This window comes from Rattus norvegicus, chromosome 2 (assembly GCF_021556685.1).
Source record: "Rattus norvegicus strain SHRSP/BbbUtx chromosome 2, alternate assembly SHRSP_T2T, whole genome shotgun sequence".
NCBI lineage: Eukaryota > Metazoa > Chordata > Mammalia > Rodentia > Muridae > Rattus > Rattus norvegicus.
In genome coordinates this window covers 96180762-96252850 of record NC_141535.1, presented here as the reverse complement: position 1 = coordinate 96252850, position 72089 = coordinate 96180762, and the positions used below count along the sequence as shown (strand labels likewise).

The following is a 72089-nucleotide window of genomic DNA, read 5'->3' as shown; positions in this document are numbered from 1 at the left end:
TCAGGGTCCGGTGGTGTCTCTGGCAGGTGTCCTGCTGCTCCTGGGCCCTCCCCCACGGGAGCCCAGAGGCCTTATACAGTTTCCTCTTGGGCCAGGGATGTGGGCAGGGGTGAGCAGTGTTGGTGGTCTCTTCTGCTCTGCAGCCTCAGGAGTGCCCACCTGACCAGGCGGTTGGGTCTCTCTCTCACCGGGTCTGGCTCCAATTAAATTCTTAAATAGTCCCTTGTAAAGATGGTGACCAGGCATGTGTGGCATAGAAATAGATACAAGAAAAGATACAAAATATATGTGGAAAGTTCCAAAGGCCAGTTTCATGTGTTTCAATGCTATGCTTATATGCTAAATGTTTATTAGTCACTATGTTTAAAAATAAAATGTCTGCAAATTTATATAAAATATTACATCAGAACCAAAAATATGATGAAAATATATAAATATTTAAGAAAGTTTCAATATCCAGTAAAAAGTATGTGTCTACTCCTGTGAAAATAAAATAAATTTGTGCCAATGTTTTTGTCAATTTTGTGAAAAATATATTGAAACTACAAAACAAGTATATCACATGTGCATTTTTCCAATTTAGTCATAATCTTCACCTTATTTAAAAAGCCGTGATGATTCAAATAATCAATCAAATGAAATGGGAATATATGTTAACATTTGGCATAATGGTGCTAAGAATCATCAAAAGGACGCTTTGACAACATCCTACTCACATCTCACTCAGTAATGACTGCATTAACATTGAAAGTTGGCTTTTGTATTTGATATAAAATATGTATCTTTTTACCTAAAGTTTACTTCACATGTGGATGCCTCTGTGAATGCCATCATGGATGGAGAAGAATATTAAAAATGTGAATTAGTATTATCAAAATAAATTCTAGAACTCCTTAAGACCTGTGGTGTGTTAATAAAATTAAATTTAAGCATCAATGGCTTAGAACTGATAGCTTTATTTCTTCACTTTCCATTTCTCCCCTATTTAGAATAATTAGTTCATCAGAGATTGGGCCAAAGTAAATTTTCATCAAGTTATGACAGAGCTTTAAGATTATGGACACTGTTCTTGGCCAATATGGCTGATCAATATCACTAAAACAAACTATTTGACATTATTGGCTTATCAAAAAATTGATTTATCCTGGTTCATGGTTTTAGAGATTTCATTGTATTACACTTACCCATGATCGTTGGCAGAGTCAGTATGTCATGGTAAGAGCATGCTGAGGACAACCAACATTCAAACCACAGCATTTCACAAATGTCAGCGAAAGGCTCATGTCCATCTTACGATACACAAGACTGTCATCCCATCCTTGAGGGTCTAGAAGTTTTTTCTTATTAAAGCATTGATCAAAATTCCAAATCTTTTCCATGTCTTAAAAACAAAACAAAATGCAACAACAACAACAATAGGAACAAAAACAAAAAACAATATACTCCACTATTAGCCTTCAATCTACGTTGCTTTCTTATAAGAAAAATGAACGAGTGCGTAGAACATATGTTCTCATACCAAAAGGAAATAGGAAAGTAGAGAAGAGGAAATCACCTATTAAAGTGGCCACATGTACTGCAATGAGCAAAGCCATGGGGGTAATGGTATGCCAACTCCTGGGAGGTTACCCCAGAGTGTCCCTGATGCTGAAGTTAAACACTAAGCTTAAGGATTTATAATTGGTCTTTCTGGGTTTTAGTCTTAATTTCCTCTGGGCTGGCTTTGCACACTGTATTCAGTTTCTAGGACACTGAATATACATCTTAATTTTTTCTGTCTGCACCCTTGTCTTCAAACGTAACTCAGCATTTGTCCTTTGAGTGCTGTCTGCAATAAACCTCTTGCATTTGCATCAAACTCTGTTCTTGTGTCTCACATAGGGGTGTCACCCAGTAGTTAAGACTCACTTTGAGTCTTACACTTGAAAGAAAGTAACACTACATGACTCCTATCCGCTCAAAGAGAAAAGGTATCCCTGCTATTAGCAGTTGGCTTATTTAAGTCAGAGTTAACATAGTTCATTTGCTCGTTTTCTAACCAAGCTGTAACGTGGCCATAACTTTTTATATCCCCTATCCCAATTCACAATAAATATGGCAAAATACAGGCCAATAGTCTTGCCAATAGTACTTCGCTGCCTTCATACTTCCTCTGCCACCTGAGCTAGTTGACTACTTGTAAGACTGTTCTCCAAAACAAGTATAAAGGTATGGACAGAATGCAACCAGCTGCTTTGTCATGGTATAGCAAAGTGGCCTCCAGTACATGTCTATCCAAAACCTCATTTGTTGCACCTCACTGAGATTATAGTCTACCATGTCTGAATAGTTCCCCCTGATCTCAGCTCAAATGGGAGACTCCCGTTTGTTAGTGCGGCTTCCTTTATCTGTCTGATCTGGGGAGTCTGACACCCAATGTTTTACATGAGGAATGTCACATAGCCCTTGGTAAATGTAAATGATTAACTTCCTCTTTCCCAAAAGAACCTACTCAGCAAGAACCTGGGATTCCCAGAGTTCCCATCCATACAAATGAAGCATTCAGAGTACTTTAAGCTCTAGCCAATGATTGTACATTCACCCTAAAAACTCCTTCCCCCCTCCTAGGTTCATATATAGCCATTGGTCACATGGATAAAGTATACGCACACTTTATTCAAGGTTTTATTAAAGGTCATCAAAGAGAGCTCTTTCATTAAGTATCATTTAAACGAGCTGTAACACTAAAATTCTAAAAGGCTTTCTCTCCCGTACCCATGTATTCTCCCCCACCTCTGTACTTTCGCCCACCCCTGTATACTCCTCTGCACTCACTCCCCATCTGACCAGAAACCTGAAAACCCTACCAGTTCTGGACTCCATTTCAACCTTCCAGCCTGGTGTGTAGTGGTACCTGGACACCCCGAGAAGAGAAATGAAGGATGTGGATGCACAACTTGTCCCCAACATGCATGCCACCACCATTGGCATCACTTTAACTGAGCTTCCACCAGAATCAGCCCTCAGATGCTTATTATAAAGTTCGAGGCCTTTCCTCAAGATTTCTCTAAACAGATCTAAAATCTTCTTAGAAACCAACTATGAAAGGTTTTTGTTTGCTTGCTTGCTTGCTTGTTTGCTTGCTTGCTTTGTTTTGTTTTATTATAATTATGACAGTGATACTTACAACTTGAACCTTAGCACTGAGGAGAAAGAGAGTGGCAAAGGTCTCCAGAGTCTTAGAAACACTGAATGTCTATCAATGTGAAAGGTATAGCTTGAGGGAATCTGTGCAAAAGATATGTTTTCTGCTTATTTGATTTGATTTGTTTTATTTTTTTATTTGAAAAAAAAAGAAAATGAAATTCAAGACAATGGGTGGTGTGCTAGTTAGGGTTTGTTGCTTGGATATAGACTATAATCATCTGGAGGAAGGAGCCACAAATGAGAACAGCTTCCTTCAGATTGGCCTGTAGACCAGCAAGTGGGACATTTTCTTTATTTATGATTCATATGGGAGGATTGAAACCACTGTGGACCTAGCTATACTAGGCTCTGTCCAGTGTGAAACAAAAGCAAATAGAAAGCTAGCAATGATGGCACATGCCTTTAATCCCAGCACTCAAGAGATAGAAGCTAAGTATACTCAAGGTTATCATAGTCAAGGATTCCATGACATTCATGACTACCTAGTGAGACCTTGTCTCAAGACAATCAATTAAGCATATAACAACAAAAACAAAAAGTAAGCAGATGAAGCCATAGGGATTAAGTAGTTTTCATTCTTGGCTCTGCTACAGTTCCTAAGTCCATGCTCCTGCTTTACTTGATTTTGATCTTGGGGTCCCTCAGTGCAGAACCATGATTAGGATCTATGTATATATTTCAAATAGACCCTTTCAACCCAAAGTTGCTGTTGGTTGTCTATAGCTCAACAATGGGAAAGGAAACTGAACAGTCAGAAGGATGCTCACTAAGGATCCTTATCGTATATAGGCTGTGAGCCTCCTTTATGCTCTTTTGATAAGACATTAAAATGGACCTCAACCATCTGCTGCCCATTCCTCTCTCTTTGCTTTATATTTTTATTTATGTTTATGTTTGTGTCTTTCTATATAGTTAAATCTGTTTGGGTGTCCTTTGAGACCAGAAGATGATCTCCTGGATCTGGAGTTACAGGTGTTTATAAGCTACCATGTGAGTACTGAGAAGAAAATGTAAGTACTTTGGAAGGGAAGGAAGAACTCTTAACCAGAGAACCATCAATCTATCCCCAATTCCTCTATTTGTTAAAACCTTATTTTATTTTATACATATTATATTATTTTATGCAATTTGAATTGTTTCTTAATTGTATGCTTTAGTGCTAATGATGTTAAGAAGGATATTTAAAAAGGCACAGTTGTTTTATATACTTAATATACAATTTAGATTTGCTTTTTTTCAATGTGACCTTCTCTTCATAATTTAGCAAACTATAATATATATATATATATATATATATATATATATATATATGCACATCACAAAAGGAATGCAAAAGAGACTATTCCAGGACAACTTCCAAAAGGCAGTTACAATTTCTCCATAAAGTGAATCATAACGATAGCCCATTTCTGGTGTGAGTTTCTATTTTAGTTATCATTCAATTTCTATTTTTAAAAATATCCTACAACCATCAATATATAAAAAGCTATGGCTCAGACCTTGATAAGTTCTAGTCTATGGTTAATTGATTACACTGATGCACATAATGGGGAAGTGAAGGTTAAATGAAAATATTTCAACTCATGAGCTACAAAGAGAGAAGGAGTCTGTTAATATCCCATTATCTTCTTTGAGGAAAGTCCCCATTACAAAAGCCTTTGACTATGTCCTATCTTTGAACAGTAGCATCATCTCTTAATAAAGTTTCTCTGAGGATCAAGTGCTCCCTGTCAACTTGACATAAGGTAGAAGCATTTGAAATGCAAGACTCTCAGCTGAGAAAATGTGTCCAAAAGATTGAAATTAGTGCCTGATGTAAGACTGCCCAGAACATTATGGAAAATACCATTCCAGGGATGATGGACCCGCTCCTATAAACTAGAAAGCATCAATTTTTCTTAGCTTCTACATCAATTCCTTCAGTTTCCTGCTTCACTTCCTCACCTGATTTGTCTGAATAATGTGTAGTCACAAGCTACCCAGCCTCTGTATTCCTGAAATAGCAACTCCTGAAACTTAATTATTTACGAATAAATGCGTAGGCCATAAGCTTTGGTTCATTCCTCAAATAGCTTGTAACTTATATAATCAGTTTATTCTATTTTATGTCTATCACATGGTCGGTTTTCTCTCCTCAGTTTCATGTGTCTGACTTCCTCAGAGTTCAGAATGAATCTCCTTCATGCCTTAATCTATTTCAGCATCGTCTCTCCTTGCAGTTGTCCTACATTCTATTTCCTAGCTCAGCTAATAGGCCATCAGCTTTTTATTGTCAGGTGATGCTTCCACACAGAACGTAAGAGATCACTCTACATCTCCTCCTTTAATTATAACACAAATGAACTATATGCAATAAGAAAAGTTATGAAAACTACCAGAAAAGAATTTCACAATGTCCAGTCCATATACATTTGGGAAATTTGGAGAAAGTACTCTACTATCTATCTTATGTTAGTGAGTTCTGTATATAAATCATTTCTATCAAAACTTGCATCTGTGAACCTAAGAATATCTACTTACACTTTAGAAAGAAAAATTTATCAAATTCTAAGCTATTTAAGCTTAATTGTGAGACTATAATTACCTAATCTTCAACTCCGTCAGAGACCAGAGTATACAGTAAGTACAGGCAAGCAGCTTTCAAAGGTATAGAGGTCTCTTTTCCAATATGTTGAGGTTGACCCTCAATCAGTCCCTCATGGCAAGTGACTAGAAGGCATCCCCAAATGGCTATAAGAAGCAGTTTTATACTTTTTAGGGGTACAGGTTACATCAGTAAGGTTACAGTTTAAACATATTGGCTAAGCATATTGACTAGCAAGCATATGACATGAATTCGAACTCTATCTGGGACCAGAGGGTCAGGTGACTATTAGTCAGTACATTCTACAGTTTTTCAACAATGTTCCTGCTCCTCCGGAGAACTGTGGGTAGAGAATGGGACTAGGCCTAGCCTTGACCGGAGGTGGGAAGCTGGAACCTGGCCTAACCTTGCCCTGGTCTCTGATTGCTATTTCTTAAAGGGATATAAGCTCCAGTCTGGCTAGGAAACCGTTCAGCTCTGGGAAGTGTGTATTTCCCACCTTTTCATCCCTGGCTATCTTGCCTGGCTTTCTAAGCTTTCCTGGGCCTATGTTAGAAAAACATGGCCCCTCTTAGGTTGCTGTTTGTAGCCACAGCTGTTCTTCCAGTCCTTTTTGTTCCCGAAACAATGACTCTGAAGTTTAATTATTTATGAATAAAAGCCTAGGCCATAAGCTTTGGCTCATTCCCCAAGTAGCCTGTAGCATATATAAGCCATTTGTTCTATTCTATGTCTGTCACATAGTTGGTTACCTCTCCTCAGTTTCATGTGTTGCACTTCCTCAGAGTTCAAGGCAAATCTGCCGTTTGCCTGACTCTCTCCCAGAATCCTCTCTCTACTGGATGTCCCATCTTCTATTTCCTGCTTTAGCTAACAAGCTATCATCTTTTTACTGATGGGTGATGTTTTCACACAGTACATAAGAGATTATTTTTACATAATGAAAAACAAATTTTAATATGAAATAAAATATTTTCTCCTTTAATTTTATCTTTTTCTGGTGTTTTATCGCAGAAATAGAAAAGCTAACTAAGACATCAAGCCATAATCACAGGGGGCTTTGGGAAACATTGAACAAGGAACTTCAGCAGAGAAAGTCATAAATATTGAACTTATAGATATGAATGGGCATAGAAAGGATTTCAAAACTCTTCATTAGGACTTACTGCTCTCCAGTACTTGGAGTGTGCATCTATAGATATTATTCCAATTAGCATTCAGATCTACTTCTTTTATTGAACTGTTAGTACTTTATATTTATTACTTACTATTATGTGTTGATAAAATAAAGTAGGAAAGCTGCTATAAAAAATTTCTTGGATTTTCTAGAAAAAAATTCTAAAAGAGATATGTAGGCTCTCCTAACAGCACTATAGGTAGCTGCTAGAAAAATTCTACAAGCTGTGATAATTCTCCAAGCAATTCTTAGTATTTCTGACCAAGGTTAGAAATCCTCTTAGGAAAAAATTCAAAAGAACTATGAAAATTCTAAAAGAGCTCTGTCTGTGGATTTTCTGACCCAAATCCTGTTGGAGAAATCCTGTTAGAAAAAAAAAATTCTAAAAGAGCTGTGTTCACCTTACAGAAATCTCCAGACAGCTCAGCTCTTGCTAGAAAAAAATTCTAAAAGCCAGAATGCTATTGTTCTCTGCTAGCTCATTTCATGTAGACCAAAAGTCCCATCTTTTATTTACATATCAATTTGGTCATTTACTCCAGGTTCCCTCTTGTCCATCCCATGAATCAGCATTTCATGAATTTAGGCCCTTTATTCTTAGAAGACAGCAAGCATATTTTTTAGCATTGCAACAGAATTCAGACATCTGCCTCCCTTGGTTAAGCAAAGACAAAAGTAGGTGGAACCCTATCTTGAAATTATCATTTCTACCACACCTGGGCCTGGACCTACACTCCCTCTGTCCCAGGTTAACCTTTACCTAAGCAATCTGCCCGCCTCTGTAAGCAAAAACAAAAAACTTAGCTGGGAAGAGTGTGTCTTGCATTCATTCCATCATCACTCCCTAAATATCTTTATCTTCTTCCTTAATATATTTCTGAGAAGCTGGCTCTTAGTGCAGTTTCCTCTGTTCCTTTAGATCTATGAAGCTTCTTATAAAATTTGTGTCATATCCTTATATTTTGCATGTTTGAGAAATTACAAATTCTTGAACTCATGTTTTCAGAGTTCTTTCCCAAAGCCTTAAGAGGCTGTCCTGAAGGAACATTTTGATAAGACATAGACACACCCTTGCCTCTTGGACTAATTCTGCTTCTAATTATCATAGAGTCATTAACCTTGGCAGGAAGAATATTTCCTGAAGGAGAATCATGAAGTATATATATTTTACACAGCAAAACTTATGTCCACAGCATATTGACATTTGTGTAAGCACATGCCTTGTTGGTTCTGTTCCAGGGATAGGAACTATGTCTTACTATCTCTTCCATGGCCAGAAATCAGAAATCCTAACATAACTACTTCAAGATGGGAGAAATAGACAGGAAAATCCCTGGAAGCACACAGGCCAGTTAACTTGATATATACAATAGTGGACTAATAAGACCCGCTGTTTTAACCAGGCTAGAGGACAAGACCTGACACTTAAGGTTGTTCTGTGGCTTCAATATGGGAGCCATACTCAGACACTTGAACATATTAGACATACTCATGCTCACACTTAGAAAAGAATTTGTTAATTGTGATTTTTTGGTGGTGCTGGTGGGGGCAAACTGAAGGACGCAAGGGGCTTTCACCAGCCTTACACGCACTGCCTCAGGTCAAGACTAGGCCAAGTACCAGCTTCCTGCCTCGGGTCAAGGCTAGGCCAAGTTCCATTCTCTACCCACAGTTCTATGGAGAAGCAGGAACATTCTTAAAAAAGCCACAAAATATATTAACTGATGGTCACCTGGTCCTGTGGTAACAGATAGAGTTTGAATGCATGTCATATGTTTGCCAGCTCATAGATTCAAAGGTCAAAATGCTTATCCAATATGTTTAAACTGTAACCTTGCTGATGTAATCTGTACCCCTAAAAAGTATAAAAACTGCTTATAATAGCCAATGGGTCGCCATCTACTGACTTACCATGAGGGGCTGATTGAGGGTCAAGTTGATGCACTGGAAAAAATAAAACTCTTACATTTGCATCGAACTCTGTTCTTGTATCTCACTTGGGGGGTTTCCAGGTAGTTAAGACTCAACATACTAGACACATCCATGCTCACACTTAGCAATTTATTAATTGTGATTTTCTGATGGTGCTGGTGGAAGCAAACCTCCTTCCTAATCACCCATTAGAAATCAGAGAATATATATGAACATATGTTCCAAATGCTGACAATAAATGTTTGTTTCTGGTTTATGAACAAATAAAACTTATAGAAAATAACTGTTTTAATGCCTTTTCCATCTATAGTGTTTAATATAAAAGTGTTTAGTTGACTACCCCATCTAAAAATACATTAATTTCCTTGGAAACAAGAGACCATAATTGGTGTTTTGTTCCATTCAGGTTGTACAGGCATAGTATGTGATGTCACATGATAAAAAATTACCCAATGGAACATTTTGAGAATGCATTTGACATGGTATACACTGAAGAGAGATAGGTAGAATTTACAAAAAAATTCAAATTAGTGTCATGATTCTAGAATATATGTGTTTAGGAGTTAGGGAAACAAAATGGTCCATGTTCATTGTAGTGTGAATAAAAGAAAGGGTAGAACTGAATTGTCTGAGATACTGAGAGATCTGGTGTGGTTTTTATAATACACTGTAAAGGGGTATGTAAATAAGAAAAATAGATCTACTATAAAAACAAATGAGGTAAGTTTCAACATTCTGTAACATTCTCTAATTTAATCTTGTTAGCAGAAAACGTTAAAATATGTCCACAAGCTTTTAGATCTTGACATCCTGTTTAGCAGAGTTATGCATTGTACAGCTTTCAATAAGCTGAAAAACGCTGATATCTAAGGGAAATCAAAGTGTTTAAAATGTTCAAAGAGAATGTTTGGAGATTTTATAATGTTTAAAATTAGTGACATTTTATCCATTGAAAATTAATTAAATGATGAAATGTCACAAAGACTTAACATCTCGATTTCAAAAGTACCCTGTTGTTTATAATTAAATTCTAACTAATATATCCATTGAATTTAACACCTGCAGAGAAAGTTTTATTACGTTGAGAGATTGTTTAGACCATTTTCTCCCAGACAAGAGTGAGCAAGCTTTAGGGAAAAAAGAACTGGAAAAAATAGTAAATTTACACAAGACAATGTAAATTTAGTAGAATATTAGACCATACACACACACACACACACACACACACACACACACACACACACACACACACACATACACACAAACACAAAGGCACATAGGAAATAATTTGAAAAATTCCAAAGTTTTGTTAAGAATCTTCTGTGTCATTATATGAAAAATGTATAATTTCAAAAATGTAGAAATAGATATTGTACTTCAAACCCATTGTATCTAACACTCAGTTCCTATGGCTGTTCACCTTTTCTTTCTTTCTTTTTTTATTCTATGATGTCCCATTACGTTAATGCACAAAGGGGGACATGAAAATTTTCCAAGTTTAGTTGTTGATATGACAGAAATAACTTTTCTACAATCTGTAGACTGAGACCCTTAAATAAAGGGAGCAAATGTTCACAGAGTATTCGCTTGTCAAACAGAACTGGTCTTTCTGTGCCTTCAGGATTCTTTTGCCTCCTCTTATTCCTAGGGTGCAAATAATACTGACCAAGTGTTTTTTTCTTTGACATTATTTACAATTTATCTCTTATTTCAAACCACACCTCTAGATTCCACTACATGGGAATTATGACTTTGGCATATTTACTTGGGTACAGAAGAGGACATATTTATCTCCATACCTCTAACATAAAGTTATACCTATTTCTACTTTCTTTTATGTCTTTTATTTTCTCCTTTTGGTCTATAGCAGCTGAACTTCAAGCAATCTCCCCATTTTTCCCTGCTTCTAGTGATCATAATTCTGTTTAATTATCCCCTATCCTGCAGCAGGGTACAGATAATCAAAATATGCTCAAATGACAGAAATCCACCTCCAAGATTAAGTTAAAAATAACATTATCATTTCTTCCTTCGATGTTCATCCAGCATCGCAGTGAGTCCCTTACCTCTTTAAATGTCCCATCATGAGAAGCAACCTAGGAACAAGACATATGGTACAGAACAGAGCTAGAGAAAAGAAATCAAGAAAGCTAAGTATAGGTGTAAATCTCCTTCCTGCCTGTGGGACAGGGAGGGTTGGAAATTCTGATGACGTTTGACTGCATCTTTATTCAAGATATTAAGTCAGAAATATTGATCTAAGCTATACTTACGTTTCTGATCTAAGGAAAGTATAGTAGAAAGTAAAAACTCATTGCTCTAAACTTTGAGGAGTTACCCTCCATCTTGTTCTGAGACATTTATAAAGTAAATGATGCCTTCTGGGAGAAGAGTTATTTACAAAGGAAGATATTTTCTGAATGTGACTCTAGTAGTACAAGAAATAAAATCCAAAAATTGACAAATGCAGGAAACGGAACATCTTGTGTATAGCAAAGGAAATTGTCAACCTAGTGAAGAGGAAGCCCCCCAAAATAGGAAAAAAATGTTTGCCCAATTCATCCATGAGAAGATTAGTATATACAATATACAAAGAACTCCAAATACTGGGAAACCTAAAACCAATTTTAAAGTTAATGACAGACCTGAACAGAGAATTCTTTTTTTCAATTGGATTTTTTTAAAATTTACATTTCAAATGCTATCCCCTTTCCTGATTTCTGGTCTATAAATCCCTTATCCCATATCCCTCCTCGTGCTCCTATGAGGGTGGTCCTCCACCCAACCACCCATCCCTTTCTGCTTCCCAAACATGACATTCCCTTACACTGGGGCATGGAGCCTTGGCAAGACCAAGGGCTTCTCCTCTCATTGGTGCTCAACAAGGCCATCATCTGCAAATGCAGCTGGAGCCATGGGTTTGTCCATGTGTATTCTTTGGATGGTGGTTTAGTCCCTGGGAGCTCTGTTTGGTTGGAATTGTTTGAACAGAGAATTCGTAACATAAAAATAAAAATACTTCATTTTCTGTATCCATTCCTCTGTTGAAGGGGATCTGGGTTCTTTCCAGCTTCTGGCTATTATAAATAAGGCTGCGATGAACATAGTGGAGCACTTGTCTTTTTTATATGTTACGTGGTATGCATTTATTGATAAGTGGCTATTAGCCCAAATGCTTGAATTACCCTAGATGCCTAGAACAAATGAAACTCAAGACGGATGATCAAAATGTGAATGCTTCACTCCTTCTTTAAAAGGGGAACAAGAATACCCTTGGCAGGGAAGAGAGAGGCAAAGATTAAAACAGAGACTGAAGGAACACCCATTCAGAGCCTGCCCCACATGTGGCCCATACATATACAGCCACCCAATTAGACAAGATGGATGAAGGAAAGAAGTGCAGACCGACAGGAGTCGGATGTAGATCGCTCCTGAGAGACACAGCCAGAATACAGCAAATACAGAGGCGAATGCCAGCAGCAAACCACTGAACTGAGAATAGGACCTCTGAAGGAATCAGAGAAAGAACTGGAAGAGCTTGAAGGGGCTCGAGACCCCATATGTACAACAATGCCAAGCAACCAGAGCTTCCAGGGACTAAGCCACTACCTAAAGACTATACATGGACTGACCCTGGACTCTGACCTCATAGGTAGCAATGAATATCCTAGTAAGAGCACCAGTGGAAGGGGAAGCCCTGGGTCCTGCTAAGACTGAACCCCCAGTGAACTAGACTGCTGGGGGGAGGGTGGCAATGGGGGGAGGGTTCGGAGGGGAATACCCATAAAGAAGGGGAGGAGGGAGGGGGATGTTTGCCCGGAAACCGGGAAACGGAATAACACTCGAAATGTATATAAGAAATACTCAAGTTAATAAAAAAAATACTTTAAAAAGACACATATAAAAATTTCATTAACCATAGAGAGAATTAATATTAAAACTAGTTTAATATTCCAACATACCCCCATCAGAATGGCCATGATGAGGAATTTAAATGACAAGTACAGGCATTAAAACAGGGAAAGTGGAAACCTTAAACACAGTGATATTTATAATATATGGGTCCAAATTTCAAATATGTTGCTTTGTTTTTTAACTCGTAGAACATGTATTTTAAGCTATATATTGTAAGGGGGTCAGTAACTGATATATAGGGGATCATAGAATGTAGTTAAAATTAAATAGAGAAGAAAAATTCAAGTAAGTCATGTAACGATGGTAAAGAAAGAAGGATGTGGGAAAAGAAATCACAATTTTCTTGGTTTTAAATTTCATAACTCTAATTAGAAATCTTCCCTTCACTAGTGATAATAATGTTTTGTATACTGAATAGAGACTCACTGATGTCAGCTGTGTGGTTTTGTTGTTTACCAAGCTTAAAATACAAAGGGAAATAGTAAGCTAGAATTAAAAATAAAATAACAATTGCACTCAAGGTATTCTGGTTTATGTGGGACTTTATCCTCCTGTATCTTTCACAGACAAGTGAAAATCAAGCACATAGACACCTCAATTCTTGTAATAATGGAATTGTAATTAATTTTAATATTTTTAATCCTGAAAAATGATTGCTCCATAAATAAAAAGTTTCAAGAAGAAAATCTAAGACTCAGTGAGCCACACCTTTAAGTCTACCAACAGGTAGGCAGACAGAGGTGATTTCTATGACTTTAGGACCAGCCTTGTCACATAGCCAGTACCATTCTAGTCAGGGATATATAGAAAAATTGTACCTCAGATTAAATAAATATTTCTTTTTTTTTATTCATTTGAGTATTTCTTATATACATTTCGAGTGTTATTCCCTTTCCCGGTATCCGGGCAAACATCCCCCTCCCCCCTCCCCTTCCTTATCGGTGTTCACCTCCCAGCCCTCCCCCCATTGCCACCCTCCCCCCAACAGTCTAGTTCACTGAGGGTTCATTCTTAGCAGGACCCAGGGCTTCCCCTTCCACTGGTGCTCTTACTAGGATATTCATTGCTACCTATGATGTCAGAGTCCAGGGTCAGTCCATGTATAGTCTTTAGGTAGTGGCTTAGTCCCTGGAAGCTCTGGTTGCTTGGCATTGTTGTACATATGGGATCTCAAGCCCCTTCAAGCTCTTCCAGTTCTTTCTCTGATTCCTTCAACGGGGGTTCTATTCTCAGTTCAGTGGTTTGCTGCTGGCATTCGCCTCTGTATTTGCTATATTCTGGCTGTGTCTCTCAGGAGCGATCTACATCCGGCTCCTGTCGATCTGCACTTCATTGCTTCATCCATCTTGTCTAAGTGGGTGGCTGTATATGTATGGGCTACATGTGGGGCAGGTAATGAATGGGTGTTCCTTCAGTCTCTGTTTTAATCTTTACCTCTCTCTTCCCTGCCAAGAGTATACTTGTTCCCCTTTTAAAGAAGGAGTGAAGCATTCACATTTTGATCATCCGTCTTGAGTTTCATTTGTTCTAGGCATCTAGGGCAATTCAAGCATTTGGGCTAATAGCCACTTATCAATGAGTGCATACCATGTATGTCTTTCTATGATTGGGTTAGCTCACTCAGAATGATATTTTCCAGTTCCAACCATTTGCCTACGAATTTCATAAAGTCGTTGTTTTTGATAGCTGAGTAATATTCCATTGTGTAGATGTACCACATTTTCTGTATCCATTCTTCTGTTGAAGGGCATCTGGGTTCTTTCCAGCTTCTGGCTATTATAAAAAAGGCTGCAATGAACATAGTGGAGCATGTGTCTTTTTTATATGTTGGGGCATCTTTTGGGTATATGCCCAAGAGAGGTATAGCTGGATCCTCAGGCAGTTCAATGTCCAATTTTCTGATGATCCTCCAGACTGATTTCCAGAATGGTTGTACCAGTAGGCAATCCCACCAACAATGGAGGAGTGTTCCTCTTTCTCCACATCCTCGCCAGCATCTGTTGTCCCCTGAGTTTTTGATCTTAGCCATTCTCACTGGTGTGAGGTGAAATCTCAGGGTTGTTTTGATTTGCATTTCCCTTATGACTAAAGATGTTGAACATTTCTTTAGGTGTTTCTCCGCCATTCGGCATTCCTCAGCTGTGAATTCTTTGTTCAGCTCTGAACCCCATTTTTAATAGGGTTATTTGTTTCCCTGCGGTCTAACTTCTTGAGTTCTTTGTATATTTTGGATATAAGGCCTCTATCTGTTGTAGGATTGGTAAAGATCTTTTCCCAATCTGTTGGTTGCCGTTTTGTCCTAACCACAGTGTCCTTTGCCTTACAGAAGCTTTGCAGTTTTATGAGATCCCATTTGTCGATTCTTGATCTTAGAGCGTAAGCCATTGGTGTTTTGTTTAGGAAATTTTTTTCCAGTGCCCATGTGTTCCAGATGCTTCCCTAGTTTTTCTTCTATTAGTTTGAGTGTGTCTGGTTTGATGTGGAGGTCTTGATCCACTTGGACTTAAGCTTTGTACAGGGTGATAAGCATGGATCCATCTGCATTCTTCTACATGTTGACCTCCAGTTGAACCAGCACCATTTGCTGAAAATGCTATCTTTTTTCCATTCGATGGTTTTGGCTCCTTTGTCAAAAATCAAGTGACCATAGGTGTGTGGGTTCATTTCTGCGTCTTCAATTCTATTCCATTGGTCTATCTGTCTGTCTCTGTACCAAAACCATGCAGTTTTTATCACTATTGCTCTGTAATACTGCTTGAGTTCAGGGATAGTGATTCTCCCTGAAGTCCTTGTATTGTTGAGGATAGCTTTAGCTATCCTGGGTTTTTTGTTATTCCAGATGAATTTGCAAATTGTTCTGTCTAACTCTTTGAAGAATTGGATTGGTATTTTGATGGGGATTACATTGAATCTGTAGATTGCTTTTGGTAAAATGGCCATTTTTACTATATTAATCCTGCCAATCCATGAGCATGGGAGATCTTTCCATCTTCTGAGGTCTTCTTCAATTTCCTTCTTCAGTGTCTTGAAGTTCTTATTGTGCAGATCTTTTACTTGCTTTGTTAAAGTCACTCCGAGGTACTTTATATTATTTGGTCTATTATGAAGGGTGTCGTTTCCCTAATTTCTTTGTCGGCTTGTTTCTCTTTTGTATAGAGGAAGGCAACTGATTTATTTGAGATAATTTTATACCCAGCCACTTTTCTGAAGTTGTTTATCAGCTTTAGTAGTTCTCTGGTGGAACTTTTGGGATCACTTAAATATGCTATCATATCATCTGCAAATAGTGATATTTTGACTTCTTCTTTTCCGATCTGTATCCACTTGACCTCCTTTTGTTGTCTGATTGCTCTGGCTAGAACTTCAAGAACTATATTGAATAAGTAGGGAGAGAGTGGGCAACCTTGTCTAGTCCCTGATTTTAGTGGGACTGCTTCAAGTTTCTCTCCATTTAGTTTAATGTTAGCAACTGGTTTGCTGTATATGGCTTTTACTATGTTCATTTATGGGCCTTGAATTCCTATTCTTTCCAGGACTTTTATCATGAAGGGGTGTTGAATTTTGTCAAATGCTTTCTCAGCATCTAATGAAATGATCATGTGGTTCTGTTCTTTCAGTTTGTTTATATAATGGATCACGTTGATGGTTTTCCATATATTAAACCATCCCTGCATGCCTGGGATGAAGCCTACTTGGTCATGGTGGATGATTGTTTTGATGTGCTCTTGGATTCGGTTTGCCAGAATTTTGTTGAATATTTTTGCATTGATATTCATAAGGGAAATTGGTCTGAAGTTCTCTTTCTTTGTTGTGTCTTTGTGTGGTTTAGTTATAAGAGTAAATGTGGCTTCGTAGAAGGTATTCGGTAGTGATCCATCTGTTTCAATTTTGTGGAATAGTTTGGATAATATTGGTATGAGGTCTTCTATGAAGGTTTGATAGAATTCTGCACTAAACCCGTCTGGACCTGGGCTCTTTTTGGTTGGGAGACCTTTAATGACTGCTTCTATTTCCTTAGGAGTTATGGGGATGTTTAACTGGTTATCTGTTCCTGATTTAACTTCGGTACCTGGTATCTTTCTAGGAAATTGTCCATTTCCTGAAGATTTTCAAATTTTTTTGAATATAGGTTTTTATATTAAGATCTGATGATTTTTTGAATTTCCTCTGAATCTGTTGTTATGTCTCCCTTTTCATTTCTGATTTTGTTAATTTGGACACAATCTCTGTGTCCTCCGTTAGTCTGCCTAAGGGTTTATCTATCTTGTTGATTTTCTCAAAGAACCAACTTTTGGTTCTGTTGATTCTTTCTATGGTCCTTTTTGTTTCTACTTGGTTTATTTCAGCTCTGAGTTTGATTATTTCCTGCCTTCTACTCCTCCTGTGTGTATTTGCTTCTTTTTGTTCTAGAGCTTTTAGGTGTGCTGTCAAGCTGCTGACATATGCCCTTCCTGTGTCTTTCTGCAGGCACTCAGCGCTATGAGTTTTCCTCTTAGCACAGCTTTCATTGTGTCCCATAACTTTGGGTATGTTGTACCTTCATTTTCATTAAATTCTAAAAAGTTTTTAATTTCTTTATTTTTTCCTTGACCAGGTTATCATTGAGTAGAGCATTGTTCAATTTCCAAGTATATGTGGGCATTCTTCCCTTATTGTTATTGAAGACCAGTTTTAGGCCGTGGTGGTCCGATAGCTAGCATGGGATTATTTCTGTCTTTCTGTTCCTGTTGAGGCCCGTTTTTTGACCAATTATATGGTCAATTTTGGAGAAAGTACTATGAGGAGCTGAGAAGAAGGTATATCCTTTTGCTTTAGGATAGAATGTTCTATAAATATCCGTTAAGTCCATTTGGCTCATGACTTCTCTTAGTCTGTCTACATCTCTGTTTAATTTCTGTTTCCATGATCTGTCCATTGATGAGAGTGGGGTATTGAAATCTCCCACTATTATTGTGTGAGGTGCAATGTGTGTTTTGAGCTTTAGTAAGGTTTCTTTTACGTATGTAGGTTCCCTTGTATTTGGGGCATAGATATTTAGGATTGAGAGTTCATCTTGGTGGATTTTTCCTTTGATGAATATGAAGTGTCCTTCCTTATCTTTTTTGATGACTTTTAATTGAAAATTGATTTTATTAGGTATTAGAATGGCTACTCCATCTTGCCTCTTCTGACCATTTGCTTGGAAAATTGTTTTCCAGCCTTTCACTCTGAGGTAATGTCTGTCTTTGTCTCTGAGGTGTGTTTCCTGTAGGCAGTAGAATGCAGGGTCCTCGTTGCATATCCAGTTTGTTAATCTATGTCTTTTTATTGGGGAGTTGAGGCCATTGATGTTGAGAGATATTAAGGAATAGTGATTATTGCTTCCCGTTATATTCATATTTGGATGTGAGGTTATGTATGTGTGCTTTCATTCTCTTTGTTTTGTTGCCAAGACGATTAGTTTCTTGCTTCTTCTAGGGTATAGCTTGCCTCCTTATGTTGGGCTTTACCATTTATTATCCTTTGTAGTGCTGGATTTGTAGAAAGATATTGTGTAAATTTGGTTTTGTCATGGAATATCTTGGTTTCTCCATCTATGTTAATTGAGAGTTTTGCAGGATACAGTAACCTGGGCTGGCTTTTGTGTTCTCTTAGGGTCTGAATGACATCAGTCCAGGATCTTCTGGCCTTCATAGTTTCTGGCGAGAAGTCTGGTGTGATTCTGATAGGTCTGCCTATATATGTTACTTGACCTTTTTCCCTAATTGCTTTTAATATTCTTTCTTTGTTTTGTGCGTTTGGTGTTTTGACAATTATGTGACGGGAGGTGTTTCTTTTCTGGTCCAATCTATTTGGAGTTCTGTAGGCTTCTTGTATGCCTATGGGTATTTCTTTTTTTAGGTTAGGGAAGTTTTCTTCTATGATTTTGTTGAAGATATTTACTGGTCCTTTGAGCTGGTAGTCTTCACTCTCTTCTATACCTATTATACTTAGGTTTGATCTTCTCATTGACTCCTGGATTTCCTGTATGTTTTGGACCAGTAGCTTTTTCCACTTTACATTATCTTTGACAGTTGAGTCAATGATTTCTATGGAATCTGCTCCTGAGATTCTCTCTTCCATCTCTTGTATTCTGTTGGTGAAGCTTGTATCTACAGCTCCTTGTCTCTTCTTTTGGTTTTCTATATCCATGGTTGTTTCCATGTGTTCTTTCTTGATTGCTTCTATTTCCATTTTTAATTCCTTTAACTGTTTGATTGTGTTTTCCTGGAATTCTTTCAGGGATTTTTGCGATTCTTTCAGGGATTTTTGCGATTCCTCTCTGTAGGCTTCTACTTGTTTATTAATATTTTCCTGTGTTTCCCTAAGTGAGTTCTTCACGTCTTTCTTGAAGTCCTCCAGCATCATGATCAAATATGATTTTGAAACTAGATCTTGCTTTTCTGGTGTGTTTGGATATTCCATGTTTGTTTTGGTGGGAGAATTGGGCTCTGATGATGCCATGTAGTCTTGGTTTCTGTTGCTTGGGTTCCTGCGCTTGCCTCTCGCCATCAGATTATCTCTAGTGTTACTTTGTTCTGCTATTTCTGACAGTGGCTAGACTGTCCTATAAGCCTGTGTGTCAGGAGTGCTGTAGACCTGTTTTCCTCTCTTTCAGTCAGTTATGGGGACAGAGTGTTCTGCTTTCGGGTATGTAGTTTTTCCTCTCTACAGGTCTTCAGCTGTTCCTGTGGGCCTGTGTCTTGAGTTCACCAGGCAGCTTTCTTGCAGCAGAAAAGTTGGTCTTACCTGTGGTCCCGAGGCTCAAGTTCGCTCGTGGGGTGCTACCCACGGGCTCTCTGCAGCGGCAGCAACCAGGAAGATATGCGCCGCCCCTTCCGGGAGCTTCAGTGTACCAGGGTTCCAGATGGCCTTTCTTGTTTTACTCTGGCGTCCGAGATGTGTGTGCAGAGAGCAGTCTCTTCTGTTTTCCCAGGCTTGTCTGCCTCTCTGAAGGTTTAGCTCTCCCTCCCAGGGGATTTGGGTGCAGAGAACTGTTTATCTGGTCTGTTTCCTTCAGGTTCAAGCGGTGTCTCAGGCAGGGGTCCTGCCGCGCCTGGGCCCTCCCCCACGGGAGACCAGAGGCCTTGTACAGTTTCCTCTTGGGCCAGGGATGTGGGCAGGGGTGGGCAGCGTTGGTGGTCTCTTCTGCTCTGCAGCCTCAGGAGTGCCCACCTGACCAGGCGGTGAGGTCTCTTTCCCACGGTGTCTGGGAGCAGAGAGCTGCTGCGGGCCGGGATCCGCGGGTGTGTGTAAATTAATATTTCTTATTTATTAAGTTAATAAATAAATGAAAAAATCTTACACATGTTTCCAAATTTTAGTGGGTTCAAAATTCTGTATTGCAATAAAAGTTAAAACATTTTATTATAATTAGTAATAAAAGTTAAAAGATCTTTGCATTTCTTCTTAAGAAAAAGATCAATTATTACTTTCTCATCATATTCTGTTATTAATTACACCAACTAATACACCATTCAGTGGTATTTATTTTATCTATTTCTATTTTAAAAGCTATATAAATTAGAGAGCAAAAAAGCAGAAAAGTAGAGGGCACACTGCAGTAAAGCATGTTATATAGAAGAGTCTGCCCTTGAACTCAAATTATTTTAAAATAAGTAATAAAACTTTTTAAACTTTACCTACTAAATATCAGAAAAATAGAAAACTAACTGGCTCTCATTTAAAATTTTCACTTCTATTAGCTTTAGTAGTTTATAAGGTTTTTTTGTTGTTTTTTTTTTTTTTTTGGTTCTTTTTTTCGGAGCTGGGGACCGAACCCAGGGCCTTGCGCTTCCTAGTCAAGCGCTCTACCACTGAGCTAAATCCCCAACCCCGATAAGTTTTAACCTAATAAACAGATGATGCCTAATTTATCGTAACACTTTGATGCTATACAATAATGGTGCTTCTTATTTTTCATTAATGAAATGATCAGACATTATTCATGATAAGTTCTACATATTTATTAATGTCAAAAGTATTGAAAGTGGTGGAAAAATAAAACCGTTATGAAAGATGTATCTTACAAATATTTATTGAGTTTTCTATATGTGTTGTCTGTGGATTTGTGTGTAGAGACTAAAGAAAACCTAAATCTTTTACTTTTAGGTGTTTTTGCTTTATAAAGTCATTAACCAACCAATAGACAAACTGCATGATAATATTTAGCAGGTGTTGTCAATTAATTGCTATAATTAGTTAATATTAACCAAGTTGTAAACCGAAAGCATTTGAATGGAAGGGAAAGCGTGAATTAAAGAAAAATTTTGGAAAAACTCTTCAAAATGGTAACCATATTCAAAGAAGAGAATGCTAAAATCATAAAACCTGTGGTGAGTGGGTTTAAGGGTACAGAATTTCCAGTACTTGATCATTCAATGAAGCAAAAGAAGGGACTTAGTAGAAAAAGAAATGATCATTTTTCATAACTATTCACCAGTTTCAAGATTCTTACTTTCACTTAATTAAAATTTACCAAGCCACATTCTGCTGTTTTTGTTGAGATAAATTTTTTTTCTTCACTCAGGCTTCTCAAAATTAAGAAATCCTCTAGCATTAGATTTCAAATTACCATCATATCAGATTTTGATCATGAGAAAAATGATATGTATTATTGTTTTAATTTTCAATGATTTAAATTATTCCTGTTTCTTTTATGATAGTGGACCACAGGGCCATGGAAACAGAGAGGTAAAGAATGAACTTACAAGCTTAGTATAAATCTACAAATCACACTAGCTCAACTTAGTATATGGAACAGAAAGATAATGACAAAAGAAATGGGTTGGATTATGGGTATATTCTTGATTTATGTCTGATATTATTGAACATAGAAATTACTCAAAACAGACAATTCAAGGCAAACAATGATAGAATCTTTAGCAGAAACCAAATAGACAAGCAGACTGAAAATGAAAATTATTATTTTCAAATATGTTTGAACCTCAGGTTCAGACATACAAGAAGCAGCTGGGAACTAAATATACAAAGTAGGAAATCACTGATATATGCATGTTACTAAAATTATATGTAAATTAAAATGATATTGAATTTCTTTTTCACCTAAGTCAGAATGACTATCATCCAGAAGACAAAAATAAGGGAAAAAGTGCTATTAAGCGTTCAAAAAATAAAGACGGCTTGTACACTGCTACTGGCAATATAAATTAGTCTATTCTCCTTGGAAATCAGCAAGAATGTTGTTAAAAGACCAAAAATAGAACAACCATATTCTCTAATTATATTACTTCTTTGTATAAATCTGAAGGAATCGTAGTCTTCATGCCACAGTGATGTATGCACAACTCAGTTCATTGTTCCTCTACATACCATAGTCAAACTGCAGTCAGCCAAGATGCCCACCAACGATGAATAGATATGGAAATGTGAACATGTGACAGTTGTTTTGTTTTTCTTTTGTTCTGTTTTGTTTTATATAAGCACATGTGAGTATTTTTCAGACCATAAGATTAAACACAAAACATAACAGTAAGTTTCTGTTGCTGAAGACATGCATTTCAGTCACAAGTTGCAGAGGCCCTTGAGTTGAAACTAAGATAAATGCCTCTACCCTGAAAACTAGCCTCATGGTACCAGAAAGCTCCATGTAAGATTACAAAGAAGGGAAGCAGTCAGCAATCCTACTGAGCCATGACGTGACACTTATGAATTAAAACCTTAAGTAGGACAGGAATAGTAGATAACCCTAAGAGTTTAGTAGTGCCAAATATAGTTTGACAATAATCAACAACTCTGATTGAACTTAACGCCTGCTTAACAAGAGGAAAGTAGTAGTTGGTGTCAGAAAATGAGCCAACCATATATAGCTAGTGAAATAATGGATTTTGGTAGAGAACCCACAAGAGATGTTTTACTAAGCCACCTAATCCCTAACTGCATCCTTTATATCTGCCATTGTACCTGTTGCTAGGTGTAGTCCTCACCCTGCACCAAGTTAACGTTTCTTTGCAAGAAACAGAGGCCATTATAGACACATGCAAGTGGTCAAAATGCAGATCTGTAGAGCCTTCTATAATACAATTCCCGCACCTGAGGTTCAGTGTCCACTGGGGAAAAGGAGGGAAGAAATGTTTAATGTCCTAAGGAACAGGATATTTCTGTGAGATTTTGTCTCCTAAGGAAGTCATTCTATACCCATAAATTGTCACTCCCATGACAAAATCCAATAGATATGCTGAAAAGGAAGGGAAAGGTCTAGGAAGACTCAGCCCCACAGTAATACTCATAGGCAACTAAGAGATACTGAGACTCATGAAATAGACTTCCAAGTGGAAGAGCACAACAATTTGTTATCTAATACTAAATATTAAGCCCCCAAAACATCAGACAAGTAACATTATACAGAATGATCAAGTTGTACTTACATATTGTGCGTGTGTGTGTTTGTGTGTGTGTGTGTCTGTGTGTGTGTGTGTCTGTGTGTGTGTGTGTGTGTGTGTGTGAATTAATGAAGAACAACACGAATTTTAAAAGGAGCAAAGAGAAATACGTCTTAAGAAGGAAATACTTACAACTCTGGGCCAAATACTCAGAGAATAACGAGGAAGAGGGAGCAGAAGGCTGTAAAAGCCATATAACCAGGAAATCTGCTGTGAGGTTGTTTCTTTTAGAAATGACAGGGAAGTGATACCTAGGAATCTCCATGTTTCCTAAACAAGGCCCAAATAATGCCAGTGTTACATGACGTACTACCATCTCAAAAGCCTCTGCCCTTAGACATGGATCCATAGGAAACTGATGCTAGTGGTAAGATTAGTCTCTCACAGAGGTGAGTCCCCTACTTACTTATTCTATCCTAAATGTTTAGTCCTGAAATTGTATGAATACAAGCAACATTAATCCGACATATCAGACCTACCCACCATCATGTCATGTGGCATTGGAGGGGAAAGACACCCAGAGGCCTGCCTTCTGCCTCATAGCAGGCCCATAGACATAAAGAATCAGGAAAGTTGGCTCCCAGCTCATCACTGGCTGTAGCACTTGGGATCGTAAGCAAGTCCTGACCATCACCAGGACAACACAGTGGGTTGATAGTAAAGGAAGACATGAGCTATCCCTGATGGGGAAAGTGGAATTGCTAGCTGGTCCAGTCCCTTGTCAGCTACAGCACACTGAGAGTGGACCCTGTACTTCTAGTGGACAGCACAGTGAGACTGGTTTGTCAGGTGTGGGTGCAGTTGAGCTGTTCCAAGGGCATGAGAACAAGAAAGCTGCCCCTGACTCCTGTTGGTTGGTCTAGCTAGAGCAGTGCTAGAGAGCTTGCCCTGGTGGTAAAGTTAAGGGAGAGCTGACACACTGACCAGCTCAGCTGCCACCCGGTCCCAGATCCAGGGCTCTGAGTTGGCCCACTCTAAAATTTATATAATTTGTGAAATATTGGGGCTCATGAAAGGGCCAATCCTGATGATCCAAAGACTCTGGATCTCCATTACACAAGAAAATAACAGAAGTTCCAGTAAGGATTCAGTATTGATGATGTCATAAAAGCCAGAGACCTCGAACCAGACCAATGACTTGTTGCAATGAACATTTGCAATTGAAGATATATGGACAGAAGGATATACTGTGGGATGTTTTCTATGTAGTTTTGGTTATATTTTTAATTATTTTTAACTTCTTGGTGAAGGGGGGATTTGCAAGGGTGGAGGTTAGATACAAGAGGACAGAAGATGAGTGGAACTGAGATGCATGATATAGAACTCACAAAGAATTAATAAAAAGTTTACAAAATAAGACTCAGTTTGTATTCAGTGCTATAGATGCATTGCAAAGGAATTGTAAAGGAGAAATTATGTAACTATATTTAAATTAAATGAAAAAATAGTTAGATGTAAGAATGGTAAATGAGATTTGAAGGATTTATATATGTGTGTATGTATATCTGTGTGTATATATGTACATATATACATATGTGGGTGTTCTGTAAGATTGTTAGCCTAATGGTTCCTATCATCTGAACAATGATTTATTAAAAATTTTCTGCATATTTGTAATATTTCTTCCTTCTAAAAACTTGGTAATATGTCACAATTTGCCTACTGGATATTCTTAAAGAATATCTAGGTATTTATAGTTATAACACATGGCTGATAATGGTTATTGAAAGTGATTAATTTAAATGGTCTATAATTTCAGTACTTCATATAAAATATATTATCTCCTACAGAGACATAATGACCAGATGCTTTGACTTTTACATGTTATAGTCATAAACCTTCTAATGAACTTTGGTGCAGTGACAGTCTTAGCACCATAATTACTTCAAGGCAGATTTCATTTTTAAAGTGTCAGTATAGCTGCTAAAGATAAATAATATTTTTAATATATTTAAAATAATTTGACATATTTATCTGAGTTCTGTAAGTATAATATTAAAATGGATAACTTAAGAGCAGCATATAAAAAAAGGACTACAAAATATTTGATATAACAGTTGAAAATGCCAAAAAACAAGTGAAGAAGAATGGCCCAAAGTTGTCCATTGAGAGGCTTGATATTCTAGTTGACAGAAATAAAGGTGGTATATGAATTTTGTCCTCATTATTTCTCTTTTTCAAAGGTTTCTGGTGTAGTCATTCAAATTCTTGCTCACTGGGAGTTTATGAATTGCTACTTTATGGAGAGAAATCACTAATGAGAGCCATTTCAATCTATTACCCCATTATAGCCATATATACTTATCTTTTTTGCATTAGTTATTGGATAACCATTCCAGCCTTTCTCAAACCTAATCTTCATAAATAAAGCAGAGCTTCAAAGTCAAACTGGCAAATGAAACCCTCACACCACAGCAAAAAACAATGTGTGAAACTGAATAAACTGACCCAAAATGGTTATCTTAGGAATTTCACCATCAGATGTTTACTCTGCCTCTCATGGAATAATTATAACTTCCCACAATTAGGAAATAATTTTCATTATTGCTCCTTCTAGGATTTCTGTCTAAATCAGCATTCATCTTGGCCCTGTTTCCTGACAATGACCTTTGAAGTTCCTATCCAAGTTCACCAAAGCTCCACCTTTTCAATGAGGAAAGAAACCGAACAGCTGGTCCACAGTATTCAGTGTGAACTCTCATTTGGTTGATGTTTTCTCTAACAGATTGTTCAACACTCTAGTGAAGTAGCAGGGATTTAGGAGAGTAAGACATTGCATTAAATGCAATTATGAATTGAATATGAGTTACCGGTTCATCATAATGTGTTATTCTTAAGCAAGTATTCATATATGTAAATGTAGGGTTACTCCCACCCCACAGTCTTAATATATTTGAAATATAAATCAGGCTAGTGGCTTCAATGTTTTGCTTCTGTTGTAACATTATATTAAAATGTTCAGTTTTTTAACTTAAGCTCTTGTAGCATTTTTCATTTTATGAGATTTTATAAATGTCCCACATCTGCTCTGTGATATATCAGTAGAGATGAAACATTTCTCTGGAAGATATTGAAGGAAGTCCCGTAGAGAGATCTTAATTTGTTGGCTGAATATTATTGCTCATTGCAAGAAAAAAGCATGCACGTGAGAGAGATGAAAAAAGCAAAATATTAATTTATAATTTATAGCATGAATAGTATCACATTTTGATATCCATTAGAACTGGTTTAGTTAATTTTCACAAATGTTTCTTTCTTACTTTAATATAGAGTAAATGTTATTTTTCTTGCCAATGTTGATTTAAGATTTATTAAGCTTTAAACAAGATAATAGACATAACTTAAACTGTTGGTCTTACTTTGCCTGTAAGATTTGTAAGCAATAGATGTTTGAGTTAGGGATCTTCATGGAAGTTTTTCTATCTGTAAATTAAACAAATGAGATAAACTGAAACTTTATACATGAGTGCATATAAATATGTTATTCAGTTTATCACATTCCTGTTCTGATGATTTTGATGGGACACTTTCTATAGAGGTAACACTGTATAAACATATGCAAATCTGGAGATGAGACACTGTTGATAGAATGTTTACCTATCAGGCACAGAACACTGCATTTCATCCTCAGTAGCACATAAACTGAATTTGATGGGACACATTTTTGTATGTGGGAGAAAACCATGGGATAATTAGATGATCATGGCTATACTAGGTTATACAGTAAATTCAAGGTCATTCTGACATGTAAAAGACCCTGTCTTGTGTTCTTTTTTCTTCTTTCTTTCTTTCTTTTTCATCAGGAAGTTTATAATATGGCCAAGTGTCAGTATAAGACTTTTCACATACTGTCTAAATAACTTGGGAAGCTAGAGCTTAAGGATATTGCAGATCTCCAAAAAAAGACAAATATTGGGGAAACCAAGATTCTCTCTGTGATGCAAAGTTCTGCTTTTGGTGTGTTAAAATTTAGGAAGGTGAAATAGCCATGAGGATATTTGTGAAAGAGCATAGTTATGACGATCTGATGTCGCCATATGATATAGTGATATTCAGGATCCTCTTAAACACATGCAATGAGAGATAGAGACACATGAGAAGGATGAACGTGAATCCACCTTTTAAAGCTGATTAAGAGCAAAATGACAAATCAAGAACTTGCAAAGGCAGTAATGGCCAAGTGCAAAGACCAATGTCAGCAAGCTTGCACAACATTAAGAGTTGAGTAGGATCTGCCTCTTCTCCTTGGAGAACCACTTGACCCTATAGAAAAGCAGAGTGACCTTCTGTATTCTTTTTTTTTCTTGAAATTTCTGAAAGATGTGTGGTATATATGTGAAAGTGAGTAGCTGTGTTCCCTGGAGTTGGAAAGGATTATCATTATCATAAACCTGAGCAGTTTTGACAATCCACCTGAGACTCTCCCTCTAATGCTGCCTGTTACCATTCATGGAGGGAAAAAAAGGCATACAAGCTCAGGAGGTTGGGAAGAAGCCTTGAGTGATGTTACTGTTTAAGAATGTATGTATACTCTGCGTAGGGAATTCTTTGGGGATACAGATGACTGTCATTCATCCAAGCCTTTGAGTCACCATACTTCCTTAAGTAACCCAAATACACACATCCTTTCATTGCAGTATCCATGTCTTTCTGATTGCCATGAATGGACACTTCTTCACATCTCCCAAGAAGGTGTCACGAAGCAGGAGAATAGAATAAAAATATTTCATATTCCAGTTCCCTCTGAAATACAAAGCAATTTTTTCCAATGAGCAGAACAATATTAGACACTATTAGGATATTAGGTAATCATCGGTGATGTAAACTATTTGAGACAGAATTTTCGTGCATAGAGTTGAATAAAAGAAATACTTCACATGGAAATCATTCTTTAATACTTGAAGATGATAGAACTGGCACACTACCGCAGTGGGAAGAGTGCTTGTCTGCGATGCATGGGACCATTGAGCCCAAGCTTTACACAGAACTAGTTGTGACATTAAAGGCTGCTGAAATCTCAAGACGTGAAGATGGTATGAGGAAGACGTAAATTGAAATCGTCATCTCTTACACAGCAAGTTTGACATAAGCCTGGACTTCATTAGCTCATCTCAAAAAATCCCACAAAAAACATCCCCAAAGTAACACTGGAGTGACTATCTATATAGAGATAGAATAGTGGCAGGTAGCTTTTATAACTTTACCTACAAATTACTTATATTTAAATTTCAGCTCAAAATGTGGATTTGTGAAGATTGTAGAAGACTTCTAGAATTTAGGATACAAAAAGAAAGAAATATAGTATCTTTGTTAAAGATAACAACATATCTTTCTAGTTAATTCTATATTTAGTGAAATATACTGGGTAAAATAGCACTTTTTGTCTCTTTCCTCTAAGGCTGAAATCTATAAGAAATGGCAATTAGTAATGAGAGAGACCTTCTAAAACTGAAAAGTCAGACACTGTTATTCAGACAAAACAGCAGGCTACAGAATAGGAAAAAGATTTTTACCAAATCTACATCTGATAGAAGGCTAATATCCAAAATATATAAGGAAATCAAGTAACTAGACATCATCACACCAAACAATCCTATTTAAATTGGGGTACAAACCTAAACAAAGAATTCTCAATAGAGGATAGCAATATCGAATGGCTCAGAAACAATGAAGGAAATGTTCAACATCCTTAGACATCAATGAAATACAAATCAAAACTATTTTTTAATTAACTTGAGTATTTCTTATATACATTTCGAGTGTTATTCCCTTTCCCGGTATCCGGGCAAACATCCCCCTCCCCCCTCCCCTTCCTTATGGGTGTTCCCCTCCCAACCCTCCCCCCATTGCCGCCCTCCCCCCACCAGTCTAGTTCACTGTGGATTCAGTCTTAGCAGGACCCAGGGCTTCTCCTTCCACTGGTGCTCTTACTAGGATATTCATTGCTACCTATGAGGTCAGAGTCCAGGGTCAGTCCATGTATAGTCTTTAGGTAGTGGCTTAGTCCCTGGAAGCTCTGGTTGCTTGGCATTGTAGTACATATGGGGTCTCGAGCCCCTTCAAGCTCTTCCAGTTCTTTCTCTCATTCCTTCAACGGGGGTCCTATTCTCAGTTCATTGGTTTGCTGCTGGCATTCGCCTCTGTATTTGCTGTATTCTGGCTGTGTCTCTCAGGAGCGATCTACATCCGGCTCCTGTCTGCCTGTACTTCTTTGCTTCATCCATCTTGTCTAATTGGGTGGCTGTATATGTATGGGCCACATGTGGGGCAGGCTCTGAATGGGTGTTCCTTCAGTCTCTGTTTTAATCTTTGCCTCTTTCTTCCCTGCCAAGGGTATTCTTGTTCCCCTTTTAAAGAAGGAGTGAAGCATTCACATTTTGAGCATCCGTCTTGAGTTTCATTTGTTCTAGGCATCTAGGGTAATTCAAGCATTTGGGCTAATAGCCACTTATCAATGAGTGCATACCATGTATGTCTTTCTGTGATTGGGTTAGCTCACTCAGGATGATGTTTTCCAGTTCCAACCATTTGCCTACGAATTTCATAAAGTCGTTGTTTTTGATAGCTGAGTAATATTCCATTGTGTAGATGTACCACATTTTCTGTATCCATTCCTCTGTTGAAGGGCATCTGGGTTCTTTCCAGCTTCTGGCTATTATAAATAAGGCTGCAATGAACATAGTGGAGCACGTGTCTTTTTTATATGTTGGGGCATCTTTCGTGTATATGCCCAAGAGAGGTATAGCTGGATCCTCAGGCAGTTCAATGTCCAATTTTCTGAGGAACCTCCAGACTGATTTCCAGAATGGTTGTACCAGTTTGCAATCCCACCAACAATGGAGGAGTGTTCCTCTTTCTCCACATCCTCGCCAGCATCTGTTGTCCCCTGAGTTTTTGATCTTAGCCAATCGCACTGGTGTGAGGTGAAATCTCAGGGTTGTTTTGATTTGCATTTCCCTTATGACTAAAGATGTTGAACATTTCTTTAGGTGTTTCTCAGCCATTCGGCATTCCTCAGCTGTGAATTCTTTGTTTAGCTCTGAACCCCATTTTTTAATAGGGTTATTTGTTTCTCTGCGGTCTAACTTCTTGAGTTCTTTGTATATTTTGGATATAAGGCCTCTATCTGTTGTAGGATTGGTAAAGATCTTTTCCCAATCTGTTGGTTGCCGTTTTGTCCTAACCACAGTGTCCTTTGCCTTACAGAAGCTTTGCAGTTTTATGAGATCCCATTTGTCAATTCTTGATCTTAGAGCATAAACCATTGGTATTTTGAGATTCCATCTTATATCTTTCAGAATGATTAAGATCAATGACACTAGTGACAGCTTATGCTGGGGAGGATATGGACCAAGGAAGGAGAATTAAACTCCTCCATTGCTGGTTCAATATAAACTTGTATAGCTGCCAACAATATCAACATGCCATTTCCTCAGAAAGATGGGACTCAATGTATGTCAAGATCCAGCTATAAACTCTTGGGTATATATACCTTAAGGACACTTCTTACTTCCACAAGGGCACTTGGGCAACCATGTTCATTATTGTTCTATTCATGATGGCCAGAAATTTGAAAGAAACTTGATGTTCCTCAACAGAAAAAATGAATAAAAAATATGATACCTTCTCATATTGGAGTATTACTCAGCTCTTAAAAAATAACTCTTAGTATTTGCAAGCAAATGGGTAGAAATAGAAAAAGTCATCTGAGTTAACCCAGAGCTAGAAAGATAAATATGGTAGGTATATGCTTATATCTGAATGTTAGCCATTCAATAAATGATAACCAATGTATAATCCATAGAGGCAGAGAATTTAGGCATAGTGGAAGGGACATGGGAGTAAAGAGGAAATAGAATAGATTTTTTAGAGTGCATTGGGACTGTGCCAAGGTGGGACAGTGAGAAGACGAGGGTTAGGATGGACGGTGGAGGGAAATGAAATTCAGAATGGAGGAGCATTTGAGGGACGGTCAGGAAAAATACAGAAACAGAAAGAAAGAGGAGAGAGAGAGAGAGAGAGAGAGAGAGAGAGAGAGAGAGAGAGAGCAAGCAAACTGTTATTAATACTAATGAACAAAAAAGAAACCTCACAGAGTTCGTTAAACTTTCAACTTGACATTAGCAATTGATTTTAAACAGCAAAAAGTTGAAAATATGGCACAGTGTGTTGAATTTTATGAGTATATCATGTAATTATTCTGTTCTCTCACTTTTAAAGCAACGTGTAACAGGAGACACGATTTTAAACATCTGAACCTGAACATGAGTAAATGTGTTTAATCTAGAGTTTAATGAGTTTTATCAACACTCACCATGTCAGAGTTGGTGGGCAGCATAGTAATGTGACCTCATTAAATTAATACTTGTGACGAAAATGGAAATGACCACTGAATATCAGAATAAATAATGTATCATCTTGTATTCCTTTGCTTCTGCTGCTTCAGGCATCTGGGGAAATTAATAAGGGTTACTTGTGTCAATCAGGCAAATCAGAAGTAAAAAGAAATCTTCAATTAATCATGGTATTTTACAACAATCCCTTTGGAAAAAAAGAACCCTATTAATAAAAAAAGCATTATGCCTTCTGTTGCAGTTGACAAACAGTGATAAGTTTCTCAGGGGACATAATGTATGAGAAATTTATAATGAACTTTTCCTTGTAAATTTCTCTAAAATCATTCCAACAGCAAAATCTTCACTGTTCTGAGGCATGAAGCCCTCGGGACTTCATCGAAAGAGCTTTTCCTTTTGGTCCTTCACAGAGGGGGCTGGTGATTACTGCACAGCTCCTTTGTAACATGCTGCCAGCTGCTTTTGCAGCTATAAAGTCAAAACAAGACCCTTGCACCAGCAAATTTGGATAATCAGGACACTTCCTATGATGTTCATATGGATTTACAAGTGACCCTACTCAATTACTAACCCCAAGATATTCACAGTGCAAATTAGATAGCACCAAATTCACGCTCCCTGTTCTAATCAACATCTAGCTCACTCTTTGGGGCTTCATAGAATTGCTTCATAACCTAGGATAGGAACGGACCTGGAGTGAGCCCTAAGTGGTGATTCCCATTGCTGTGAGCCTGTCCCATCAGGGTTTAAGAAGTGCCTTTCTTTAGGAGTGTTAATCTTAAACATTTGCATTCTAAAAGTCACATGATACTTCAAACTAAAGTAATTTTACATCTTTTAGCTATCTCAGAAATCGTCCATTCCATCCTCACTTAATAATAGTCAGTTGGTAGGCAACGGGAATGCTGTACCCCAAAAGCAACACAAATATAACAACGAGCACTGAAGTAACTGTTAACTTTGGAACAGAAGTAACTGGGCCTGATCAATGTTTAAACACCTCAAACACCATTTTGTATATGTTTGGGACTAGTTAGTGTTGATATTTAACTTTAAGAAACAATACAACCTGAGGATGCTTTATTTACCTTCTTTTCTTTTTACTTATAATTTTAACATTTACTTTCTTCCCTGTCCTTCCTCTTGTCCCATTCCCACTGTGTTTCCTCTCAAATCATGGCCCCTTTATCTTAAATGCTGCCTTTACACACACAGACATACACACACATGGGGGCTGGAGAGAGAGAGAGAGAGAGAGAGAGAGAGAGAGAGAGAGAGAGAGAGAGAGAGAGAGAGAGAGATGAATGCACAATTGAGTAAGTTTTAAAATGACAATGAGGCTGGGCAGTCAGTAGAGTACTTCCTTCATACAAAACCCCGGTTAAATCCCCAGCCTGTGGTGTGACACTCTTGAGATTCTTAGGCAAAAAGAAAAGAAGTTAGGGCCAACTTTCACTATGTAAGAGTTTTAAGTCAGCCTAAGAAGCAAGAGTCACCATTTACAAAAGAGAAAACAGAATCAAGGAGTATCGATGCCACAGTTTGCTATACAATACCCCCTGGAGTCATTTAAAGAATCCGTGTCTACAACATGAAGGATATGTACTTTTATGTAGCTTACAGTGAACAAATTAAATTTAGATTTGTTACTAGAGTCTATTTTGAGAATCTGGGTTTGTTTTTCACAGTGATATCTCTTATACACTTTTTAAAACTATCATAGATAATTCATGTGTGCTAGGCGTGTTCTATTTAGAAAAATAGCTGTATTTTACTAATATTTTAACTAAGCTTCAACTGACTAGTAGTGTTTTCAAACTTTTTGAAACAGAAAAATACATATGTTCAAAAATTTAATCATTTATCAAGATGTTTGAACATAAAATCCAGTCATGAAATACATTATTGATTTAATCATGCTTCTCAACATACATATTCAGTAGTCATAGCAGACTTTTAAAAATATAGGACATGTATGTTAATATATTATTATTGTAAAACTAAAGTTAGAGCACTCTGAGTTGAGCGTGTGTGTGTGTGTGTGTGTGTGTGCGTGTGTGTGTGTGTGTGTGTGCGTGTGTGTGTGTGTACATGAAAGCCCCATAAGGTAGTCTAGAAACTCGCTTCCGTCTTATATGTTGCAAAATATAACTTTCAGTAGAGTAATTAAACTTATCACACAGTGCTATTATTTCTATTTACCCATGGTACAACCTAGCTTTTTACCTATCTAGAGCAATTAGGAAATTTGAGTGAAGTTTAAAGACAGACCAAGCCACTATTAATGCAATTCTTTTGTATAAAATAGCTTCTAAGGATATACTGAAAAAATACAACTGAGATCTCAGCGTAAGGACAGAAATGAAATGTAGATCCTGACCAAATTGCAAGCTTCCCACAGTGCAAAGCGATAATGTTTACAAATCTATCTGCCATGATTTTCTAGTTGTCAATCTTGAAAGATATTCATAGTAATAGCATTAGTCATTGTCCTTTGTTAAATGTAATTATTTCTCCTGAAGAAGTAGGTCTTTTAGCAGAATGGCTCCCTAGAGAGAAAAAGAAAAGGAGATTAAGACAGAGTTAAGGTACAGCATCTGTAGAAATTCATGAAAAGATCATCACACAGGCAATGTAACTTTCTTATTACAAATCGGGAATATTTGTTATCCAAGAAAATACAAAGCATTCTACATTAGCAGGGCTGCATGTTTAAAATGACTTTTAACAGCATGTGACTTCGAGGTGTCTTACTTTTTAACTCACAGCTGAAAGGGAATAGAAGGATCATTTGTTTATTTCTGTCAATGAGAAAGGAATATACCTGTTAAGTCTTTCTTATCGTGTATTCACTTCACTCTGCAGATACCCCAACAACATATATTGAAAGTTGTTTTTTTTTTGTGCCAGAGATTACATTACATTTTGATTTTAATATTAAGTTATGTTCAAATACTTGTGTATAGCAGAAGAATTGAGATTTTTTCTGTTTTAGGCTGCAGAATGAGATCCCCATTGCTTCTATGATGACTTGCTATGTATCACAACTATACCCTATATAAGATAAATGACCATTTTCCAAATATCAACACTACAGTTTTCTGTTTAACATTATCTAATAGTTTCTTCATCTTTTGAGAAATATTATTTTATACCACATTGGGACTATAATTTTAAAAATATAGGAAGGAAGAGTGAAAAGGTGACCCCCCATAAATGTTTAAATTCTATTTGGAATAGACCTATTAATAATTATTAGTTAATAGGGTCACACAGGTGTTTCTGAGATGGAATGGTGATAGGAGGAGAAATTTAATCAATTTGGTCCCATCAGGTATGCTTTAAGTAATAACAACCCTTACATAATGAGGGTTAAACTGAAATATTTCAGGCAGAAGGATGCAAGGATAGGTGGACTATAAGCAGCAGAAAATCTAGGAATTATAAATACTTCCCATTTCATATTTTAAGGATGTATTGTAGTATCTTAATTGTAGGTGGCAGGGAATGTACACCTGAGTATCAGTGCATGAGCAAGATAGAAGAGGATGTGGAATCATCGATAGCCAGAGTTAGAAGCAGTTTTGTGTTGGTTGCTGGGAACAGAACTATGTCTTTGACAAAATGGTGGCAGTTCTTAATGGCTAAACCATCTCTCCAGTTCCATCAAGCTTCTTAAGTACAAACAAGAGAGGAAGCTGCTCTCAAATGGCAGTTCTAAAATACAGCAACCATCTAAAATTATGTTAACCTAAGGAAAATTTAAATATTCTTAAAAGATGCTTCATAAATATTTTGGAAAAAAAACCTGGTTCAGTTGGGCTTAAGCAACATCATCAGACTTTGATGAGTCCTTTTAGGAGCTATTTCCAGGAGATGGGTTGCATCCTCTGTGTCCCAGGGTTTGCTGCTGGGGAATCTTCTAGATTTTTCTAGTTTGAAATTGGAAATTATTAAATTTACTTCCCTCTGTTTCTTGCCTCGAATTCCTTTTGCACATCCCTGCCTGGGATAAATTGCATTTGTTTTTCTGGTTTGGGGGTTGGGGGTTTAGCACAATGGTAGAGCGCTTGCCTAGCAAGCACAAGGCCCTGGGTTCGGTCTCCAGCTCCGGAAAAAAAAGAAAAGAAAAGAAAAAAAAAGAGAACGATAGTTTGAACACCACCCATTTAGTAAACTTTCTGTTTTTTCGTATATGAGCCGTTCCAATTTTACAGTAACACTCCTGCATTTCTGCATTTTCTTTCAATACTCTACGACACCATTAGAGACGAAACAACCAATGAGGTCAACCATGCTTTCACAGCACAACCCAGGAAAGAAAGTCACAAGAAGTGGTTAGACTATTTATTTTAGAAATTCGCTTTGTACATATAGTCATATAACTACATTCATTTGAACAAGGTGTTGAGTTTTGTAGCTTTTCCATCTAAAACAGTTACCTCTATATAGAGTTACATACATAAATGAAATGTTCTCCTTTAATCAAACTACAAGCACCTCCCAAAGAATATAGCTACCAAGTAAAAAAGTCAATACTATGCAGAAAGACTGTAACTAAGAGAGGAAACTTTGTTACAACCATCAAAACTGAAGAAAAGATTAACAACAAATGCAGTTGCCCACTAGAAAGAATAGACAGAAAACTTCAAGTTTTACCGGTTTGCAAAGCTTATGAAGGTTTAATTCACACTAACTCAGATTTCCTGCCTATATACTTGGTCACCATGTTGTGGCCAAACTGAAAATTTTGGACTTATTTTGAGCAGATAAGATAAATTGGTACCACAAAAGACAGAAGAAATTGAAGGTAAACTGAAGTAAAAGGCTACATGTTATTGAGAAAATTATCTTTTTTTTTAAAGACTCTTTGTTAATGACATTGATCATTAAGTAGAAATCAAAAGATGAGAGACAAAAGTAATCTGGATGCTGCCCTTTTAGACAATAGTGCAACATTTTGCACTAAAATCTAAATGATTTCAGAACACCACTTGCTGTTACATTTTGTATGTCTGATGATTCTTGCCATCAATCCTTCAATTATTTATACATAACAAAGATACTCTAGAATATGTGGTTTCTCAAGTGTGTGTGTGTGTGTGTGTGTGTGTGTGTGTGTGTGTGTGTGTGTCTGGGGGAGGGTTGTGTGGGTTGAGATTTTGAGTTAAATATTTTGTATCGTATAGGTTTTACGTTTGTGTATGCATATGGAGGCTTGAAGTCATTTTGAGAGTACCCTGTTACTGAATCTGAAGTTACCCTCATTGGCTTTTTATGTGGATGCAGAAGTGAGCTCAGGTCATCACGTTTGTGTACCAGGTACTTTTCTCACTCAGTTATCACCCAAGGCCTCGATGGCTATTCTTGTGACTAGCTATTTTCTTTATTTATTTAAGTATGCTGAAAACAAAAGAAAACAAAACACAAAACAAACAAACAAACAAAAGCAAAACAATCTGAAATTCCATAAGGAACAAAAAACTACATATTCATATATCAACTATGAGCAAGATCCTCTGTTAATCAATTGTATTCATTCTATTTTAGAAGATTGCTTGCCCTCACAAGAATGATTAAAATAACACAGTACCTTATTTGTGCAGTAATCTATAGTTTGGGGTTAGTTTTTACCTTTATCTTGCATTAGTGGATGAATTTTAGTTAAAAGACTTCTTTTGATTTAGATTGACAATATCAAATATGCTAAGATATTTTAAATACTTAAATATAATAAGTAATTTTTTTCTTTCTTTTTTTTTAATTAACTTGAGTATTTCTTATATACATTTCGAATGTTATTCCCTTTCCCGGTTTCCGGGCAAACATCCCCCTCCCCCCTCCCCTTCCTTATAGGTGTTCCCCTCCCAACCCTCCCCCCATTGCCGCCCTCCCCCCATAGACTAGTTCACTGGGGGTTCAGTCTTAGCAGGACCCAGGGCTTCCCCTTCCACTGGTGCTCTTACTAGGATATTCATTGCTACCTATGAGGTCAGAGTCCAGGGTCAGTCCATGTATAGTCTTTAGGTAGTGGCTTAGTCCCTGGAAGCTCTGGTTGCTTGGCATTGTTGTACTTTTGGGGTCTCGAGCCCCTTCAAGCTCTTCCAGTTCTTTCTCTGATTCCTTCAATAGAGGACCTATTCTCAGTTCAGTGGTTTGCTGCTGGCATTCGCCTCTGTATTTGCTGTATTCTGGCTGTGTCTCTCAGGAGAGATCTACATCCGGCTCCTGTCGGTCTGCACTTCTTTGCTTCATCCATCTTGTCTAATTGGGTGGCTGTATATGTATGGGCCACATGTGGGGCAGGCTCTGAATGGGTGTTCCTTCAGTCTCTGTTTTAATCTTTGCCTCTCCCTTCCCTGCCAAGGGTATTCTTTTTCCTCATTTAAAGAAGGAGTGAAGCATTCACATTTTGATCATCCGTCTTGAGTTTCGTTTGTTGTAGGGATCTAGGGTAATTCAAGCATTTGGGCTAATAGCCCCTTATCAATGAGTGCATACCATGTATGTCTTTCTGTGATTGGGTTAGCTCACTCAGGATGATATTTTCCAGTTCCAACCATTTGCCTACGAATTTCATAAACTCGTTGTTTTTGATAGCTGAATATATAAAAATGATGTATTTAGCCTCAGCCTTGAGAGATTTGTTGCCCCAGGGGAGATTTGTGGGGAGGCCTAGTGGGGTGAAGACAAACAACCTCTTGGAGACAGTGGAGAGGGGAATTGGATGAGGAACTGTGAGAGGAGACCACTGGGAGAGGGGCAATGACTGGTTTTAACAAAATAAAGGTAATAAAAATTATGTATTTAATATTTAAATGATTTTAAATTTATTATGATCATATTGTGTGTCTTTTACCCTCTCTATCAGCCCTCACAGGGACTGGTTATTTATAATGTTTAGTTATATTGAACAGTGATTGTTTATAATATTCACCAGACTAACACCTCTACTTTATACCTAATATACTATTCTAATCATTCAATAAATGATGTTTAAAGAATTTTTGGAAATAATAAAGTAAAAAGTTAGTTCTCGATATATTAAAATGAAGCTAATATTTCATTTAGACAGCATAGCAGATATAGGGGTAGGAAACATATGTGGTTGAAACAAAAATAACTTTAATCATAAGATGAGAGTAACCATATTTTACAGTAACTATTATTATTTTTCATTAAAAAATAAGGTCAATAAAACTATGCTGAACAAGAAGTCATCATTACTCCACATGGTGGATTGAATATGCATGGCCCAGGGAGTGGAATTGTAGGGAGGTGTGGCATTGTTGGAGGAAGGATGGCACTGTGGTGGTGGACTAAGAGAGCTTCCTCCTAACCTCCTGAGGATGACAGTCTTCTGTTTGCCTGTGGAAAAGGATGTAGAACTCAACATCTCCACCATCATCTCTGCCTGGATGCTGCCATGCTTCTGCCATGACCATAATGGACTGAACCTCTGAAGCTCTAAGCCAACTGTAGTTAAATGTGGTCCTCTATAAGATTTGCTTTGGTCATGCTATCTCTTCACAGCAATGGAAACCCCAACTAAATCAGCCAATCATGTGGACCTTTGGGAAGTATATTTCGGCAAATAATTTTTAATACAATTTCTTGTGTTACATTAATTCCTTTAAACTAAACAATATATTATATTAATGACCCCACCTAAGAAAAGTAAATATGCTCTACTGTTATTACAGCAATATTAAAGAAATACCCATAAGCCAAATAATTACACAAATTATTAAACCAATATTATTGGACCATTCAACTGCCATATACTATATTCTACAGAACCTTTCCATCCATTTCAAAATTTAGGAAATGACAGCTACCATAACTTGAATTGTATCGCTTCTTGGCCTTTTGGCTAAGATCAAGTGTAATAACTTGAATTGTGTTCCCTTAAGATGCATGTTATATCCCAATTTCCATATATTTTAATAAGTGACCAAATATATAAGATATTTTAAAATAGGGTGTTTCTCTGTATAACTATCAAAGGAAAGATCTGGATGACACAGCTAGAAATAAGTTGCTAAGTTTGGTTTATGTTCATAGTCCTCTGAGTATCATGTTTGTACATGTGATCCTCAGTTATGGTGGTATTTATTTGTTGGTTTTTGCGGGGGTTTTGTTTGTTTGTTTGTTTCATTGGTTGGCTACTCAGATAGGGTCTTAATATGTAGCCCTAGCTGGTCAGGCACTCTTAGGATAGATCAAGATGCCCTCAAGCTCACATAGATCTCCCTGCACCTGCCTCCTGCTGAATGGTCATAAATGAGTGTTCCACCATTCCTGGATGTAGCTGATTGATCTAAAATATGATTGAAATTCCAGCAGATAGTTTTTTCTGAAAGAATTTTTTTTCTGAAAGAATATTTTAAGGAAGGTGTGGACTTGCACTTGATACTCAGCTCATGTCTCCATCCCTCAGCATTTTGTTCCCAATGAAATAATCGTTTCCTCTAAGACTCCTCTCAACAACAAAAAAAAAATTCTACATTACTATGTACCCAATCAGTAGAATCAAATATAGAGTAAAATCTTTGAAACTGTGAGCTAAAATAAATCCCTTTTCTTTTAAGGTATGCCAATCATTCTGTCATACAAGTCAAAAACATAAAAAGTAACAAGGAATACCCAAAATAACCAGCAATACAAAAGAATGGATCAGATCCTGCCAAAGAAACTACCCCAATCCAGGATCATATGTGTCAAAACTATGACAATAGATTGTTGTTGTTTATTCAGTTGTTGATATTTGATTATAAGAAGAAGATGGTAACTGTGAGCTAGCTTACCTCCATGTTATGCATATTATGGAGAAAGGATGGTTCATCATTACCTCCTCATCATTCTTTTCTTCCACCTCCTCCTCCTTTTTCTCCATTTCATTAAAACTGTAAAGGAGCTTGGGGAATCCCGCAAAAACTGAGGGGAAGGATTGCAGGAGCTAGAAATGTCAAGGACAACACAAGAACAATGCCTACAAAATCAACTAACCAGGAGTCATAGGGACTCACAATCAGGGAGCCTACCTGATTCTGACCTAGGTCCTTTGCATATCTGTTATAGTTGTGTAGCTTAGTGATCCTGTGGGACTCCTAAGAATGGTAGTGGGAAATGCTTCTGATCTTTTTTGCCTCCTTTAGGACCTTTTCCTCCTACTTACTGGCTTGCCTTATCCAAGCCTAACTTGAGTGTATTGCCTATTCTTATTCTAAACTGTTAGGCCATGTTTGGTTGATTACTGGAAGACCTCTTCTGTTGTTGTTGTTTTGGAAAAGAGAAGTGGATCTGGGGGAGAGGGAAGTGGAACTGGAAGGTGAGGAGGGAGGAAACGCTGTATTAGGGATATAATATATAAAATAAAACTTAATTAATTAAAAAATTAAATTAAAAAGAAATTGCACAAAATGTCTTAAAAGTTAACCAGAATAAACATCTGTATATCTCAATTCACTTCTATAGAACTAGAATAGCTTTTCTGAAAGTGCAGAGCTTAGACTTTATACTTTTATACTAATGCATACCTTAGACTTTATACCTTCATTATCAAATAAATTTTTATGCACTTAGACATCATTGAAAATTGAAAAGTCCATATTAGAAGTTGATATTATAAAAACCAACTGCATCTCCTTTATGGCTCAAGTATTTTTAACTGTATTAGATTTTTCCTCATCATCTAATTTAACCCTTTCCTGCTCTCCTTCTTACATATTATTCTATATCCACATATAATATGGATCTTTACACACACACACACACACACACACACACACACACACACACACACACCATGGCTAGGCTTCATGTATGAGTGAAAACATGTGTTGGATGTGTTTTGTTGTATTGTTTTTCTCTTGATGAGACTGTTTGAACAGAATACATTACTTCCTTAACTTCAAGGTATAGAAATTTCTTTCACTGAAAATTGCCAAGGAGAGCTTCTAGAAATCTATATCCTGGGAACCTGAGCCTCGGGACCACAGGTAAGACCAAATTTTCTGCTGCAAGAAAGCTGCCTGGTGAGCTTGGGACACACGGAAGCAGAATTTCTCTAGGACCGGGCACATTCTATGTTTACCGGAAGTCCCACACCCGCGGATCCCGGCAGCAGCTCTCTGCTCCCAGACCCGGTGAGAGAGAGACCCAACCGCCTGGTCAGGTGGGCACTCCTGAGGCTGCAGAGCGGAAGAGACCACCAACACTGCTCACCCCTGCCCACATCCCTGGCCCAAGAGGAAACTGTATAAGGCCTCTGGGCTCCCGTGGGGGAGGGCCCAGGAGCGGCAGGACGCCTGCCTGAGACACCGCCAGGACCTGAAAGAAACAGACCCGATAAACAGTTCTCTGCACCCAAATCCCGTGGGAGGGAGAGCTAAACCTTCAGAGAGGCAGACAAGCCTGGGATAATAGGTATAGAAGAGAGTGAGGACTCCCAGGTCAAAGGACCAGTAAATATCTTCAACAAAATCATAGAAGAAAACTTCCCTAACCTAAAAAAAGAGATACCCATAGACATACAAGAAGCCTACAGAACTCCAAATAGATTGGACCAGAAAAGAAACACCTCCCGTCACATAATTGTCAAAACACCAAACGCACAAAATAAAGAAAGAATATTAAAAGCAGTAAGGGAAAAAGGTCAAGTAACATATAAAGGGAGACCTATCAGAATCACACCAGACTTCTCCCCAGAAACTATGAAGGCCAGAAGATCCTGGACTGATGTCATACAGACCCTAAGAGAACACAAATGCCAGCCCAGGTTACTGTATCCAGCAAAACTCTCAATTAACATTGATGGAGAAACCAAGATATTCCATGACAAAACCAAATTTATACAATATCTTTCTACAAATCCAGCACTACAAAGGATAATAAATGGTAAAGCCCAACATAAGGAGGCAAGCTATACCCTAGAAGAAGCAAGAAACTAATCATCTTGGCAACAAAACAAAGAGAATGAAAGCACACAAACATAACCTCACATCCAAATATGAATATAAAGGGAAACAATAATCACTATTCCTTAATATCTCTCAATATCAATGGCCTCAACTCCCCAATAAAAAGACATAGATTAACAAACTGGATACGCAACGAGGACCCTGCATTCTGCTGCCTACAGGAAACACACCTCAGAGACAAAGACAGACACTACCTCAGAGTGAAAGGCTGGAAAACAACTATCCAAGCAAATGGTCAGAAGAAGCAAGCTGGAGTAGCCATTCTAATATCAAATAAAATCAATTTCCAAGTAAAAGTCATCAAAAAAGATAAGGAAGGACACTTCATATTCATCAAAGAAAAAATCCACCAAGATGAACTCTCAATCCTAAATATCCATGCCCCAAATACAAGGGCACCTACATACGTAAAAGAAACCTTACTAAAGCTCAAAACATACATTGCACCTCACGCAATAATAGTGGGAGATTTCAACACCCCACTCTCATCAATGGACAGATCATGGAAACAGAAATTAAACAGTGATGTCGACAGACTAAGAGAAGTCATGAGCCAAATGGACTTAACGGATATTTATAGAACATTCTATCCTAAAGCAAAAGGATATACCTTCTTCTCAGCTCCTCATGGTACTTTCTCCAAAACTGACCATATAATTGGTCAAAAAACGGGCCTCAACAGGTACAGAAAGATAGAAATAATCCCATGCGTGCTATCGGACCACCACGGCCTAAAACTGGTCTTCAATAACAATAAGGGAAGAATGCCCACATATACGTGGAAATTGAACAATGCTCTACTCAATGATAACCTGGTCAAGGAAGAAATAAAGAAAGAAATTAAAAACTTTTTAGAATTTAATGAAAATGAAGATACAACATACTCAAACTTATGGGACACAATGAAAGCTGTGCTAAGAGGAAAACTCATAGCGCTGAGTGCCTGCAAAAAGAAACAGGAAAGAGCATATGTCAGCAGCTTGACAGCACACCTAAAATCTCTAGAACAAAAAGAAGCAAATACACCCAGGAGGAGTAGACTGCAGGAAATAATCAAACTCAGAGCTGAAATCAACCAAGTAGAAACAAAAAGGACCATAGAAAGAATCAACAGAACCAAAAGTTGGTTCTTTGAGAAAATCAACAAGATAGATAAACCCTTAGCCAGACTAACGAGAGGACACAGAGAGTGCGTCCAAATTAACAAAATCAAAAATGAAAAGGGAGACATAACTACAGATTCAGAGGAAATTCAAAAAATCATCAGATCTTACTATAAAAACCTATATTCAACAAAATTTGAAAATCTTCAGGAAATGGACAATTTCCTAGAGAGATACCAGGTATCGAAGTTAAATCAGGAACAGATAAACCAGTTAAACAACCCCATAACTCCTAAGGAAATAGAAGCAGTCATTAAAGGTCTCCCAACCAAAAAGAGCCCAGGTCCAGACGGGTTTAGTGCAGAATTCTATCAAACCTTCATAGAAGACCTCATACCACTATTATCCAAACTATTCCACAAAATTGAAACAGATGGAGCCCTACCGAATTCCTTCTACGAAGCCACAATTACTCTTATACCTAAACCACACAAAGACACAACAAAGAAAGAGAACTTCAGACCAATTTCCCTTATGAATATCGACGCAAAAATACTCAATAAAATTCTGGCAAACCGAATTCAAGAGCACATCAAAACAATCATCCACCATGATCAAGTAGGCTTCATCCCAGGCATGCAGGGATGGTTTAGTATAAGGAAAACCATCAACGTGATCCATTATATGAACAAACTGAAAGAACAGAACCACATGATCATTTCATTAGATGCTGAGAAAGCATTTGACAAAATTCAACACCCCTTCATGATAAAAGTCCTGGAAAGAAGAGGAATTCAAGGCCTATACCTAAACATAGTAAAAGCCGTATACAGCAAACCAGTTGCTAACATTAAACTAAATGGAGAGAAACTTGAAGCAATCCCACTAAAATCATGGACTAGACAAGGCTGCCCACTCTCTCCCTACTTATTCAATATAGTTCTTGAAGTTCTAGCCAGAGCAATCAGACAACAAAAGGAGATCAAAGGGATACAGATCGGAAAAGAAGAGGTCAAAATATCACTATTTGCAGATGACATGATAGTATATTTAAGTGATCCCAAAAGTTCCACCAGAGAACTACTAAAGCTGATAAACAACTTCAGCAAAGTGGCTGGGTATAAAATTAACTCAAATAAATCAGTTGCCTTCCTCTATACAAAAGAGAAACAAGCCGAGAAAGAAATTAGGGAAACGACACCCTTCATAATAGACCCAAATATTATAAAGTACCTCGGTGTGACTTTAACCAAGCAAGTAAAAGATCTGTACAATAAGAACTTCAAGACACTGAGGAAAGAAATTGAAGAAGACCTCAGAAGAAGGAAAGATCTCCCATGCTCATGGATTGGCAGGATTAATATAGTAAAAATGTCCATTTTACCAAAAGCAATCTACAGATTCAATGCAATCCCCATCAAAATTCCAATCCAATTCTTCAAAGAGTTAGACAGAACAATTTGCAAATTCATCTGGAATAACAAAAAACCCAGGATAGCTAAAGCTATCCTCAACAATAAAAGGACTTCAGGGGGAATCACTATCCCTGAACTCAAGCAGTATTACAGAGCAATAGTGATAAAAACTGCATGGTATTGGTACAGAGACAGACAGATAGACCAATGGAACAGTATTGAAGACGCAGAAATGAACCCACACACCTATGGTCACTTGATTTTTGACAAAGGAGCCAAAACCATCCAATGGAAAAAAGATAGCATTTTCAGCAAATGGTGCTGGTTCAACTGGAGGGCAACATGTAGAAGAATGCAGACCGATCCATGCTTATCACCCTATACAAAGCTTAAGTCCAAGTGGATCAAGGACCTCCACATCAAACCAGACACACTCAAACTAATAGAAGAAAAACTAGGGAAGCATCTGGAACACATGGGCACTGGAAAAAATTTCCTGAACAAAACACCAATGGCTTATGCTCTAAGATCAAGAATCGACAAATGGGATCTCATAAAACTGCAAAGCTTCTGTAAGGCAAAGGACACTGTGGTTAGGACAAAACAGCAACCAACAGATTGGGAAAAGATCTTTACCAGTCCTACTACAGATAGAGGCCTTATATCCAAAATATACAAAGAACTCAAGAAGTTAGACCGCAGGGAAACAAATAACCCTATTAATAAATGGGGTTCAGAGCTAAACAAAGAATTCACAGTTGAGGAATGCCGAATGGCTGAGAAACACCTAAAGAAATGTTCAACATCTTTAGTCATAAGGGAAATGCAAATCAAAACAACCCTGAGATTTCTCCTCACACCAGTGAGAATGGCTAAGATCAAAAACTCAGGTGACAGCAGATGCTGGCGAGGATGTGGAGAAAGAGGAACACTCTTCCATTGTTGGTGGGATTGCAGACTGGTAAAACCATTCTGGAAATCAGTCTGGAGGTTCCTCAGAAAATTGGACATTGAACTGCCTGAGGATCCAGCTATACCTCTCTTGGGCATATACCCAAAAGATGCCTCAACATATAAAAGAGACACGTGCTCCACTATGTTCATCGCAGCCTTATTTATAATAGCCAGAAGCTGGAAAGAACCCAGATGCCCTTCAACAGAGGAATGGATACAGAAATGTGGTACATCTACACAATGGAATATTACTCAGCTATCAAAAACAACGAGTTTATGAAATTCATAGGCAAATGGTTGGAACTGGAAAATATCATCCTGAGTGAGCTTACCCAATCACAGAAAGACATACATGGTATGCACTCATTGATAAGTGGCTATTAGCCCAAATGCTTGAATTACCCTCGATCCCTAGAACAAACGAAACTCAAGATGGATGATCAAAATGTGAATGCTTCACTCCTTCTTTAAATGAGGAAAAAGAATACCCTTGGCAGGGAAGGGGGAGGCAAAGATTAAAACAGAGACTGAAGGAACACCCATTCAGAGCCTGCCCCACATGTGGCCCATACATATACAGCCACCCAATTAGACAAGATGGATGAAGCAAAGAAGTGCAGACCGACAGGAGCCGCATGTAGATCTCTCCTGAGAGACACAGCCAGAATACAGCAAATACAGAGGCGAATGCCAGCAGCAAACCACTGAACTGAGAATAGGTCCCCTATTGAAGGAATCAGAGAAAGAACTGGAAGAGCTTGAAGGGGCTCGAGACCCCAAAATTACAACAATGCCAAGCAACCAGAGCTTCCAGGGACTAAGCCACTACCTAAAGACTATACATGGACTGACCCTGGACTCTGACCCCATAGGTAGCAATGAATATCCTAGTAAGAGCACCAGTGGAAGGGGAAGCCCTGGGTCCTGCTAAGAATGAACCCCCAGTGAACTAGTCTGTGGGGGGAGGGCGGCAATGGGGGGAGGATTGGGAGGGGAACACCCATAAGGAAGGGGAGGGGGGAGGGGGATGTTTGCCCGGAAACCGGGAAAGGGAATAACACTCGAAATGTATATAAGAAACACTCAAGTTAATAAAAAAAAAAAAAGAAATCTATATCCTGAACAGTTCATAGCTCTGTGACTCAATTTTAGTAATAAATACAAGATATCACCTATTTGTATCTCCTTCTTTTGGCTTATACTTTGAAAGTTATGTATTTTAAATATTCACTTGTTTGTTATTTATGTGAATCTATGTATGAACAAGCACATAAAAACATATGATTTTATGCCAGGTCACCTTTGTAAAGGTCTTCCATACAGTCTAGAGAATGATCTGTAGTGCACATATTTCTGTTTTTCAATGAGGGTCTTTACTAAGTATTTGACTTTGAGTTAAAAAAAAAATCCATGTCTTTGCTACCCCCACCACGTTCTGTTTTTGAACACTGTCACTAAAATTCAAGGTAAGAAACATGTGAAATTCACTATGGAAAGTGAATCTTCATTTTTGTGCCAAGAACTATGTAGAACAAACTTTCCCTGACAATGAAAACTGCAACACCTCTCTCTTTCTCTCCCTTCACCATGCAGATGGTGGAATTCATTCTTTTCCTTTGCTTCTTTGCTTCGTTGCTTCTTTGCAAATCCACATATCACTACATATAAACATCCCTTGGATTTAAGTAATCATAAAGTCTGAATATTGAAAGTAAGAAGAATATGGGAGCAGTGTTAGAATGCCATTGCATCCTCTGTGGACTATTCAGAAATGAAAATGTCCCATGATACAAATCCTATATTTAGTGTGTCATCATGTAGTGAAATTCAGGGAAAAACTGAAGAAGTTAGTGCTTAAGAACAATACATTGAAAAGGAATCAGCCATATAGTTTATATATCTTAGAATAGGAGAAAATAGATGACACCGGGAAGTTAATCTTTGGGTATTCTATTCTGGAAAATGCCAAATGTCCTATATGGAATGAAGAAGCCTGAAGACGGGGCCACAGGGTGGAAATTGGTATAAAGAAGGCCCAAACTCCAAAGGCATATTGTGGGCTACTGGACTTAGAGATTAACGTTTTATAGGATGTAAAATTCATGATTACATTTAATGGGGTTTTTCAAAACATATCTGACTCAGATTTGAATTGAATGTGAATTTTTCAAGATTTCTGTGGACTGTGATGGATAAAAGTCTGAATTATCTTAGCCCAAACTAGTCACTAAAACAATATGTTTCTTGAGATCAGGTGACCCATGCTTGATAGTGATTAATTTTATATATATAAAATTATAATATCAAATACATACAAATTTGCTTTGCCAAATCAATATCACAACACTTAGCCTTCAGCAATCTTAATGCTTTCATTTGACTTAGTCCTTGTAATATACAGTCCTACAACAAATTGCTTTTTTCTAAAAGAAATTATTCTCCTAAATACACCTCACATTCCTGACATTTTCAGAGTTATCTCTTCTTTCCATGTATCTAATATATTACTAGACACAATTGTAATTATGCAACATAGTTAACTGTGTGTTCCTTTTAAGGATTCATTTTAAGATTTTGTTAACTTCTTCTGGATCACGACAGACAATGCATCAGTCTGAGTTCAGAACGTTGTACTCAACACAGCATTTACATTAGTACCAAGCAGAGGGGGTAGATATAGAACTATGACCAGTACCTTTTAAGAAGAAGATTTTTTAAAAAAAATAGAAAGAAAAGAAAGGATTTCATAAGCATAGCTTATGATATAAAGTTTATTTTAATGAAAAATGAATCCTGACATTGCTGAATGACATATCACAATTTTAGATCTGTTTTAAAAATGACTTCCTATACATAAAAGTATAGATTGGAAGTAAATGGACAGATCTGCAGGCACTAAAAAGATGGCATCATAAAAGATTCTTTATTGAATTCTCTACTTTAGATCTTAAAAAGTGAGTTACCAATTTCTGCATGTTCACAAATAGAATCTGAAAACAACTATTCAAAATACTAGGTATAGCAATTATCTTGGGAGTATGATGGATTGAAGACTCAAAATAAAAAAAAAAACGAACTTCTCTTAATTGATGAAACTATATTCTTCTTGCAACTATGTTGTCTATCAAAGCACTTGCTTTCTCCTTGTTTAAAATATGCAGTTTAAGTACCTCATTTCTTTGTTGATTTCAAGTTCTCCGTTGCTCAAAATTATAAGTTTACAAAAGTTTTCATCTGTTATATGAGCCCCACGTTTTAACTATAAATTGATTAGTTGTGCTTCAATAGAGTATCATTTGACTAATTTGAAAGAAAAACATTTAGAAAATATCTTGGTCTGTGAGAGTCTTTGTGACTTCATATTGTCTGGTCCAATTGTACCTGGATGGCTGTTTCCTTGGAGACATTCGCTACCTCTGGCACTGGTTCTATTGTGACAGCACAGTAAGCCTGCACAAGTTCAAAAGCAGAAAAAAAAAAAACTAGAATGAAGAGGTAATGTACATGAATCCCCACCTCTACCCAAGACATTACTTGCAACTGATGCCTGCTGTGAGGGCAAACTTTGTTTCCTCCAATGGAATGGAAGGTGAATATTAATTACATTCCAGGACAGTGCTCATATCCAGGAGAGGTGACCAAATAAACTCCAGTGTGTCTGTGTGTGTACTTGGTTTTTGTTTTGTTCTGTTTTTGTCGTATTGGTTTTCTCTTCATTTGATTATTATTTTTTTTTTTGTAGAGAGAGCAAGCCTAAAATTGGGTAAGTAGGGAGGAAGTAGGTAGGATCTGGGAGGAGTTGAGGGAGTGAAAAGAATTTGATCAAATACATTGTATGAAAAAAAGTTAAATAAAAAATTCATTAAAAGAAAATATATTCACTATGTGAGACATGAACATGGAAAGATGGGACTTGTCAAATATTCATATGGACTTCACTAAATAAAAATGTTTGATAAAAATATTATAAAGATGGAATCAATGCGTCACCTCTCGGGGAAATATGACTGAAGCGATACTTTAACTTGTATTCCTCCAGGTCACAAGTGAGTGAGTATGAGAGTAAATTTTAATTTTGTTTGTCTATTGATGCTGTCTCATAAAACCCAGGCCAGTCTGGAAGTCACTTAGAAGTGGGGCTGGCCTTAAATCGCTAATGTTCAGTATAATATCATACTCTAATGGGTGTCATCAAACCACAGAGATAATTTGTAAAGTATTTCAGATCCAAAAATCTGAACAACATAGAGTCATGTGTATAATAATGGAAATAATTTTCCATTATTTTGACAAGTGATATTAATATGTCATTTACACTTCATAAAAATCTACTAAAGTAATACTACAATAGAAAAACACTTCCATGAATTAGTAATAACTTGTCCAATTGATCAGCTCCTTGTAAATTAAGAATATTTCTAACTTCACATTTCACTAAGTAAAACTCATCAAATTTTAAACAAAGTAAGTTGTTTGGGAAAATACGTTACTTTTATTTTAGCAGCAAAACATATACACACATATATGCTAGATGATGACTCAATTCTCCGTAGGTCAACTGGAGGTAAAAGCTTAAGTCTGTGCCATTTTTTCCTAAGTAACAAGCATTATGCTTGCTCTCTTTTGGACGGCCTGGGAATAGTAGTGGCTCATGAACAGCCTCGCCCTTCGCGGTCCTATGGCTGCTCAGTTTAGTCCTAAAAGAAGGCTTCAGCACCACTGAGAAGTCTTCCATGTACTGTGAACCTGCATTTTCCCTTAAGTAGCCCATACAAAATAGTAAACCTCAGAATGGCTGTAGTGATGTAGTCTAGGGTAGGAAAGATTTGTGCAGTGCACGTAAACAAATCATTTTCCATATTTTTAATATGATCCACTTCTCATCTTTCCAAAGCACGTATATGCATGCATACTGACTGACTTGAAATTCTGCTATTAGTCCACTCATGTAACTGTGCCATGAAAGAATGAATCAGCACATGAAATCGGTCAGATGGTAAAGCAAAGTGACGAGATTAGTGGACAGGCATAGCATTGCCAGGGTCACATTTAACAGGGCAGCATTAATAGCATTGTGTTTCTAAGCAGAGAGTAGGTGTAATTTTATTTTTTGAAAATTACCTAGGACATACTGCTTCTGGACTATTAACTTTTTTTTTCAGTATTTAGATCACAACTCCTAAAGACTTCGCTATATTTTGACAGGTACTGACAACGAGTGCCTTGGAATTGTGACTCGATTGTCACCTTCAGAGTGTTCAAGCTGAATAACTCAGGATGAGTGCTAGGTACTAATTAGAATTGTTATATTAGGAAAGCAAATACAATGGTGTCTAACGCTAAACAAAGCACAATTCTCATCAAAAAATGCTTTCTTTTGTATACGGGTTAGCCTGTAAAACAGTTTTGCATGTTAATGAAGCACAAACAATTATTGCTGGACTGACGAGTTCCACGCAGTTATAAAAATCACATAAAAGCTCCATTGTTTGTTGTCTTACGGTTTTTTTTACAGCTAATTTTGCACTTGATAATTTCAGATTCCATTTGTAGCACAGCGCATGTGTATGTGGGTGGGTGGGGGACCTGTGTGAATTTAAAAGCTAGTAATTGGAAAAATAACTACTTCTTATTTAAAAAGTAAAAGAAATAGTCATTTTTAGGAGGAAATAATCAGGCAAACTGAGACATAGAAATGGTGAAGGGAATGGTTACCAAGCGAGAAGTAACCATTAATTTAGCTGAAACTATAGCAGAATTTAGACTTTTTCATACAGAAATTGATGAGAGAGAAAATAAATAAGAAGCAGGGCTATTTGGCACATGGCTAGAGAGAGAACGCACACTGCAGTAAGACTGTAGTAAAATGAAGGAAGCACGCACACACACACACACACACACACACACACACACACACCCCACACACCCGTCCTGTGCCTTCTACATTGGTGATAAAGTGCCTGAATTCTCTGGGTTGTATTACCTCTTCATTTGCCATATCAGTTACAAACTTAGTATATAAATTTAATGTTAACACATATGTAATTTTCAGTCATGTACGGTGATGAAATTTCAGGTTGTTGTTTTTTCTTTTACAGTTTTATTTACAAGATTTTTTATTTCCGGGCATTTTTATAGTTCTCTTTTAGAGAACCATACTATTCAGTGCACCAGGAATATTCTTCAGAATGTATTTTTACTATTAGAATTAAAGTTATGAAGCCTCATCATTTTTAAAAAAGATAGTTTAGCTTAGCCTTCTTACCACCTCCATATTATCACTATTTTTCTAGCTAAAAATATCTCTCAGTATTAGGATAAAGCTGTAAGAGGGGTGGGGGGCAAGGGTGTGCCACTAAGAGGTCACAACAGATTAGCCCTAGAGATTTATTAGGGTAAGGGTGGGAAGAAAAGGCCCTCTCCAAGTTGGGACAAAAGAGAGACTCAGACAGACAGACCGACCGACAGACAGACAGACAGACAGACAGACAGGCCAGGAAACAGAGAATGGACAAGACACAGAGGGAACGAGAGAGACAGAGATGTGAGAGAGAGAGGGGGAGAGGGAGAGGGAGAGAAAGCTGTGATGTCTGAAAGCATCTTTTAAAGAGTGCATGTGTTGCTATGCAACTGGTAGTGAAATGCACTGCACCTGGCAGCTGCAGGTGATGACATAAGCTGCCCAAGCTGCCATCACACAATCACACAAAAGCAGGCTGGCAGAGCACCAAATTTAAAACACTCAGAATATTAATTTTTCAGTGATAAATTTTCTTAGGACAGTTGTGAGCCATCATGAGACTGCTGGAAGAGCAGACAGTGACCTTAACTACAGAGCCATCTCGCCAGCCTCTGAATAATTATTTTCAATATTTATCTTGGTGTCTGAATCACTGCAATTAAGGCAACATAGGTACATCCTGTCATAATGGAATATAATATCGCATAGTAAAGCGTTGCAGAGAACTTCAAACTATCTAGAAAGCGATTTCACAATTATGGTCACATGAAGAGACAGCACATCTTTTTGGCCCTCTAACCCTCCTACTCCACTGCTCTTCATTTAAAAGTTTTCTTCTTTTTTTTTAAATAAATGCTGTTACAGAAAATGAAGTAGAATGAAAACTATCAAAAGAAGCAAAGGAAGGACTGAAGACAGAATGGAGGAGAGTTATGAAGAAAAAGGGAAGGAAATAACTTTACAGAGGGAAGGGATGAGGAAGGGAAGTTCTGGGTGCTCTCAGTGTCCTGTGTCTCCTACTAAAAGCAGGAAACTGCTAGGTATTTTTGTTTACTATTTCTAGTGCTATTGTTTAAAATATTAGGAATATTATGGCATGCATTCTCTAAAGTGGTGGATAGCTATAACGAATTCTGATTCATCCTTTTCTTTTGATTATTGGTTATTTTATTTATTTACATTTCAAATGTTGTTTCCTCTCCCAGTTTTTCATTCGAAGACTCCCGATCCCATCTCCTTTCCCACTGCCTCTATGAAGGTGCTCCCCACTTTAGCATTCCCCTACACTGGGGCATCAAGCCTCCACAGGACCCAGGGCCTCTCTTCCCACGGATGCCCAACAAGGCCGTCTCTGTAGTTGGAGTCATGGGTCCCTCCATTTGTAGTCTTTGGTTGGTCCCTGCCTGATGCTCTTCATTGTCCCTCCAACTTCCATTTAAATTCTCTATATAATAATTAAGTATATTTTATGCTGGTGAGTTTGGGGCACAAATAAGAGGTCCTGTGAAAATATATTTGAATGCACTTCAAAAACACTGAATGTGAAAAACCACATTCTATTGTAAAAGTTGTTGCCTAATTGTAGCAGCGATCATGAGAGTGCATTCATGTCTTCTTTTGAGCTAGCACTCAATGCACACACTTTAACAATTTTACTGGGATCTCTTTGCTCTGTTTCTGTCTACAACTCAAGGCTTACCTGATAGATGTGAAGCAAACAATCAATAGAGAATAGTTACTCATTGATCAGCAGTGTTTCTATCAAGTATAAAGTTTAGTGAGTCTGGGGGTTTGCAGCACAAAAGGTCAGTAGCCATTTTAGAGATCTCATATTTTACTAGTCATTACATTAGGTATTTTTATAAAGAGTTAGGTATAAGCATTTCAGTATAGTCTGTGATCAAGAGCAGGGAGTAGAATTTTTCTGTGACAGCTTCTATGACTTTAGACAACCCAGAGATGGTTGGAAACATCCAGAGATTCTATTTGATTCATTTCTCATGGATTGTAAAGTGACATTGTCCTGAATTTAAGGAGTGATAATTGATAGCTGGGATATAAAATATATGAGAAAGTAGAAGACTTGCTGAATAAAAGAGTATTCTGCTTGTTTTCCTGAATTTTCATACACCAAACCCAGCTGTAATCTAGACAGTAAGAAAGTCCCTACCAGTCTTGCTGAGAACGAAAAAGAAGGGTGTGGGAAAATGCTGTTCAGGAATCTCCTCCACTGCTTTGTTAAGTTTTTCCCTTCCTTTCTGAAATGCAGTCCTGGCTTGGCTATTGGAAGACCACTTTAAACAACGTTCCCCCTACTGTATATCCAAGCAAAAGCACATGGTGCACACATTATTGCCTCTGATTCTGTGCCCTCCCCCACCTTCGGTTTCTGCATCGCCCATGCACACACCTCCCTGCCTCCCATCTACAGGCCAGAATGCTGGGTAAGACAGTCAGGATCCTTTTGCCAGTGCCTTTGGCTGCTTTGTGAATGCATCCGCTCCACAGCGGGATGACTGGCCCTACTGTTTTATTTATGATGTAATCAGCTGCTGTAAGGAGGTGAACAGTAACTGCTATTCCATTGCATAAAAAAGCCTTTTTAGCCCTATGTCATAAACATTTAAAAGTCTGTTTTTTACCCTTTTAGAAAAAGCCCAGCAGGAGGTAGATAGAGGTCGCTGGGAGCCTCTAATTCATCTACATTTATAGTAGGTGTTGCAAGCTCTATTAGCAGAAAATGTATGACAGTGGGACCTAAGTTTAATGTTTTACTTAAAATCTCTGCCACACTGGCTAATGTCACAAGCATGACCATGATTGGTAGTACATAGTCTCACTAGCACAGGCTTCCCTTTGGCATAAGCCATCAGTTGGAAAATGGCTATTACAATAATATATTCGAGTATCATACTGAAAAATCCTGCTTAATAGAGATTTTCTTTTTTTCTTTTTTTTTTTGCCAGAAGCCAGCTGTATTTATACATGTTTTCTGAGAAACATAGTTACTGACATATTCTAAAACATTTCATGGTAACCACACATACATGAATATAACCATCCAGTTCACCAGTGGAGTTGTTTAGGACAAGCATAATGCTGTCACTGCAGCAGCAACATCCTAAAAGTGGGTTCAACCCAGAAACACTAACGTAGCAACCCCCTAAGCTTTCAAAGTTCTGTGCATTTGCAGGCTTCATCATATCATCATAAGGGCTTCCTCGCTGAGTTTTCTTCTTTGGACACTGCCATCTTGTGAGTACTAAATACATCATCAGCAAGTCTCATTCTCATGTATTACACTAATAAATCACCAGAATGACAACTGATTCTGATGATCTATTAATGCAATACATCAGACAGAGGTGTTTGAATGGGGTATTACTCCGAAAACAGCGCTGTCTCCATAAAGCCACATCTGAAATCCAATTCCATATAATGACACAGAATTCATAGCACACTAGCAGCCTGCTAATACTACCAAACTCCCAGCATTATCAAAGAAATTATTTGCATTCTCATTAAATTATCAACAATAACTTCCCCTTTCCTGGAAATGGATGTGCCTTTAAGTCAGTGACTCAAATTCCATGAGCTCATCATTCTCTATGGCACAAGAAGAATTATCTTGCAATTGCCCATGAATAAAGCAAATACCCTCGTCCCTATGCTGACTACTTCACATTCTAACTCTTTAAAAACGGACACCTGATTTTTTTCATCTGAAATACGTTTTCTCTGGTAAACATATAGTCGGCATTGAATGTTCTTTGTTTGCAGCCACTAGACACTGTCTAACATTTCTGCTTCTTTACATATCACATACAGGACAGAGATGCAAGGGGGAAAAACTGTGCATTTGCTCCAGAGCCTGTTATTCTGCACTGCATGCCTGTATCATTTCTCAAAAAGCCATCAAAATCCTTCAACAACCTCTGTGTTCTCTCCCTTCTCTGTGCGACACTTTCACTTGTGTTTATATAGCTCACATGAAATTTAAATGGTGTACCCGGTCGTCTTTTGTTCATCTTTATAAAAAGAATTTTAGAATTCCTTTAATGATCAAATTTCAGAAACATATATCGGACCTTCATTAACAGTAGTTTTTTATCTTCTGTTTCTTTCCCTGGATCAAGTCAAAATCCCCTGAGTGTTTTCCATGGTGTTTCATAACAATAATCCAATATAATCTAAATGAAACAGACATCGACAATGTGCAGCATGGTTATTTTCCTTCCCCTTAAAGCTAAAACCAAACAGGAAAGTATCATCACATGGATTATGACGCAATTGAAATCAAATTGTATAAACACTCTTATCCTACCGTTTCATGTTCTCAAATACTGTTTTATACAAAAGGATTTACCTGTTGTTAATATCTTTGGAGAAATCTTGAGGGGAGGGTAGAGGATACGCAGGAAATGACAGTTTCTGAGAAATACTTCATGCAGTGATGTGTGGCCTGATATGAGTTACTGCAGCCTGCTTCAGATGTGGGAAATGCACGCCTGCCTTGAATTCATAAGATCATTTCCTTCCTCTTACTGAGGCCCTTTGATATTATATGCTCCTAAGTATCCAAATTTGGGCCCTAATCTGAAAATAATGATTTACACGTCTATCTATATTGAGTCTCTTCCATATCAGCGACTCATCTCTAATATGCATTTCATTTAAATCAGGGCAAAATAACGGTCACTTGAAGGTGTGTGACGGAATAAGAATAATTCTTTGTAATTCAGAAAGGTATTATTAATTTAGGGGAAGGGAATTGTGTCTAGAGCAGTAACAAAATGAACTAGAGATGTGGAAAGTGGTGCATGTGCTCTAGAGATACATGAAATATATGATACAAAATGATATATAAGAGAAATACGGATGAAGAAACCTAATTAGCATCTCAGATAAAGCTCCTCTACTCTGAAAGCATCAACACAGATTTGTTTAAGTGTGCCAAACTTCGACACTTCTGAGTTCATCAGTCCCAAATACTTTCTAGATGTTTCTGTTGATCTTTTTCTTTCATTCTAGGAACTCAAGAATTCTATTATGCATATTCTCACAAAAGGAATCAGAGTTCACTTCATTTTTAGTTCTGGATAGTTGAACATTCATGTTGACTTTGAAATGGACACAGTGTGGCGAGTAACAGGTGAGTCTATAAAAAAGACATGCCTGTGACGTGTTTCCAGGGTCATTATTGGTGTTTGGTGTTGTTATTGTTTGCTGTTGCTGGTTATAGGAGTGGTGGTGTGTGTGTGTGTGTGTGTGTGTGTGTGTGTGTGTGTGTGTGTGTGTGCTTCATGTGTTACTTTAAATTACTACTTGTGATAAATTTTCTTTGACAGCTCATGTCCCCTTTGTCCCAGGCAGATTTTTGCGATGTAGCCCAGGCTGTCCTTACTCTCTACTGTATCTAAGGCTGGTCTTGAACATTCAGTCCTCCTGCAGTAACAATATGATTGCTAGAATTGCAGACAGACGTCAGCACATTAACTTTCCTTGTAGAACTTATTTGTTCTCATTGTGACTTTTAGACTGTCATCTCGTGACTGCTGCTGCATAACTTGTTAGGCCTCTGTGAAAAGCAATACCCTATTCGCCTACCATATCCTAATACAAGAACTGTGGTTTTCACACTCTGAAGCCGTGTCCCACACATGTTTGAGGAGACAGAGTACCTCTCTGCAATTTAGGGATGTCAGAGACAGAATAATGAGTAGATTCCCACACTCTGTATCGACTGGAGGGCTAAATGGACTTGAAATCTGACTTAGTCTCAATGGAATCCAGGTTAGAAAGTCAACAACAGTTACTTTAACTTGCACAGCTTTTATTTTTATTCTTTGTTTATCTAGTTATTCATTCTTACACAGCCTTTAAACTACATACTACCAGTTCATGCCTTCTTCCTATATTGGAAGACTCTTAAGTTTTGTTTTGTTTTTGTTTTTGTTTTTGTTTTTGTTTTTTGAGTCTTTATTCAAAATGGACCAAGAGGGGCCAAAAGGTTAGGGGGATTCTCTGAGGTGCTGCCTGCCAGCAAGGAGCCTCTGAATCCAGTGTCACCTTGTTTTAGGAACTCTGACTCCTTGTCAGTGTCTATCACCTAGGGAAGAAAGCTGAGGGAAATCACCTAATTTATGGGTGGGTGGAACAAACTTATTTAAAAATCCTCAGTATGTTATCAGGAATCATGTAGGCCTATTAAACTAATTGCAAAGCAAATTTAAGTAGTATACTAGAGAATTTGGTCGAACTTATCATCAAGCTGAGGATATCTTTGGTGGTCTCATGCTGCCCCCCACAGCTTTGTCTCAGAACAGTCATTACGCCATAATTACAAAGTCTCTTTGAAGAGGCTAAAAATCCCTAGACTCTTCTCATCAATTATTTTCACCTGTTAATTCATTTTGTGTGAGGTAATAACCTCGGCATAATAACAAATGTGCAAGTCCTCCGATTTTGCAATTAAAAGCAGCAGGACGTCTATTTTGATCATACAGACTGTGACATCCATCCTAGAAAACAATTTGGGCCTAGCAGGATGACAGATGCCACACTGATGGCTCTACTAACTAACTCCCTGTCCTAGGGAAAGGGAAAAAAAGAAAGAAGGAAAGAAAAGAAATGGCCAGGCTTCAGCCTGCCGCTGCAAACTATCTAATAGCTTCTGACCAGTCGGTAGGAGAAAGCCTGCAGTGACTGAATTACGGAAAGGTAATTTTACTTCGGAAAATGAGGATTTCTGAGGCATAAGCGTACGCATTCCAGTGACTGCTGTAATTTGGAAACAAATAGCCCTTTTCATTTGAAAATGACTGGAATCACTGCCAGTGTGCAGGACGTTTTGTTCCTCAGGCTTTTACATGAAAAATACAATGTAATTCTCATTATTTCTGCCCTCATTCACATCTTATTAGACAGAATGCATAGTGGTTATCTCTGCTCTCTTAGGCTAAATCTATGAGGAAAAATTTTTTTCTCTGCCCCCATTACCCCCTCCCCCTCCATACACACACACACACACACACACACACACACACACACACACACACACACACACACCTTTTCTCCTCCAACCTCTGGACAGGGATCTAAATAATAGAAGATCTATTATCCTCTGAACAGGGATCTAAAGCTCAGATGAGCCCCCATCCACTACCCAGCTCAGCTCCAAGACTGCATGGATAAAGGGTTCCACCACTGCCTTGGTACTGATTAACCTCACATTCGGGCTGCTGCAGAGACAATCAGATGACAATGGACATGGATACATATTTTCTGCCTGTATTCTTTTAGATTTTATTATTTAAACAATGTTCATAAACTGTGTTGTTCTGTATTGTTTCCTTTTCTTTCTTTCTTTCTTTCTTTCTTTCTTTCTTTCTTTCTTTCTTCTTTTCTTTCTCTCTTTCTTTTAATTCTCAATTCCACTGCTTGGGATCTCACAGAAGACTTCTTGGGGCAATGATTGTGTTTTTTTGAAACATACCTTGTCACACTTAACATGTGGACAAAATTGTAACTAATTGAAAACATGTCATTGTTATTATTGTGAATGGAGAAAGATTTCAATGGGAATCACTTTTCCTAGTGGCTCCCGGCTAACTAATCCAGGACTAGATTATAAAACAGGGACCACTTCCTGTACTAAAGGCAGACACGAAATGCAAATGAATACTATAGTAAGAGAAATTGCTTTGTTCTTAGGATTGTTTAATATTTTTGCTGTGTGAATATGACAAGGGATGAAGAACTTTTGTTAATTATGCTCCATCCCTGGTGATCTCTCTGTCCAGGTGGTAACAGACCCCAAAGTTTACCTTCCCCCACATCCCTTCCAAACAAAGAACACTTGCTTTTAAAGAACAATCTGTCTTTTTTTTTTTTACTAGTCCACTGCATAAGACACAAAAAATTTGTCAGCAACAGAGATGAATAGATGGATGGAAACAGAGACGCTCTGGCTGATAGAGAAACAGGAAGTTGGAAGAGCATGCTTCGTTTTTCAACCTTCTATTCTGCATTCCTCCTAAGCATTTGCAAGCAAGTCAAGGTCTGGACCTGACTCTGCCCCACCCCCATCCCCTCTACAGTGATCCTTTCACGTTCATGATTAGCAAATTCTTTAAATTTGTGCTAAGGATTCTGCATAAAAGCCAGACTGTCTTCATCTGGGGAAGGGGCAACACACACATACTTTTATCATCAGATAAAATAATAAGCAAAAAGGAGAAACAGGTTAGAACAACTTCATTGTGGTTTCACACTCTAGGTTATCTGTTATGGGATGCCAGGACTTGCTCTTTAAGCACAAGCTCTGACTGTAACTAATGCTCAGTGGCCGTCAACAAATTACAACTTGTGACACATTGGGTACTGCTGTGTTCAGCTCAAAGTCCAATGGAGAAAATATATGGTTTTTATTACAAAATTGTTCCTGTTTACAATTCTAATATCCTCTTCATTATCTACATTTCGAGACATTTTAGGCAGTCCTGAAGACCTGGGGCATCTCTAGTTCTGTCATAAAGAAAAATTAATGCTGTTAAAGTTGGCCTGGTTGCCCTCTGGGACAGCAGAGGATGAGGAAATATAAGCCTCTGTTTTAAAAATGAAAATGATTAAAGGCAGAGACACCTTGGTCATCCCGCAGCTGCTTAACTTTTAATAAAATCCACAGGCACATTGAAACAAAAGCTTCTACTCTCTAGCTTCTCCTCCTCTTCCTCGTCCTCTGACTTTGCCCTCCCTTTCTCCATCCCTCCTCCCTCTCACTCCATCCGCCCACCCCTCTCCCCAGACTCTGCAATTTTAACTTTCATTCTGTAACAGGAAGCTTGCTCTGAAGACAATGAAGTGTAAGAGTGACATCATTATAGAAGCACATTCATTCAGCAGTGGCTGGCTCAGAAGGAGCAGGCATTGCGAAGCCAGGAGCACTCTCTCCAGTCAGTAAGCTAATTAGGAACACTATAAGGTCTTCCTTACAAGAACTGACAGACTTAATTCAGCTTCCGGAAAACACTTAAGAAAGCCCAAAGTATCTCCACAGATGGGGTTGCAGTGCAGAACTCAGCTGGCACCTTTTCACACGGCCTTCATCCTGGCGAAGGGTTACTCAGGATTTTTTCAGAAGGAGCTTATCCAAAGTGTCTCGAGCAAAAGGCTCATATGTCAGGAGAAAATGGCAGGAAATAACTCAGAAGAATTGAGCATGACCTTTGCCTCTCAAGGGCCAAGGAATACAGTCAGAGTTTCACCTCTGACTTTGCCAACCTTAGTCATTTCATCTGGTTAAGTGAACAAGATCAGAGGCAGGACCTGAACTTAAACTAACACATCCACTCTGTAAATGCTCTCATTGCACTGTTCTGTTTTAGGGAATCGCAAATTTTTAATCTTATATCCCATTCCGCCTTTCCTTTCCTCTTCTCCTTTTGGATTTATTTTTTAATCTATTTTATTTACCAGTATTTAGCTCAGACACAAAATTGCCATTTTTGCACAAATGAAAGGTGAATGTTCTACAACCTACCTAAACTGTTTTAACTGTTTGTCTGACTATTGCATGTGGAAGATGTATTTGATTGTCAGTGTAAAATGCGCATATTTTACAGGACAATTAAGTCCAGGTCACTGAAGTTCATTATAGACACACATCTGATGAGACAAGATTAGCCTATGTTCCCACAAAGAACAAGCAGCTGAACTAAGAAAAATTTCAGCAGAATCATTTACAAGTTAGGCAGAAATATAACTAAGAGCATTTGGAGACCTTCCTACAGTGACTTCAATTCACTGTATTGAGCAGCCAGAAGCTAAAGGGCCACACTCTCATGAAACCCTCCTCCTGATCTTCCTTCAAAGTCTGCCTCAAATGGTTATGTTTTCTTGGCTTTTTCGAGACCTTCTTCTGAGCCTCCACTGCAGACAGATGAGGACGGTGCTATCCTGTTGAGGAAGTCTCAGGGATGTCACCTCCAGGGAACTAACCATGCAATGATATCCAGTTCCCTTCCTCTTCTAGGCTCTAACAACAGAGTATTTGAAATTCTACAAATGTTTTCCTCTTTGTTCTTTGATGGTTTTGTAAACATCAAGACTCACCTAATTAAAATTTAATACCATTAAGTATAAATACCTTACAAGAAATAGCTAATGCCTTGTTGGAGATTAGTTGGCAAGCAAATTTCAAGAAATTTAGCTTTCTGGTAATCATAGCAGTAACATTAACATTGTGGAGAAGCTGCTGTTGTACCAGTTGCTGTTTTAACTGCTCTATATGCTTAATCTTAAACTGACTACAGCCCTTTATAAATAACAGATGGAAAGCCCAGAAAAGTTAAGTTTCTCCAATGCTGAGGACTAAATGCAGTCACCAGCATCCTACAGGAGACAAACTTTACAGCTAATCTTAATTCAGGAGGACACAGGTAGTCCTCTGAGAAGGAGGCAATGCCAGGTGAAGCCTCTCAAATCATGCAGTTTTCTTTATCCTCTGCTAAAGACTCAGAATGGGAACATAACCCCTTTAACACTAATCTCATGAGGCCAAATGGTCTCTATCCATTTCTGTACAAGCAGACATTCATACAGCAACTTGCTAATGTGTTGCTACTCTGTTATCTCTCCAGAGTTGTTTTGTATCCAATATTAAAATGCCAGAATATATTGTGAATGCTTCTTGCCAAGGTAGGACGCAACATATGCTTTTCAGGAAGACACATTTTTCTTATACACAATATAAACTCATGGACTGAGTCTAATTTGATACATATATGTACTTTGTTGCTTCATTTGGAGATAAATTGTTGAAAACAAAGGGGATAGATGGCACCGACACTCTCAGCTGAGGTACAGAGTTCTCATCAAGCAATGAACAACAGCTCCATAATCTCAGATCCATCTGAATGTCTTATTAGTTCTATCTTACATTACAAGAAAAAAATGAAATGTTTTCTTAATGATTTAAATTATAAAGTTCATAATAAAATATAACCAGACATCAGTGCCTATCATCAGCTTGCTGAACAAGTCACTTCATATGCAGTAGTTTTTGATAAACAATCAGATGAATAAGTCCTATTCACGTGTACACTTAAGAAAATTTAGCTGAGAGTCACATTTGATGAAGCAAGAGAAATAAAGAAGGCATCTATGGATGAAAACTTTTGATTCAAATGGGAACATTCTAAAACAAAAACATCTAACTTTAAGTGTCCATTTGGTCACAAGAGGACTTATAAATATTACCTTTTATGCCTCATCCATCTGAAATAAGGATTTAAAAAGAAGTTGACCAAAACAAAGTGAATTTCATGGTTTCATTTCATTTGTTTTGTTTTTATTGGTTATTTTGTCTATTTTTCAAATGTCATCCCCCTTCCCAATTTCCCCTCCACAAGCCTCCTCCCTCCTCTTGCCTCTATGAAGATGCTCCCCGACTTGCTTTAGTTTTTGGTGTGTATGGGTACATGAAAATGGTTGTTTTATTTTGTCTTTAAGGGAAAAAGAACAAGAAGTTGGATGAATAGGGACAGAGAGAGTGAGATCTGGGAGGAATTAGGAAAAAGGAAATAATACGTTTGGAATATATTGCATACCTTTTAAATAAAAATGAATTTGTATCTGGCTAGAAAGATGGCTCAGTGGTTAAGAGCAGTGACTGCTCTTCCAGAGGTCCTGAGTTCAATTCCCAGCAACCACATGGTGGCTCACAACCATCTGTAATGGGATCTGATGCCCTCTTCTGGTGTGTCTGAAGACAGAAATGGTGTGCTCACATATAAAAAATAAATACATCTTTAAAAATAAATTTGCATTACTAAATAAAAATAAGAGTTTTTTTTCATGTTGTAACTTCGAGAGTGATGCTAGAAATTTGGTGATCAGCCATATATCTCTAAATTTATACTTAAATTGAAGATACATTATATGGGAAAGTAATGTGGTATCCAGAAAAATATCAAATAATACATCCTAACTTCTTTCTTTGTTATTTATTTGTTGTTATTATTCTTGTTGTTCTTGTTATTTTGAGAAAGGGTTTCTCTGCATATTTCTAGCTCTCCTATAACTCTGTTTGTAAACTAGGCTGTCTTTGAAGTCACAAAGATCTGCCTGCCTCTGCCTCCAGAGTTCTGGGATCCATAGTGTTTGCCACCTGTGTCTAGTTATTCTGAGTTCCTGAGACATGCTAGAGGGCATTTTGTTTGTTTGTTTAAGTTTAGCTCAAATTTATTTCAATATAGTAGAAAATATTGGCATTTTCTTGATTAGGGTCATCTCTTCCCAGACAACTGAAGCTTGTGTTAAGTTGGGAAAAAAAGTAACTGACAAAAAAAATTACAAAAACCCACACCAGAACAGTAGTATTAAATACATTCATATTGTTGTAAAAAATATCTTCAGAACTTCTTAATATTGAGAATTTGGAACTCTGTCTTTATTAAGCATAGGTAAGACTTTTGTACAAGCTTATTAAATCTGTTGTATTTTGCCCCTCATCTTCTCTTTCCAACTTCAGCCATGTTTGACAACCCCTGATCAAATTCATGACTTCTTATTATATAAAGTATTTTATATACATACATACACACACAGAAGTCCAACCCTAATGAATCTATTTAATGTAGCATGAATGTATATGTGGGTCTCTATTATCGTTAAAAGAAACCTTCCTGGGTGTTTCTGAGAGGTACACTTATGTATGGTTACAAGGATTATCATCGAGAAAACAGAAATTATACTGCTTTAGAAAGAAAGCAGCAGTAATTTCTTCTCTAAAGGGTATCTCTAAAGGCAGAGATAGTTGGATATGCTCATGGATTAGTAGAATTAATATTGTAAAAATTATCAGCCTACCACAAGCAATTTACAGATTCAGTGATCATGATGCTTTTCAGGAAAAGAATAATGTAAAAGAATCAAATATTTAAATTATAGATAAGAAGCATAAAATGAAAATTCTTGGAGTGATTAGCCGTTCAGATTTCAAGATGTAGTATAGCGTAATAGTAACAAAATGCATGGATCTGAAAGAAAACATTCATGCATGTAACCCCAGTTATATGATTTTTATAATTAAAGATGAAAAACTTACACACTAGAAGAAAGCATCTTCAAAAAATGGTGTTGGAATACTGGAATTTCACATACAGAAGAATTTGGCTAGAGCAGTATGTATCACCTTGTATGAAAATCAACTCCACAAAGAGGAGGGACCACAGTGTGAATCTTGGGGGAGGGCCATTTTTTATCTACCTTCAGAGAATATAATTAAATGATCCAAGCCCTGTGGATAAAATGTAGGTGGAAACTATTACACAGTGACACTGTATAGAATAGTTCAGAAGATTTCACCAACAGGATTCATGAAACGTGATCAGAAAGTAACATATCACTTTTATTGTTGTTCTTTTGCTCTATGGTAGAGTAAAATCCTAATGAGCTCTGCTGTTATACTCACGTCTCCATCTCCCCTGCAGCTTAGAGTAATTTCTAATTGATACCTTTAGTAGAGAAACCTAGCTTTTTACTTTTTATATCATCGTGTTTCTCTTTTACTTAGTATTATATGAATAATTTTCAATATCTCCATCTAAGTCTTGTCTTCAACTCATTGTGATATAGCAACTTTTTAAATAAGAGATTATGGAAATATGTAATATTGTGACAAATAATGGGAAAAAGACAAATTAATGAAAAGGAAGCTGACAACACGATGTGTCCAAGATGCACACAAGTTGATTTAGTGACATTGATACAAGATGAACTCAGTAAGAGGTAGTCAAAACTAATAAAATTGATTGAATATAATCAAAACACAAAGCTAAGGAATCAGCAGAAGTACATAGCAACAGAAATATGGGTAAAGAAAATACAGTATACACAGATAACAAAGACTTATTCAACCATAGTGGATGAAATTGCATTACTTAAAAACAGTGAATGAAAATGAAGAGCTTTATGTTAAACAAAAGAAGCCATCCTCAGAAAAACAAAGATGGAACATGTCTCTAATATATGTAATCTATATTTATTTATATAAATGTATATGTTTATTTATATTTATATACATGCATTTTGTTAAAAAATATCAGGATACATAATACCAACATCATAAGAGCCCAAACATTTGATAAAATTCCTGTTTTTATGGAATAAGCACTATACACTGACATTGAAGCATGGATCACGTTTTAAGACCCTGTTGTATAACTGAACAAGGTGTTTGCTACATAAAGGGCTTTGCTATATTCATGTCATAATGATTGTTGCAGTCACTCTTCTATTGCTGTGAAAAGACACCATGACGAAGGAAACTCTAAGAAAGGAAGGATTTAACGTGGTCCTTGCTTATAGTTTCAGAGACTTAGTCCATTTTCATCATGGCAGGGTTGGTAGTAGCGCTTGGTGTTTGAACAGTAGCTGAAAGCTACATCCTTCTCTTCAGGGAGACAGAGGGAGGACTTGGTATGGGCTTTTGAAACCTTCAAGCCAGTGACACACTTCTTTCAACAAGCCAGCGCCTCCTAATCCTTCTAATCATTTAAAACCGTGCCACTCCCTTCTGACTACACATTCAGATATAGGAGCCTATGGCGCTCATTCTTATTAAAACCTGCACACTAGTATAACACATAGTGGACCATGCGTCTACTTAGTCAATAAATATTCACCAAGCTTTTAAACATCCTTTGGATCTCCTACCTTGGAGGGAGATCTAATGGGTAATTAAAATGTATCTGCCTCTATCTTCAAGTGTTTACACCATAGAGATAAATGATTAAAAATAAACTACAAATAAGTGAAAAGGTATCAAAAAAGTAAAACAAAAATGGTAACGTTTAATTTACAGATTTTGGTGTGGGCAATCTTTTAAGTACACTGATCAGAAGTTATCTCTGAGCCCTAACTGGTGAGAAGCATGTGGAGATATGATGTTTTGAAAGCAGAACTGGGGGGAGGGGTAGTTGATATGATCTGCAGTAATACAAAATTCCAAGAAAATTCAGAAAAAGGAAGCATGTGCAAAATGCAAAAACCATGTACATATCATGGATGATGCTCTTTGAGGCCTTTCTAATTGCCTGTGAAGCTATTTGTATTACTTTAGAGGTGTATCTTAATTTCCTATATCTGAAATATTTATTAATGGAAATGCAGTAGGGAGCCAAAGTCTTGCTATTTCCTGTCTTAATCTTGGTTCTTCTAGTTATCTTATTTGATTCAAAACTAAATTAGCACTATCATCCACATCCCTAGATGTGAGTCATGTATTTCAGAAGGATGTCTGGGGCTTTTCAAAATTCATAGTAATTACTAAGGTCAAAATATCGCTATGCAATCTCCAGGTGCACTGCCTCTGCTAGTCTTTCTGGTGCCTCACTCTCACAAGCCATGAGGCATTTTGAAAACCAACAATGTATCTTAATGCATCCAGTTAATCAAATCCTGGATTCTTCAAAGTTTTTAGTTAATGTTTAAAGTGTGAAAATCTTTGTGCTGGATTTCTTTGACCTGAATGCATGTTCCGTCTCCTAGGGTGTCCTTACCCTGTAATTGTGAGTGATCTGGTTTACATTCTTCACTGAATGAAATCACAGCCTTGGTCTCAAGCTGCAATGTCAGATATGGCAGTTTAAAGTCAGAATAACACTTCAGAATACTCAGAGTGTTATTGTTCTCAGATGTATTAAAGCATATTAGAATAAGGTTTTCTTCTGTGCTATTTTTCCTTTTATTTTTATAATGCATGGCAGTAGTTTGTATCTTACATTCTAGAATTTCCTGAGTAAGTCTGTCTTTTGGACAGATTCTTGAAGTTTGAGTTTTAGTACAGGCCTCCCTCATTATTATATTTTATATTATATAATTTTCTATATATAATATATAAATATATAATATATAGTGTAATATATTATATATTGTATTATCATTTTAAAACCCATCCCCTGATTTGTCAGGGACACTTAACATGAATAGTCCATCCACCTACAGATACGAATCTGACATCATTTTAATTATAGAATGTAGTTGTAGTATATTATAGAATGGCACTTACTTAGACATTTAAGCTTTGATTCCAACACTCTAAAGGATTTATGCCTAGCCAAGGTGCATTGTAAAAGAATTCTTTAAAGAAAAAATAAATATGAACTTAAGTAGCTTGAACTGAATCTGTTGTTAGATGAGGATCTGGAATCTATTGTTAAAAGGAAACTTATTTTCATTAAGGCTTTGTGAAGTTAAGGGCAAAGGAGAGAATTAGTTGATCTTTCTGTGGGTCCCACAAAATCAGGTAAATCAAGTTGACCCAGGGATTCAGGAGGATCAATATTTTGTGTCTCTAAAATGGTTGTGAATTTTAATAAGTAATAGAATTTTGTATATGTTTTTAAGATCTAATACTATTTGTGAAACATAAGAGCAGACTAACCCATAACTCCAAAACTTCAGGACATCCTGAATACAAACTAAAGATGTTCATTTACCTTAGTGTTGACTGGATTCGGAGTTGATTTCCATTAGCCTGCCTGTGATAGAATCCATGTGGATGTGGATGCCTAATAGATTTCATTTGGTGATGGGTAAGGAGAGGTATTTCTGCAGCTGTTTCAACTCCGAAGCCAAAAGGGTATAAAATCCTTTTAACTAGCCTCCCATCCCCCATTCATGACAAATCTACTGGGCTGCCTCACAGCTCCAGCAACACAGAAAGTTCAGTTTCCTTCCACAGAGAGATAAGAGGATCTTAACGGGTGGTTCTGAGCTCTGCATTTCCTATTTCACGCTCAGTGCATACAACTTAGGTTAACTCTCTTCATATGTCATGGATTCTTTAACAAGCCCACACTGCCCTTCATAAGACACACAACATTCCATTTCCTCCAAATGTGCAAAGCTAATTATACTGAACTACATAGAATAAATTCAGTAAGCAAAAACGTGTGTTAATTAGTTTAATGGAAGTTGTTAAATTCTTGTGTCCCTTAAGTAAATAACAATTAAAATATCCATATATATTTTCCAATTCTAAACATCAATATATAGCTATCAGTTGTATTATGAAATTTTGTAACATGTACCAAACACCCAGATGTGAAAGGGTGATATAAAATGAAACCCTGGGCTCCTAGCAAAAATGACACAAAATGCTACTCCTATGAAGAGTGCATCCCACAGACTATGAAGGGTTTCTGCCCTTATTAAGACTCTAAAAAGTGCAAGTGATGTCTTTGTTTATTCAATATCACAGTGTATATTTCACCTTATTGCAATAAATAAAATTATTATAGAATGGTGTTCCTTACTGATTAATTTATAACAACAGTTAAATTCAAAATCATAAAAATTAATTTGTATAAACAGTAGCCTTTAATAAATGTTACTAATATATAATATATGTGTGGGTGTACATGCTTATTTTAAAGTGAGCAGTATATAGTTTGTTATGTAATAATAAAATGAAATTCTTAGACACTGAGAAACAATTTTAGGAACACACAACACTAGCATTCTTTTTATTTTCCTATATTTCCCATAAATCTTTATTCATCTAAACACAGAAACACACACAAACCCACACACCAACATTCTTCTGCCTCTATAGCTTGATAATGTGTTAGCAAATTTAATATACTCTTTTTCTTTCTTATAATATATATATATTTATTCTTTTAAGGCAAAGTTTCTTTATCATTACTCTTTTTAATTGAACATTTCACAAGTGCTCAAACTGTGTTTTGATGAAATCCACCACCTGTCTCTTTCTCTCCAGTTCCTCCCATATCCTATACCATTTTCTTAGTCCAAATGTATGTGTTCTCTCTTTAGTGTTTTTATTTTTTTCTCTTACTGTATCTATTTAGTTTAGTTTAATTTTTTATTGGTTATTTTATTTATTTACATTTCAAATGTTATCCCCCTTCCCAGTTTCCCCTCCACAAACTCCTTAACTCATCCACCTCTCCCAGATCCTGTGAGGGAACCCCCTAATTCACCCACTCATTTGCCTCATTACCCTAGCATTCCCCTATGGTGGGTCATTGAGCCTCCACAGGACCAAGAGACCCACCTCCCACTGAGGCCAGATAAGGCAATCCTCTGCTACACATGCAGCTTTTGCCATAGGTCCTTCCATTCGTAGTCTTTGGTTGGTGGTTTAGTCCCTGGAAGTGCTGGAGTATTGGTTGGTTGATTTTATTGTTCTTCCTATGGGGTTGCAAACCCTTCGGTTCCTTCAGTCCTCCCCATAACTCCTCTATTAGGTTCCTGTGCTCAGTCCAGTGGTTGACTGGGTGCATCTGCCTCTACATTTGTCATGTTCTAGTAGAGCCTCTCAGGGATCAGCTCTATCAGGCTCCTATCAGCAAGCACTTCTTGGCTTAAGCAATAGTGTTTGGTGTTTACAGATGGGATGGATCCCTAGGTGGGGAAGTCTCTGGATGGCCTTTCCATCAGTCTCCCCACTATTCTTTGGTGTTTCAAAACTTATGTGTCTGCTTAGTGCTGTGTTGGTAGCAGAAAGGTCCTATGATCACAGATCTCCAGGGAAACCAGGAATGTTAAGCACCTAGGATTTTCCTTTGAAAGAAAAGGATGTCTCCCTAAGGTCTAACTTCTTGAGTTCTTTGTATATTTTCGATATAAGGCCTCTATCTGTTGTAGGATTGGTAAAGATCTTTTCCCAATCTGTTGGCTGCCATTTTGTCCTAACCACAGTGTCCTTTGCCTTACAGAAGCTTTGCAGTTTTATGAGATCCCATTTGTCGATGCTTGATCTTAGAGCATAAGCCATTGGTGTTTTGTTCAGGAAATTTTTTTCCAGTGCCCATGTGTTCGAGATGCTGCCCTAGTTTTTCTTCTATTAGTTTGAGTGTATCTGGTTTGATGTGGAGGTCCTTGATCCACTTGGACTTAAGCTTTGTACAGGGTGATAAGGATGGATCGATCTGCATTCTTCTACATGTTGACCTCCAGCTGAACCAGCACAATTTGCTGAAAATGCTATCTTTTTTCCATTGAATGGTTTTGGCTCCGTTGTCAAAATCAGGTGCCCATAGGTGTGTGCGTTCATTTCTGGGTCTTTGATTCTGTTCCATTGGTCTATCTGTCTGTCTCTGTACCAATACCATGCAGTTTTTATCACTATTGCTCTGTAATACTGCTTGAGTTCAGGGATAGTGATTCCCCCTGAAGTCCTTTTATTGTTGAGAATAGTTTTAGCTATCCTGGGTTTTTTGTTATTCCAGATGAATTTGCAAATTGTTCTGTCTAACTCTTTGAAGAATTGGATTGGTATTTTGATGGGGATTGCATTGAATCTGTAGATCGCTTTTGGTAAAATGGCCAGGGACTAAGCCACTACCTAAAGGCTATACATGGACTGACCCTGGACTCTGACCTCATAGGTAGCAATGAATATCCTAGTAAGAGCACCAGTGGAAGGGGAAGCCCTGGGTCCTGCTAAGACTGAACCCCCAGTGAACTAGATTGTTGGGGGGAGGGCGGCAATGGGGGGAGGTTGGGGAGGGGAACACCCATAAAGAAGGGGGGAGGGGTTAGGGGGATGTGTGCCTGGAAACCAGGAAAGGGAATAACACTCGAAATGTAAATAAGAAATACTCAAGTTAATAAAAATAAATAAATAAAAAAAGAAAGCAAAAAAAAAAGAAAGAGAAGGATGTATAACCTGTTTTTCCATAATGCTTGGAATTGAAGGAAATACATAACCTAGTGAACTGTGGATCTCTTTGGTCAGACCATATCAAGTTCCTATAACTAGAATTAAAGATACCTAATAACTTAATTGATC

The 72089-nt window shown here is 37.4% G+C and overlaps 1 long non-coding RNA gene and 1 pseudogene across 1 annotated transcript; one reads left to right on the top strand and one right to left on the bottom strand.

The window, feature by feature from the left end:
• Positions 1-26493: 26493 nt before the first annotated feature.
• Positions 26494-49317, bottom strand: LOC102550295 (uncharacterized). The gene is made up of 5 exons (XR_015677959.1): positions 49194-49317; positions 33950-34118; positions 31530-31665; positions 27838-27958; positions 26494-26638 (listed from the first exon to the last, which is right to left on the bottom strand). It is a non-coding gene; the product is annotated as an uncharacterized LOC102550295 (long non-coding RNA).
• On the top strand, positions 39423-39572 carry LOC120101113 (U2 spliceosomal RNA; annotated as a pseudogene).
• Positions 49318-72089: the final 22772 nt, after the last annotated feature.